General features: G+C 41.8%; 3 protein-coding genes across 3 annotated transcripts; all 3 read right to left on the reverse strand.

Moving 5' to 3' along the window:
* Positions 1 to 4,920: 4,920 nt before the first annotated feature.
* Positions 4,921 to 6,178, reverse strand: LOC131912593 (olfactory receptor 5V1-like). The gene has a single exon (XM_059264900.1). The coding sequence runs from the start codon at positions 6,173 to 6,175 to the stop codon at positions 5,216 to 5,218; it is 960 nt and encodes a 319-aa protein (XP_059120883.1). The 5' UTR covers positions 6,176 to 6,178; the 3' UTR covers positions 4,921 to 5,215.
* A 15,082-nt stretch (positions 6,179 to 21,260) lies between these two features.
* LOC131913821 (olfactory receptor 5V1-like) lies at positions 21,261 to 22,220 on the reverse strand. The gene has a single exon (XM_059266598.1). It carries the CDS (start codon positions 22,218 to 22,220, stop codon positions 21,261 to 21,263), a length of 960 nt encoding a protein of 319 aa, XP_059122581.1.
* A 14,758-nt stretch (positions 22,221 to 36,978) lies between these two features.
* Positions 36,979 to 41,683, reverse strand: LOC131913822 (olfactory receptor-like protein COR9). Its single transcript, XM_059266599.1, is given in 4 exon segments — positions 36,979 to 37,010; positions 38,332 to 38,637; positions 38,640 to 38,939; positions 41,623 to 41,683. Coding segments are annotated over 4 exon segments (699 nt in total).
* Between the last annotated feature and the right edge of the window lie 30,406 nt (positions 41,684 to 72,089).

The raw sequence follows: 72,089 nt of genomic DNA on the forward strand, positions 1-72,089 counted from the left end.
ACACTCTTTATAAAGAATAGTGAGAAAAAGAGGAGAGGAGCTATCTACTGACTTCATGCACACAGAGGGCAAACAAGGAGGCCATTGCATATGGCGGCTGTAGTCCTCACAACCATCTGATGCAATGCCCTCTTCTGGCTTTCTCAGGCGCCAGGCACACACAAGGTACGCAGACATACAAACAGACAACACCCATAACCAGAAAATGAAAATAAATAAATCTTAAAATTTGAAAGTTTTGCCAGCTACTCTCTACTCAATTATGCACTCTGGAAGTGGGAAATGACCACAGAAGAGTTCAAAGACCTACTGGGAATACCATGAAATGGGCTAGGGATGGGCTTCCCTGGTCACCTCTCTTCCATGACTCTTACTCTGTGCTGAGTAGGGATGTTTTGGTTCACCTAGAGTTCACATCCTTTCAGAGTCAACACCTAACAGTTCTCCCTTCACCCCAATCTGATTATTGTCTCCTCTCCAGATGTAGCTTTTCAAGAATGCCTGGGCTCCTCTCTCATACATTTAATTTCCACAGTCATATCTTCTGGCTCTTCACCCAGTAGGTGGGTAGATATTAAATCGTACATCCCTTGTAACATTCAGTCTCCCCAAGCCTTTAAATCCTTCCTGTATGTGGAGCAGAGGTAGGTCCGGAGCTTCTAATTCACTCACTGTGGGAGACTTCCTGTCCATGTTTCTGCCAACTAGGGAAGCAAATTGTCAGAGTCTGCTCAGTTCTTGGAGATTATCAGTTATTTTTCTGTCACTGTGACATAAAACCATGACTAGAGAAACCTACAGAAGAAAGTTTATTTGAGCTTCTAGTTCAGAGGCAACGATCTCTCACCATCACGGCTGGGAGGCACGGTGACGTGAACAAAATGGTGAGCGCTCACACCTTGAACCACAAGCATGAAGCAGACAGAGCACTAGGAGTGATGTAAAGCTGTGAAAACTCAAAGCTCCACCCCCTCTCCAGTGACATACTTTCTCAAGCAAGGCCACACCTCATGTAATCCCAGCGCTCGAGGGGGAGGCACGTGGTCTTGATAGGTCAAAGGACACACAATTCGCATGAACAGCTCCAATATCAGTGCACCTAAGGGATATTTCTCCAAAGGCAAGGAGTTAATCTGAAGAGAGCATGACTCTGTTCCAAATTCTAGAGGACCGGAACAATGATTATCTGACAGGGGACTCAGAAGCTTCTTATGGCTCTAGACGCTTTCGCTTTAGTCATTGTTGGACTGGTGAGTTCAGGATAGGACTAGCTGAGGGTGCCACTCGGTTGTAATGATTTCTAGTCAACAAAATTAGGAGTTCTTCATATCATACATAACTGGTGATACTTTAGTTGCATTGGGATTTTAGATCTACAGATGCCATAATATTTAGCCCCTACTAAATGTCTCTGCAGATTAAATTATTTAGATTCCTGCTCAGCCATGTGACCTCTTTCACTTTTAAATTCCATCATCCCCAGTTGTCCAGTGCACAATTCTCCTAGTCAAACCTGCACCATCTCAATCAGGTCAGCTGTGCCTGCTTGTAAAACATCATCACAACTGGGCTCGCTGCCTTCCGACATTCCCCCAGAGAAGGAGGGGTAGGTAGGGAGAGTCACTGAACCCTCACCGTGAATTCAGCCACTTCTCCTGAGCAGCTGTTTGCAATTCCGCCCTGATGGCATATACTTTGGTGTCTTGGGCTCAAGTATAGAGACTTCGGGAGTCTGGGGGAGGGAGTTCCATCTATGTGGCTATGGGAAGGACATCGTTCATATCGAGGGAGGACTCTCCAGTGTGGTTGCTTTGGGGTAGCCCACACTTCTGTAAGCAACTCCTCATCTGGCTTCTGTAAGTAAGTTCAATCAACTCATTGGTTCCCCCTGGGGAATTGAACTTCGATTTGTTGTTGAGACCTTAAAGGGACAGAGTAGATGTTTCATAGTCCTCAGACCAGGAAGAAAAATTTTCCAACATCATCTCCTAGGCCGTGGAGGACAGACAGAACAAACTGTACAGTGATGCCGGTACTCCCTTTATCAATGAATTTTGTAGAAGGTTTGGCCAAGGGAATGTTCTCTGGCCCTTCCTTCACTGTTTTTGTGGAGCTAGGGTAAGAAAATTAAATAAAATGTATACCTATCACGATGAGCTGTACCCTTAAATTATAAACCAATAAAACCGCTTCTCCTTTAAGTGGCCCTTACCATGTGTTTTATAAAGTAACTAAGACCATTTCACATCCTAACATGTTTTTCTAGTTATTCCTTTTATGTGTGGTTTGCTTGCATGTGTGCACATGTACCACATGAGTGCCTTGTGCTGGAGGAGGTCAGAAGAGGGTATTGGATCCTCTGGAAGTGGAGCTACAGATGCTGTGAACCACCATATGTGTACTGGGAATTGAACCCAGGTCCCTCTGTAAGAGCAATAAGTGCTCTTAACTGCTGAAACGTCTCTCCACCCCCACATTCCAACATCTTTATTTCCCTAAACCTGAGGATTCCATCGTTTATATAATATCAGAGATAATTTGGCATCTCACCCTTGTGAAAGTTATGCCATTACAGAGTCAATCAAAGAAACTCTTCAGGCCCTCCCTCCAAGCTGCTGGGGACACGTCTTGGGCTCTAGCATTTCCACTGAGTGCATCCACGTAAATGGATTGACAAGCAGTGCCTCTGATCTCTTTGGTCCAGCATCTGAAAAATCTGTTAGCATGCATACTATCAATGTTTCTATCCCAAATATTGAAGTCTTGACATTTTATTTTGAAATGAATCTGACAACCCTTCAGAATATACTTTGTGTTACTACCCATAATTTTATTTGTCTATATTATTTGTACAAAATAAACAGGTTTCACTCTGACATTTTCAAACACGTATGCAATGTATTTTGATCATGATTACCCCAACAACCTTTCTTGTTCTCTTTCCTTCTTCTACTGGTCTCCTCTTTGCCAAAGAGTCCCTCTTCTACTTTAATGTCATTAAAGAAAATGTCTACATTCCACATACAAGAGAAAACTGGCATTTGTCTTTCTGAGTCTGGCTTATTTCTTAAATATGATAATCTCTGATTCCATCTTTTTATAGCCTTTTCAGGCTTTATGTGGAAATTCTTGCCCCGTGTTGGGATGCCATATGAAGCATGAATCTAATTAGTTTTAATCACTAAAAACCGGGAGTCAAATATTGAGCTGATAACTTGAAAGATCAGAGAAGCAGAGGAGCAGCCACCAGTGACTTCTTATCTCTCTGGATCCTCTGGCCGAATGGGGCCTGAGATCCTGACTCCATCCGCCTTATATTCCTGTCTCCACCTCCCAATTGTGCTGGGATTAAAGGTGTGAGCCTCCCAAGTGCTGGGATCAAAGGCATGAGCCACCACCGCCTGGCTCCTATGGTTAACTAGTAGCTATCTCCGCCCTCCAGGCAAGCTTTATTTTGTCAGAACACAAACAAGATATCATACAACAGATATAGGAGGAATTCATGGTTCAGCTATTCATCAGTCTATTAATACTTCTTTTTCCTCAGCCCAACAGGTGGAACTGGCTTACAGTTAATTCGTAAACCCTTAAATATCATTTCAGATTCTACTTATGTTGTAGGGTTATTTCCATCAATAGACTCATACTTATGTGCATTCTAACCTCCCTGGTTTTATTTCAGTAGGAAATGAGCAAGCTATACATTAACCTGCTTTATTTTTTCTATTCCAGAAGAAAATAGGGAAGGGGTATGCATCTGTCATTGCGGATGGAGCCACTGAAATATGAATTCCTTTCTGGCTCCTCTGGCCCCAGGTCATCAAGGACAATGGCAGAGGGCAAGTAGACACTGGAAGTTATCAAAAGATAGAAGACCTCCAGCTAAAGGGCAAAAGGAGATGTCAATCACATCATTAGAAGTCAAATCTGCCCACCCGGGGCCAAGGTAAGGCCCTCTGCACCGAGGAAGAAATTATTCTGTGAAACACACAGAACCACCTGCGAGTGTTTTTCTGGCTGTTTATGTTTGGACCTGTATCTTCAGTGAGTGCTTCTGAACCAATGTATTGATCTCGTGTTCCTCAAGCTCCTTGGCTTCAGCTTGTAGATTGGACGGATCCAGCACCTGCTACCTTTACTAATGACTCTGCTTATGACTGCACCTTGGGACCATAATAGACTCATTCATTGCATCTGGAGAAGGGACTGCATTTAATTTTTCCTTGGGATTTAAATCATTTCCTATTTGCAAAGGGCATAATAACATTTGCATTCCTATTAAAGACAAATATGGGCTTGCGGTCTACAAGATAGCAGAACTACTAATGATATTGCTCTCTTTTCAAGCTGTTCTCTAGATTTTTTTTCGGATCCATATAATAATGTAACCAATAGTACTGAATCCCTGTTCTTTGTGGCAGAGTATTACACACAATGTTTTCACTGTTCTAATGCTATTCATTATGTTTATAATTTGCTTGCTTATAGGATACTCATGCATCAAATGACAATTAGATTCATCTACAACATCTCAAATCAAAACCACTCTGGATATCCTACATTTAGAAAATAGAAAAGGAGATGGTCCAAGAATGGAGTCATGTGAGAAGAATTCTGAGTGCTTGTGAGAAAACTCCAGTCTTGTGATCTCAGTTCCTTCAGAACACAGAATTGTTCTGGGAATGTGTTTTTGTGCTCCTCCCAGGTGTAGTGGATAGGAGTGAGTTGACTTCAGATTATTCATTACAACTGGCTATTATTATTTGTTTGTTTGCCGCTATGGAAAAACATGTTTTTGACATGTGCAGCTTGTTTTTGTGAGTATACATTTTACTCATGTGATTCTTCTTAACACTCAGAATATAAATTGTCTGATGCTCTGAATAAAGGCTACTGCATCAGACTTTAGTCTGCCTCATTTATTGGCCCCATTCTCCCAGGTCCCACCACCTCTAGAACTGTGACACCCCTGAAGAATTTTCTTCAGGTGATTGTATGCCCCGGTTTGGAGACCACTGGTATGTCTGACACCTGGCCCATGGGGCATATGCATCCTAGGGTAGCTATGAATGAATGCAGCCAAACACAAAATCATAAACTCACTTAAATGTTCTGAGTTTTCTGTGATTTTCTTTTTGTAACTTGATTTGTGGCTCTGGATCATGAACTTTGTAAATGGCAATGTTGCATTACAGTAACAGAATGCTGGATTACTCTAGGCATTGCTATTGCCAGGGAATGCACACACTCCAGCCAGCTTCCTCAAGGCACTCTTGACCTCCTTGTTTCTCAGGCTGTAGATGATGGGGTTCAACATGGGGGTCACAACACAGAAGAGCACAGACACCAGGATATCCATGTCCAAAGAGTAGCCTTCCCTGGGTCTGTCATAGTTGAAGTTGGCTGTTCCGTAAAAGACTACCACCACAGTGAGGTGGGAAGCACAGGTGGAGAAGGCCTTTCTCCTGCCCTGAGCAGAGGGAATCCTAAGGATGGCAGAGATGATGAGCATGTAGGAGCCTGCAGTGAATAGGCAGGGGCTCAGGCCGATGGTGGCACTGGCCACATGGAGCACAGACTCATTGACAGAGGTGTCTGAGCATGAGAGCTTGAGGAGCAGTGGGATGTCACAGAGAAAGTGGCTGATGTGATTGGGTCCACACAGGATGAGTGTAGCTGCCAGTGCTGTGTGAGTCACAGAATTCACCAAGCCACAGAGCCAGGACCCAGCCACCAAGCAGACACAGACCTTCACACTCATGAGAACCGGGTACTGAAGGGGGCGGCAAATGGCCACATAGCGGTCATAAGCCATAGCGGCCAACAAGACACATTCAGTGCCAGCACATGTCACAAAGAAGAAGATCTGAGAGAGGCAGCCTTCATAGGAGATGGTCTTCTTCTCCCTGAAGAAGTTCACCAGCATGACCGGAATGGTGGTGGATGTGTAGCAGATGTCCAAGAAGCTCAGGTTGCTGAGGAAATAGTACATTGGAGTGTGGAGAGCAGGGCTGACCCTGGTGGCCAACATTATGAGTGTGTTCCCCAAGAGAGTTGTCAGGTAAATGGCCAGGAAGATCAGGAAGAAGATGCCTTGTAGACTGGAGTGGTTGGAAAATCCTAGGAAGATGAATTCTGTGACGTGTGTTTGATTGCTCATTTCAGATGGAGTCATAGCTACAAGGAGAACAAAGGACCCAGAGTAAATGTGATGAAGGCACTGTTAGACGTGTTTCTGAACTACTGGAGCCATGTCCAGTAACATCAGGTATACAACAGTCTGGGCTATGGAGAGAGATTTCTAAGAGAGTATCCCCTGATTTCCCAGGGGTTTTGCGTGGCTGCCGATTGGTAAGAACAAATGTAGACTTGGGCAAAATCTACAACAGATTGCTAACCTCTGTCTTTCCCTGGTCTGCCGTATCTCCTCCCAAACTGGAACATTGCTCTTAAATTCTTCTTTGCAGGTGTCTTATTTAAGTAATAAATTCTTAGTGTGAAAAATTAAGAATAACAATGTTGTAATGATAAGCATACCCATTCATGGAGTCCATGCTGCCTTTTAATGTATTCCTTTATAGTCTTTGCTCCTCTGTGTTAATCTTTTAATCCAACTATGTGCTTAAAGTATCAGGAGCACAAAACCACAACGTTGCATTGTACTTCATAACACAAGAGAAATTTCATCTTCGCGCTGACTAAACACTTAGATGACTCCCTTCCTTTCGTTATAAATCTTGGGAGGAGATTGTGCATACAGAACATCTGGGAACATTTCTCACTGCTTCTCCAGAATGGAATTTTAACTCAGGCTTTTAAATGAGCCGATGTCATTTTTCAATAGGAACTTTGATCTTTTCAGCATTTATAAGAAAATTTAACCAATTAAATTACTAATTTTCTCTGAGTTCTCTCGCACTCATCTCTGAGTCATTGTTGGAACTGCTGATTTCTGCCAGTCTTGGAGGTAAAGGGCGTGAGGAATTGTGGATTTCTGGTCTTGACGTGGCTTGAACTCCCCCCCCCCCCCTGTTGGTGACAGTGGAGCAGCTCCTGCTCCGTCCCTCAGGCTGTCCACTGCATTGTGAAAGGTGTCTGTTACGTAATTGTTGGGAAAAGAAACAGGACCTTATGTTAATAATCTGTGCTCTTGACATAACACTTGCTCAGTATTCTTCATCAGGTTAGAAAGCCCCTCTTATGTGGACTTTTTAAATAGTTTTGTGTGTTTGTGTGTTTTGGTGCTGGGGAATGAACTCGGAGTTTTGTTTTGTCCTCTACTCCTGAGACCATGTGTAGCCCCATATATTAATATGTTTTTTTAATCATGAGTCCATATTTCATTTTCTAAAAACATTATCTGGATGTGCTGGGATGGTTTTGTATTTTTTCGTAGTGCATTATGTGGATTGAATTTTGAATGTTGAACCAGCCTTGCATTCCAAGGCTTGACCTCAATGACTGTGATGCCATCCTTCCTAGATGCGTCTAGATTAGATTTGCTAATGACTTGGAGAAGTACTTGTAGTCATGAGAAATGGTACTGGTGCATGGTTTTCTTTTCTGTAATGTATTTGTTTAATTTTGTTATGAGGAAAATCTGCCCATATAAAATGTCTTAGAGAGCTTCTTTTGATTTTTTTTTAAAGCAGAGATTACTTTTGTTATATGCCTATTTAAATTCAGCAATGAAGCTATATATGCTTGGCAGGCATTGTTTTGGAAGGTTTTAAGCTTCAAATTCAGATTTTCAGACAGTCATAGAACTACATAGGCTATTTATTTCTTCTTGAGTGAGTCTGTGAGTGTTTCCTATGTTGAAGGGTGATGAGCACAGCATCGCTACCTACCTCTCCTCTTTTGTTCCTGATGTTTATAATTTGTGTCTCAATCTTTTTAAATAATTTGGATAAATTACTCACTAATATTATTGATATTTTGAAGGAACTAGTTTATCTTTGATGATTTTTTTGCTATTTAATTTTGTTGTTACTTCTTTAATAATTGTCATTTCTTTGCTTTGATTTGTCTAAGTTTGTCTCTTTCTCTATGGCTTTCTGATTTTAGATACAGGTTTTTCTTTGTCTTTTTCAGTGCTGAGAATCAAACCCAGAGTCTTGCATATTCTAGTCAAGTGCTGTACCACTGGGCTACCTCACTCACCCTTAAAAATTTTAAAGACAAGTTCTCACAGTATATCCTCAATGTGCAATGTAGCCCAGGCTGGCCTGGAACTCTCAATCTTCTTGCCTCAGCCAATTCTGGGATTGTAAGTATGGAATTACATCATGTTTGGCTAAAGATAAGCTTTCCTAACATCAATATTAAAGATATAAATTTAAAACCCGACTTTTTGACATATTGGATTATTTTGATTCTGTCCAAAATACTTAAAAGTTTTCTCTGAAGTGTTCTTGTTGCCTCACAAGTTATTATAAAACATATTGTTTACTGTCTAAATACTCAGGAATTTCCAGCTATCTTTCTTTTGTTGTGACCCTATGGCAGTTGAGGAGCTTCCTTTAACATTTCTTTTAGACTCTGCTAGAGGTACCCGCTCTCAGTTTTGCCTGCATTAGAGAATCCTGCCTCTTCCCGCTGGAGGCTATCTTCGGAGTCTACAGGGCTATGGCAGCAGGTGCTCTGGGATGGCCATGGCGTTGTCTTCTTGCTTACGTACGCTTTTGATGAAGAGTTTGCTGTAATTCTTATGAACGGTTCTCTGTCGGGTTTTTTTTTCTTCAGTTACCTTTAAGATGTTCCTCTCCCTGCCCCGACTTTGAACGTAGTGTACTTAGCCTTTTGCTTTTGCAGTGATTTTGTCCTTCATCTTGGAAAGTCCTCAGCCACTATTTCTTCAGATACTTCTTGTGCCGTGTCCATCCTTCTTCTCCTTCTGGAATTATAATTCTGCGTGGTTCATTCTGACAGCTTATTATCAGGCTGTGCCTTTTGTACATTCTGGTCTCAGTTTTTAACCTTTCCCTTGCACTTTGGTTTGGGTCACTTCCGTTGACCTGTCTCCAAGTCTGCCCTGCTTTCTCCCACTCTGCCAGACTTGCCAGGCATCTGCTACTCTTGCTCCTGTGTTGCTGCTCTCTGTTAGATGTTTTTGAAGTAGTTTTTTATCTCTTTTGAAATTACCCATTTCATCTTAGATGCTCTTTAGCATTTCCATTAAAGTGATTAGCCTATGAACTATTGGTTGAAATTCTTTGTCAGACAGTTGGCAAATCTCTCATAGTTGAGTCTCGTTCTGATACATGTCTTGTCTCTTTGGACTATTTTCCTTACTTTTAAGAAATATGCCACAACTTTTGGGCTAAAGCTAGTCATACTGTAAAAGACAGATCCCAAGGTTACTGTTTTTGCTTGAAGATGCTCTTCCTTTTCAAGACATTTTTGATGAAGTTTAATCTAAACAGTAGCTGGGTTCATTTGAAGTTTGTTATTCCTGTAGTCACTCTGAATATGTCACAAGCCTCAGCTGTAGTGACACTTCCCTCTTAGGGAATAGACTAGTGTATCCACTCTTCTGCTTGGCTTTGGATATTCTGGCTTTACAGTTCTCTAGAGATAATCTGTTTGGTAGACTGTTTCCCAAGGAAAGAAAGGAGGGTCCTGTTTTAGGTGAGTCTTAGCCTTGGATGCTTCATGGATACATAACCTTTTCAAGTGATCCTGTCCCTTCTCCAGCTCTGGCACTGTGCCCAGTGTGTACCCCTCTCCTCCCGTAGGATTAGGCTTTGTCACCCACTCTGTGTCCTTCCCCACATGCAGTGTTTTTCGCAGCATCTTAATGGGTCAATCTCTGTTACCATTATCCTAAAGATTTCGTGTTTGGAAATATGAATCTGAGGTAAGGCTGGTAGGAGTCTGGCCTACAGCTGCTCTTCGCCCCTCAGCCTCTACAAGAAGCAGCACCTTGAAAGACATTCCCAGAATATCTCCCCATCCTCCCTGTGAGCACTTGGTAGAATTCATAGAGAAAAATTAAAAAGTACACATAAACCATCTCAGATGGCTCTCAAGGACTCCATGTTCCGACATTAATCTATATTTAGCCTAGCAATTCACCAATTATTCTCATTTGAGTCTTATTAGCTTTTGTGACATCTAGTTCTTCTGTTCTAGGTAAAACATACATGGATGATTTTGGTTGCTGTTGTCTCCCCAGATTTCATTTTAGTTATTTGCTTTGCAATCTCAATTCTCCAATTACAAGAAAAGATATTGATATGCATTTTCATCAGACTTTTTTGAGGTTGTTGTGATGATGGGAACACCATTGTTTCTGGTTTTCCAAATCTCCACAGTAGAAGCAAATATGTAATAATTTTTGGAAGTAACTTGGCAATTTCCAATAAATTATGAATATTGTTATTCTATGATGATTTCAGCCTTAGAGTAGTCTCAATAAAATGAATAGGTCACAAAAAATTTTGTATGACAGCTTACAATAGTCCAAGAAAATGGTATGTCTATCAACAGAATAGACAACAAATTGTGGCATATCATAAAATAGAATAATGAATGCAACTAAAAAAAACCACAAAATACGAAAACATTAGTAGCATTGTAAGTCTAAACAGTTTTGTTGTATGAAAGAAGTCAGGCACAAAAGAATAGCTACTATATTTTTTCCTTTAAATGAAGCTCAAAAGTAGCTAGATTTAAGTTATGATGATCAAGTAAGAACAGTGATTATTTCTAGAATTTAAAATGGTGTTATTTGGAAAAGAAAATGAAGGTGTTTTCTAGATTAAAGAAAATGTTCTGTATCTTAATTTTGGTGGTTTATATGTATAAAAATTTATCAATGTATGCTCTTATGGTTTTACTAAATAGAAAGTATAATTTGAATTTTCAAAATAAAATAAAGAATGAAATAAAAACAGAGGGCAATTTTTTTTTTTTTTTTTTTCGAGACAGGGTTTCTCTGTGTAGCTTTGCGCCTTTCCTGGAACTCGCTTTGGAGACCAGGCTGGCCTCGAACTCACAGAGATCCGCCTGGCTCTGCCTCCCAAGTACTGGGATTAAAGGTGTGCGCCACCACCGCCCGGCAAGAGGGCAATTTTTAATGCAGTTTTCCTCTCAAGATTTGTTGGACCAGGCTTAGTTTTTTTTTAAGGTTATTAACACTTCCTTTTCCCTTTTTTGGCATTATTGATTTCTTTTCTACCATAATTCAGTATGTAACATATTTTACAAATGACATCTACTTCTTTCTTGACAATGACCCATTTGGGAGATTGAATGTGATTGGTGGGCAAATGGGACTTGGGTAACAAATGCAATTATATATGTTTGTGTGTGTGTGTGTGTGTGTGTGTGTGTATCTGTGCACATGCATATTGTGTGTATTTCATTGGTTGAGCAAGTCATGTCTGACAACATTGGTCCATAGCTAAAGGGAGGTAAGCTGGCCTCCCAAGCGATGTTAAGGTGGAAATCTCAAGGAAAACACTATGGATCTAGTCATCTAAGGTCAAGCAAATTCAAAGGACTTCTGTTGGCTTGACTGCTCCAGAAGTGAGGCCCTTGAGGTCTCTGAGTCATCAGTGAACTTCTATGAGAGCTGCATTGACTGTAGATTCTGGGTCTTGGAAGCCCCTGCCACTGTATGCCTCATACACTGAGAGTCCTGCTAGTTTTCCAGGAGCTGGTAAGACAATCTAGCCAGTTGCCATTAACGTTTATATTCATTCTGAGTTATACGTAAGCAGAACCTCATTGGTGACCACCCGAGAGCAGGTGGCAGGAAACCAGCCTTGTGAGCATAGAAACAAAATGTGGGAAGCTCTGTCAGGTCTGCCTTTTTACACAAAGTCGACGGGGAAAAAACCAGCTCAGTGCTTCTGCTCTAGGGACTCAGAGAGTAGCGTCCCTCTTGTATGGGCAGCTGAGCGGTGTCTTTTTGGAAGCCAGGCTTCAGGGTGAGAATAGGCAGGAATGCAGAGTATCAACAATAGGGAACCCCAGACAAGTCTTTAGATGAGGGGAGACTGAGAGTGGGGGACATCTGCAGGGAAACATCTTGAGTTTTAGAAAATCATCAGCTTTGAGAACATGAAAACAAACAGACCATCCTGCATGTCTAGAAAATGCATGAACATCCATTCATTAAATCTTGCATGAAATTGTGAAACCCAATGACCAGAGTCCCTCATGGTTCCAGTGCCTCAGATATGAACTGCTTTATTTAGTCCAAGAGAGTCTTCTGAATGCTAAAACAAGAGCAAAATGAAATGGTCCATAACTAAAAGTATAGCATCTGGGAGCTTAGGGAAAAAATAAAAACAAACTCAGAAGCACCGTAGAGTCCACGAGGACATGGGGAAGACACCAGTCAGCTTGGGATCACGCGTTAAAACGGGCATCATGTGAGATGTAGTAGGTTTAGGAGGATAGGGTAGATTAGATTTGAGTGACGCTGAATGCTAGTCGGTATGGGATAGTCACAAAAATGACTTCCAGACAGGCTAGAACTGCAGATGTAGGTTTGAGATTGATCATCTCAAAGACAACTGCAATAGCAGTGCGTGCTGTGAGAAGGGAGAGCTGATGGAACAGTGGGAGAGAAAGGCAAAGATGAGGGCTGAGAGCTCAACATGGATAAGATGTCCTGAGCACGTGCTGAGGAAGGACTAAAAATGCCAGCTCGTCTAGATTAGCTGTTTGCATTGCGGTCTCTGAGTGGTGCCCCTAACTAAGGAGCATGTCCCTCGTTAGCATTGACTTACAGTCAGTCACCATGGAAACCGCACTGGACCTGCACTGGGACCTGCCTTGGGACCTGCACGTACTCTTATCCCCATGCCACATGTGTGCTTTCTACTGTCAGCTGCACAGACCAACTTCAGGTTACTGTAAAACCAGTGGCAGGCATTTATTTTGTTCACACATTCCATACGAAAAAACACAGATATGATACCTTCCATTGCAGGAAGATGTCCCGATGTACACACTGAAAGAAATGTTAAGTCCTTATCACATAGTCTCCCTCTGCATCTTACTAAGGGGAAATCGGAAATCTAAACTGAGAAAGTGGAAATAAACATTCAGGGTTCAAAAATTACATGTTTCTTTCTTTTGTTTGAGTTGAGGTAAGTTCTCACTATGTAGAGAGGACTGGCCCAGGACTTAGAGCCTTCTGCATCTGCTTCTGGAGTTAGAAAACAGTTTCTGAAGTTGCACATTCAATCTACTGTAAAGTTCTTGGAAACTGCTAATTACATGCCATCAACTCCTGAGGACTACCTTCATGAAGCATTATCTATCTATATCTCCATATGGGCGTTTCCATTGATTTCATTAGCTAGTCTAATTTCTCCTGGGCCAGGGACGAGGTGCTGTAGGTGGTGACATGGACCTGGTTACCTTATCCCTGATGCTGATTCTGTCAGCACAGGGCAACTCGGTTCAACTATCATCAAAAATGTTAACAAATGTCACCTCTTACACATAACGCTCTGAGATGATGCACATTCAACCCTTGGAATTTACACGCTGCTGCACAGTGGTCAGGAACCTTGATGGTAAGCAGTCTGTTGTGTAACAGTGACCTTACTTTCCACAGTCACAGGCTGTGTATATATCATACAAAAGTGAATTTGAGAGTGAGTTTTCTTTTCTTTTCTTTTTCAAAAAAATTTTTAATTTTTATTTTTGTGTGCATTGATGCTTTTGCCTGCATATATATCTGTGTGAGCTGCCATGTGGGTACTGGGAATTGAACCCAGGTGTTCTAGAAGAGCTGCCAGTGCTCTTAACCACTCAGTCACCTCTCCAGCCCTGAGAATGAGTTTTCATAAGGTGTTTCGGTATATGTAACTGCCTGGCTTTTTAAAAAGTCTTGTATAATAGTTTAAAAGAGGTACGTGTTTCTTTAAAAATTAAAATAGAATTTAGTATAACAGTCCAATCAAAAGCTCAGTGTATTAATTTGAAAAGATGTGTTTTTTTCCATACCTGAATTTGGCCAGGATTTTCCATATTGAGGGAGAATAGAGAACACAGTAAATAACAATACTGTGCCACAATGCCCACGTTGTGATACTCTTTCAAACGACTCATATCTATGACTTGTACATGCTTTGAGTCCGTGGCTTTGCAGAAGAGCTTATGAGATGATGCACCATTTCCCTTTTGCAAATAAAGAAGCTGGGCTCTGGAGAGAGTTTATTTCATAACCATCATGACTTATGACAACATTTTGCTATGGATAATGGTATATTTGTAAACTGTTTTGTAGTCTTCAAAGCCCAAGAATTCTTATCTTTGATTCTAAGAATTCAATGCACATGATTAATAGGCCAACACAGCTTTCATTAGAAATTCCAAGTCTCAGGGCCTTAAGGAGCTTAAAGTATTTAAATTTCAATAGAAAGTTGGCGCTGAAGTTAAGCATAATTTTCAAACCTAAATATAAACAAACTGTGGAAAATAAATAACCCTAGAGGTCTTAAAAGAGATTTTTTTTTTTTTTGCAATAAATGAAATTTTCTGTTGACTAACCTTAAGGGGTTCATTTCCCCAAAGGAAACAAATGGGCATGAATGAAACAGAAATTGGTGACTGTGAAGCCCTTCCAGCACATTAGGGAAACATCTATTCATATTTGATTCCAATAGCACAAAGCAATGATTAAAAAATGTAAATCTAATTCTCATGTAGCCCAGGAAATTTCTGACCTACTTAAAACACAAACACACCACCACCACCACCACCACCACCACCACCACCCATGCATACCAATTGATCTAATTGAAAACTTAAATGATTTCAAGTGCGTGTAGCAAAGTTAATTCTATAGAATATACGAGCTTGCTCTGTGTAGTTTATGGGTACCAAGGATCAGACGGAACCTTCAGAGATTATATTGCAATGCTTGATCCTTGAATGTTCATGTCAATCTCCTGCAGCTCTCATGGGCTCTCAGGCGATGCTGATGTGCCTGGTCCAAGGACCACACATTAGTAGGTGAGCCTGGGCTGGTCCCCCTGACCGGCAGAGCTGCACCTACTAGTAACCAATGGGTTAAGAGTCTTAACAAGTTCACAACATCCCTCAGAAGCGTGTCCCAGCAGTTAATTCTTCCAGCACTTTCTACCTCATTTGTGCTTCTCCATGTACTAGGGGGAAAGGGAAGACAAATGACCATTTCCTTTGATATGTAAGAACCTTCAAGCTACAACATTCTTCAAATTATGAATTCTTATTTCTTTCAGCTCTTGCCCGAAATCTTTCCTTGATACCGACAAGTCTCAATTTAAATCTATTCAGCTCTGTTGTGGGGTCTAACACAGCCCTATGCTAGTATTATGAAGAAATTCAGGCTCTGCCTCTCATCCTAGACTCCATCTATAGGAAGATAAAACACAGCATGGGGCATGAAGCTTGATGACATTTTGTGCAGTTTTAGAGCTACTGTCTGTTTATTTTTTGCTAGAGAGCCCCTACTTGACTACCTATAGGAATAGTGCATGGATCACCTGCCCTAAGGCCCACACTCCATCTCAAGTGCAAGCTCCTTAAGATCTTAACTTGTGTCTTTCAATTCTGCATGGAAAAGCCATAAAGGGCCTTATGTGAATGGATGCTCCACGAGTCTCTGGTGAGTAACGGAGAGCTAAGAGCTATCCAGCACATTTATGGACTAGAGATCTCAAAAGGCTCTTTAAGGGCAGCCTTGAGAGGGCACTAGAGGAGTAGGACAGGGATTTGACAAGGCTAGGGACATTTCTGTTCAGCAGTTCTCATGCAAATGTCCTACAGACCTGAGGACTTCATGGCTGGTGTGGACGTAAATGTGGCGCTCTGACCCTTTAGTCTGGGAAGGAAGGACTTAGGTCTATCCCTCCCAAGAGCAGTGGTCCCATTAGGGACTGTCTGCAGGCATTGACTCAGTTCCCAGCTGAAAGCAGCAACTCTGTTTCTTGCCTTCCCAACTGACAATCATCTCCAGGAGAAGTAATTGCGGATGAAATGATTTAAGAGTAACTCCAGCCGGGCGGCGGTGGCGCACGCCTTTAATCCCAGCACTCAGGAGGAAGAGCCAGGCGGATCTCTGTGAGTCTGAGGGCAGCCTGGTCTACAGAGTGAGATCCAGGACAGGCACCAAAACTATACAGAGAAACCCTGTCTCGAAAAACAAACAAACAAACAAACAAACAAACAAACAAACAGAGTAACTCCAGATAGAAGACATTTCTAACAGCAAGGATGTGGGATGAAATCAGTCACTCAAGAGCTTGGGGCTTTCTGGCTGCTAATAAGCTGCTTGCCACCCATAGCCTAAGCATCACTGTGTTTCAACGAAAGATGAAACCTCTGAACAAATGAACCCAATGGCATTTTTGTAGACTTATGTCTCATTTTGATTTTCCCCCCTTGTCTTACTGGTCTTTTGTTTATATATATTGGTTCCTGTTTTTTGTAGGTGTGTGTGTGTGTGTGTGTGTGTGTGTGTGTTGTTTTTGTTTTGTTTTTTAAAGAGAGTGAGGGATAGAGGACACAGGGTTAGGTGAGTAGTGAAGCTGAGAGTGAGGAGAATCTGGGAGGAATTTGGGGAGGGGAAAATATGATCAAAATATATTGTATGAAAAAAATGTCAATAAAAAGAAAAAACCTTTAGTTGGTGAATAGATACATCTCTAAAGCCATTTGTAGAGAGTTAATTAGATTTGCTTAAACAAACATTTGGCTTGCATATATTATCACACTGTAGAGGGTCCTGGTGGAAATGTGTCCCTGTGCTTTCTCTACAGAAATTATTTCTTTCTGCCCTGCTTTTCAAAAGTGGAGGATAAACACTTAGCATTGCATATTATTTACCACAAATAAATTTTCCACTCATACTATTTCACTTAAGGAATGTAAACATCCCTTGGGTTTTATACTAGATAATCTCTGAAGTAAATTCCACTATGGTTTTATAAGCACCACTGCAGAAATTTATACATATACAGAAGGATATTTAAAAGTCATTACATAAACACCACCAAAATTATAATGGAAATACATATAATAACTTACAATGTTTTCGTAATGGGTAGCTATATATGAAGTCTTTTTCAATAATGACAGTAAATAAAGAAACACACTTACTCTTGACTCTCACCAAAAGCCTTAGATTTCTGACTTTGGTGTGGGGCTTGATGCTTTTCAAACTAGTACCTGCCTTGAAAATACATTCTTTGCTAAAATCTGACAGTTGACCTCCAAGTATCATGAAGGAGAGTCTTCATTCTGGAAGCTTCACAGAGCATACACATGGCCTAACACAGGAGTTGGAAATCCTTTGCTTTCTCCACAATTCGTTTTTCCAGAATGGCCATTTATAAAGGGCCAACCTTTTGGGACCATCCCGTCTAATCTGCCTCCGAGCAGCTGTTCTGGGACTTCTTGCTGTGCAAGCACAGCTCAAGGGCAACAGCCTGAATAGAAATTGGAGAAATGAAGAGCAATTCTCTCTTGGATTCATTAAGGTCTTGGCAATCATCTTTCCCAAGTATGCAGTGAGGAGATCAGTTTCCTATCTCTTTTGGGACATTGGTAAATGAAGTTCACTACCAGATTTTTGCTAAGAGGTGGTGGGCTGCTAAAACCACGAAGCTGGCTTCCCCTTACATTAGAGAAAGGATGTAAGTTCAAATGTGTACCGACTTAGACAACCGTCTGCAACCACAGTGCCGCAGTATGCCTGCAGTCTTAGAGCTATCCCATTCCTACTTAGCACTGTTCACCTGGACACATGTTTCCTTGCTTCTCTGCCATTACCCACAATGACTTACTTATAGTCCCTCCATTTCTCATGACCTGATGATGGTGTTACTTGCTTTGGAGTTTAAAGGAGAGAAAAGCAGAACCATCAGCAGCTGGGTGGAACACCTGTGGAGAAAAAGCCTGTAAGGTTTTAAGTCTTGTGGTATTTTACTGAACAAAAATAAAAATAAGAACATTAAGCCGTGCCAAGAGTCAAGTCTCTAAAGCTCAACAATCTCATTACTAATATGGTTTTTATACGTGTGGTGGTTCAGCAGAAAAGGATGTATGCTGATTTTCCAGAAGACCTGACTCTGGCTCACAGCATCATATTGGGTGGTTTATAGCTACCTGTAACCCTAGCTGCAAGGGTATCTGACAACTCTGGCCTCAGGGCCACCTTAACACACACACACACACACACAGACACACACACACACACACACACACACACACACACACACTAATAATAATAATGATAATAATAATAAATCTTAAAAATACTTCTTATTTGCAAAGGTTTTTTTTTTTAGAATAAACTCTATAAAGAACAAAACAAAATAATAAAACTACTTTAGGCTCATTGACAATTAGAGACTGCTCTTCCTCTGAGTTATAACCCCAGCATAATGTGGATGAAACTTGAAAACTTAATTCTAAGTGAAAGAAGTCAGATCCACAAGGTATGTATTATTTCACTGCTAAGAAACATTCATGATAGGACATATCAACATACCCAGCACATAGACATACGTTTTCATGGCTGTACATGAAAGACTTCATGGAAACACAAATCAAAATTACATTTGTTATAGCATGTCACACCTACCACTGGTGGCAGCAAAACTGGGAAAACTGGAAGGAATTGTCATATAGAGTCGGTGGGGCGGGGGAGAAAATGGTGCAAATATTCTAAAAGGACCGGAGGACACGGAGCCCAGGAGATATACAACCTGTGAACTGTTGAACACAGGAGTTATTGTCTATCCTCATGGGCTAGCACAGCACAGCTGTTAAGATACACTCTATACAATGACCATGGTTACAATCACAGGGGAAATGCTTCTGATTGTCTTAAATTAAGAACACTTTCAGAATGTGAAATACTATCTAGAATTCAGAGATGGAGACAGTGGATTAGGAGTTCCTATAGTTTCCTTGTGCTTCTGGGAGTCTGAAGAAGATCATCAAGCAGATGGAAGGGCCTAGAAGTACAATAATGAATAGGAGACAGAAACCAGACAAATCTAGAAAATATTCGAAGGACTCTAACAACAGGCACTAAACAGCATGGTGGGGGAAGGGAGAAACCCCTCGTAGGTGGGACTTTCCCCGGGGAGAAGAGGAAAGCTTGGTGAGTTCTACAGACAGGCAGTCTGGCACTCTAAAAAGCTTGGTGAGTTCTACAGACAGTCAGTCTGGCCCTCTAAAAAGCTTGGTGAGTTCTACAGACTGGCAGTCTGGCCCTCTAAAAAGCATGGTTAAGGTGAGAGATCAAGATGGATGAGATGACTCAGGGTGAAGGTGCTGGTGGCCAAGCCCGAAGAACTGAACTTCATCCCTGAGACCTAATGAAAGAAGGAGAACAATCAACTTCTGCATGTGTCCTCGGGCTGCCACACGTGGACATGGACGGTAGCAGGTGTGGGTCCCCAATAAACAAATTAACAAACAAACAATAGAATAAATGTAAAGATATGAGAAATGAATGAGAATGTGCATGCAGTCTCTAAAATAGACATGGTAGGGACAAAAGAATAGTCCTCAATTCAGTCCAAAAAATGGCAATAAAAATTAGACCCAACTGTTTGTTCTTGTAAGAAACACCATGGACTGATGGGCAAAGACACACCAGATTGAAAGTGAAAGGATGGGAAAGTAACATTTCAAACCAACAGGAACCAAAAGTAAGGTGGGGTAGGATACTCATCTCACAGAGCAGACACCAGACCAAAATTAGAAGAGGTAAGGAAGGCCACTGTACAACAGCAAAGAAAAAAAAATCAGTAAGATACAACAATTATATACATATACATATATATGTATACACACACACACACACACACACACACACACACACACACACACACACACTCCAAAGGTGGAGGTAGGAAGATCAGAAGTTCAAGATCATCCTTGGCTACATAGTAAGTTGAGGTACATGAAACCTTATCTCAAGAAGAAATGAAAAAGAAAAAAAAGGAATATCATAGAGGAGGTATATATGAGCAAAGTATGTTACATACATGTATAAGAAGTCATAATGAAATACATTAGTTTGTATAATTAAAACATGCCAAAAAAGGCTAACAAATCTTTTTTGCAGTTATTGGCTAGTGATGTCCCATAGATCTCCAAACATTATAGACTATTGCCAGTGTTGTTGATCACTCTCCAGAGCCTAATAGTAGGAACCTTTGTAGAAGACACCATACACTTGAATCATAGAATGTAGAGGTATCAAGCTAGTGTCGAACTGGAAACTTCATCCCTACTGGCCGCCTTTAGTAATGCCAGAAGACACTGTGCATGCTACTGGAGGTGAACAGTAGTCATCAATATTTACCTAACTGTGAACCATGGGAGCTGTAAACACCACCCGCCTGGGAAGGACATGCAACTGGTGCAAAAGGGGCACAAATGTTATAGGAACAACCAAGCTATTTCTGATAGGATTTAAGTCCTGTTCCATAAGTTAAAACCATTCACAGCATCATTACTGGGCCAAGAACTGTGGCTAGGTTAGCATAGGCCCTCTGATACATGGAATAGAGTATTAAACCAATTCTCTAATTACCATTAGAGTCATAGATTAATGTCTCTCTCAACCTCATCAGAAAAACTTCTCTTTCAGTAGATTGTGATTAATACAGAGACCCATAACTGGTCAAGGTGCAAAGAATTAGAGATTTTGGAATGCTCAACATAAATGGCACATCTGTACCACATCTCCTCCTCCCAAAGCTCAGAGATCATTGCAGGAGAGGAGGCAGACAGAGCATAAGAGTCAGAGGTGGTGGATGGAAACAGTGTCTTCCAGACATAGCTAGGAGCCTGCATTATGAACTCACAGTGGTTGTGCCAGCACGCACAAGATCTGTGCAAGCTCAATTCAGCCCAAATCCCAGCATGGAGAGGGAGGATAGTCATAAAGTCCTACCTAGCCAAAGGAGCTATTGTCAACTGATAGCTTCCAGGAAGGAAAGCCAGTTTTCTTTAAGAATGCTGCCTTTGGAAAGACAAGCACATGCCGGTAGAAGGCCACACATCTAAGAATATATGGGCAGCATAAATGGAACTTGATGGGTGTTTTTAAAAAATTAGAAAAATAGAACAGAAATTGGGTAGGTAGGGCAAAGGAATGTGTCTGGGAGGAAGTGGAAGAGGGGTTAAATATGATCAAAACACATTGTATAAAATTATCAAAGAACTAAAAACATGCTTTAATGTACTAGGCAAAAAAAAAGGAAAGAAAGAAAAGACAGATAAACAGTCTAATTGTTGGTCTCACTAGAGAAGCCATGTTTTCTAGTAAGCTTCCTCAGGGCACCCTTGACTTCCTTGTTTCTCAGGCTATAGATGATGGGGTTCAACATGGGGGTCACAACACAGAAGAGCACAGACACCAGGATATCCATGTCCAAGGAGTAGCCTTCCCTGGGTCTGTCATAGTTGAAGTTGGCTGTTCCAAAGAAAACCACCACCACAGTGAGGTGGGAAGCACAGGTAGAGAAGGCCTTTCTCCTGCCCTGAGCAGAGGGAATCCTAAGGATGGCAGAGATGATGAGCACGTAGGAGCCTGCAGTGAACAGGCAGGGGCTCAGGCCGATGGTGGCACTGGCCACATGGAGCACAGACTCATTGACAGAGGTGTCTGAGCATGAGAGCTTGAGGAGCAGTGGGATGTCACAGAGAAAGTGGCTGATCTGATTGGGTCCACACAGGGTGAGTGTAGCTGCCAGTGCTGTGTGAGTCACAGAATTCACCAAGCCACAGAGCCAGGACCCAGCCACCAAGCAGACACAGACCTTCACACTCATGAGAACCGGGTACTGAAGGGGTCGGCAAATGGCCACAAAGCGGTCATAAGCCATAGCGGCCAACAGAACACCCTCTGTGCCAGCACATGTCACAAAGAAGAAGATCTGGGAGAGGCAGCCTTCATAGGAGATGGTCTTCTTCTCCCTGAAGAAGTTCACCAGCATGACCGGAATGGTGGTGGATGTGTAGCAGATGTCCAAGAAGCTCAGGTTGCTGAGGAAATAGTACATTGGAGTGTGGAGAGCAGGGCTGACCCTGGTGGCCAACATTATGAGTGTGTTCCCCAAGAGAGTTGTCAGGTAAGTGGCCAGGAAGATCAGGAAGAAGATGCCTTGTAGACTGGAGTGGTTGGAAAATCCCAGGAAGATGAATTCTGTGACGTGTGTTTGGTTGCTCATTTCAAATGGAGTCATAGCTACGAGGAGAACAAAGGACCCAGAGTAAATGTGCTGAAGACACTGTTAAACATGTTCCTAAACTGCCAGAGCCATTTTCAATAAGGACTCATAAAGGAGTCTGGATGGTGGTTGCCTGTGGGGTTAGTCTTGAAGTGATCATTGTAAGAGGCCAAGCCAGCTTCTCTCCAGAATGTCCCACAAACTTACGTGACTGATGAGGGTGAGACTAGATGGAAGCACACTGAAAGCCAGCACTAACCCCCCAGTGAATGCACTGTTGTCAGCTCATTGTCTCTCGGTCTCAATACTACCCTTCTCTTATTATTGCCCTTTTTTGTAAACATCTCATTTTTCTCTAGAAGGCATGAATTTTCATTGCAAAAAAATAAAGAAAATCACAAGAATCCAGTCATCTACAGACCAGTTTAGTGTTCTTCCTCAGTGCATTGCACTGTAGGGTCTTTTTTCTTCCATTTTACACATAAAGTGTGTGTGTGTGTGTGTGTGTGTGTGTGTGTGTGTGTGTGTGTGTACGCGTGTTGTTAGTATGCACATGTACATATATTTGTGCATGTATATGGAAGCCACATGTCAAATCTTGGGTGTAGTTTCTTAAGAGCTATCCACCTTGTTTTTTGAGGCAGGATCTCTCACTGGGACCTTGGGTTGGCCGATTAGGCTGGACTGTGAGCTCCAAGCAGCCTTCTGTGTCTGTTACCCAGCACTGGGATTGCAACTTTATGCCAACGATCCCTTAATTGGGTGTGGGGGTTGAACCCAAGCACTCAAGTTTGTGTAGCAAGCACTTTGCTGACTGAGTTCTAGACTCAGCCTTCATTTAAAGTCTCGATCTCAACTTAAAACTGTAAAATACTCAGAGCACAATGTTTCAAAGTAGAAAGGATGAGATTAAACTATCTCTAGTCACAGATTATATGATTTTTATAGAGAAGGTGGCCCAAACTAATAAACAAATTTGGCAATATTGTACATAAAGCCAAACAGTTTTATCCTACACATTTGCACTGACCACCTAGGAAGGATATTTAAGAAAACGATTCCATTTATAATATGTCTAAAAGAATTAAGTACTTAAGAATCAATATGACTAATGTCACGAAAGATTTGGACACCCAAAGTACAAAATATTGCTGGAGGAAATGAGACAAAACCTAAACAAATGAAAAGAAGTTCTATGTTCATCCAATAGGAAGACTTAACATTGTTATATTGTCAATAACATCCACGATAATGTAGAGATTCAACACAAGTCCTAGCATGTGTTTTTGGTATTGTTTTTAACCAAAAAGGAGAAGTCCATCTCTCTAGATCTGTGTGGGATTACACAGGATCCCAAGTACCCAAACACCCTGGAAAAAGAATGAAGTAGAGACACTCATAATTCCTGATTCAGAAACTTACCACAAACTTAGAGTAATTAAAATAACATGCCCCTAGTGCGGGAACAGTCACCCTCTTCAAGGTAACAGAATAGAAAGCCCAGAAATAAATCTCACATAGAGAGTCTATTGCTCACTCAACAAGAGGCTGACATAATTCGATAGGGAAGGCCTGGTACTCTTGAAAAGTGGTTCAGGGAAAACTGGCTGTCACCACTCAAAAGGACGAAGTGGGCCTTTACCTTATTCTACACACAAAAGTAGCTCAAGATGGATCAAAGATCGGAATACCAGATATGTAGGCAACCAAAAATGTGAGTAAATTATATAGTTCATTGATTTAAGAGAGAATTGTGAACAGATGCAATAAATGGACAAGGAGGTTTAAGTAGGGAGAGGGATGGGCAGAGAAAGGGATTGTGTGATAATTAACACAAAGGATGTGTGAAAAAGCCATATAGAAAGCTATTATTCTATGAGTTTCCTAAACACAGAGAGAGAGAGAGAGAGAGAGAGAGAGAGAGAGAGAGAGAGAGAGAGAGAAGGAGAGAGAGAGAGAGAAGGAGAGAGAGAGAGAGAAGGAGAGAGAGAAGGAGAGAGAGAGAAGGAAGGAGAGAGAGAGAGAAGGAGAGAGAGAGAAAGAGAGAGAGAGAGAGAGAGAGAGAGAGAGAGAGAGAGAGAGAGAGAGAGAGAGACTCAAATAAAAGTGTGTAATTTGAGTTAGTCTATGCAGAGAAAAATGTTCCTCCCAGAAGCCAGAGACTGCCAAATAAGAAGCCCAGTCCTGGGTGTGGAATACCTTCTCTCAAGTTGTTGGTTGTGGGTGTCCTGGAGATCCACAAAACAATACAGCTGTTGTTCTTTTTCTCAGTTGTCCATGAGAACTCGATGGTAATGCTGTATTGCGGAAAACTCCGCACACTTTAGCCTCAGGGCATGGAGAAGTCAGTTAGTACTGACCTGGAAGCGTCCTCTCTGCTGGCTCTCATAGCACTGGGAAGAGTTGTTTGGACTCTCGTGGGAAAAACGTCATCAACGTTGTTTTTTTTTTTTTTTTTTTTTTTGGTTTTTGGAGACAGGGTTTCTCTGTGTAGCTTTGCGCCTTTCCTGGAACTCACTTGGTAGCCCAGGCTGGCCTCGAACTCACAGAGATCCGCCTGGCTCTGCCTCCCGAGTGCTGGGATTAAAGGCGTGCGCCACCACCCCCTGGCCGTCATCAACATTTTTATCCAGCAGTGAACTGTGTGAACTGTGATAAAGACTAGTATGGCAAGTATGCCCATGGGTACAATAATGTCATGAATATTATGGGGGTAACCAGCTGGGTTCAGACTGGATTTAAGGTCTGCTCCACAGGAGAAAACACACCTGGCTCAGAACCTATGGTTGGGGAGCTCATGGACCCCACGGATGGATCTACTGCCATTCATGTACTAAATGTACGTAGTATAAACTGTCCTCTAAATTCATATCTCTACCTACACAGTAGTGCATCTCTCAGACTCATAAGAGAAGTTCCTTTGTGTAGTGAATGGTGGTTAATGCAGAAACTCACAACTAATCAAAGTGTAGAGAATAAATGACCATGGCGTGATTAGCTATAAATGGGACATCTATGCCACACCCACTCCCTAAGGCTCAGGGACCATCCCAGAAGAGGGGACAGAAAGATTGTAAGAGGTTGGGGAGGACTGGAGCAAAACAGTGTCTACTGGACATGATGAGTTAGCTACACTCATAAACACACAGCAGCTGTGGTTGCCTGTATAAATCTGCACATAATCAAGTCAATCAACATTCTAGCATGGAATGAGGAGGGACTCCTGGGCTCCCCTAACTAAGGAGCTATTGACAGGCGATGGTTTCTGGGGGATAGAGGGGTGTTTTGTTTGTTTTAAGAGAATCACCTCTAGTAGGTCAACCACACTCCCACATCCAGGAGTATGTGGTTATCACCAATTGGACTTGGTGGGTTGTTCAAAACAGAAGACATGAGGAGAGCAAGGGGAAACTTTAGTTGGAATGTTACAAACAAACAGAAAAAGAGGACACGAAGTTGAAGTTGGGAGGGGCTGGGGAGGTAGGGGGTGCATCTTGGATGAGTTAGGGCAGGTGTAGGTTTAAAATGCCTTGCATAAAATTCTCAAAGAATTAATAAACTGTTATACTAAAACAACAGTAAAATGATAACCCATAGAATGGAAGAAAATATTGGCATATCAGAGACCTTACAACTAATTAATATCCATTAGATGTAGAGCGGATGGCCACAAAAACAACAGTAATTTAAAAACTCAATTCAAACATGGGCAAAGGGATTGAATGGGCATTTTCCAAAGAAGATAAATAAACAAGCATTTGGGAAGGTTCACATTCATTATTAGGAAGTTGCACTCAAAACCATGTTGAGATACTACTTTTCACCTACTGGAATGACTAGAATACAGAAATGGAAAGTAGCAAATGTTGCTGACAGTGCAGAGAGATTTGGAGCCTAGTGTGCTAAGAGAATTAATTCCTTGTCAGCCATTGGCTGGAGCCTGCCCTGTAGGCTGAGGGTGGAAGCTTCCTCTCCGCACGAAGCCAGTTTCATGAGTGGCGGCAAGAACGTTAATTAGTGGTCATCAGGGAATGATCTCTCTTGGTACTTAGCAAACGGGAGAGTTTGCTAAGTCTTTCTCTTTGGTCAGGGGCAGGACCCACCAATACCTTTGCAAATGAAACAGGCCTCATTGTGTTCAGCTGAACGTGAAGGCATGTGTTCCACAAAGAAACCCCAAATCAAATCACTGCCAAGAGATCTTAAGAGGCCCATTAATCAAGACTTTCCCTCAAGATGGCCAGAATGAGCCCACCAGAATGATATGTGAATCCAGAGCTCGATTGTTCATGCCTCTTCACCTAGAATCCCCACCATGAGGTCATATATGTGTCTTCTACTGTGACTACAGGGACACAGCAGAGAACACAGTAGAAAAAAGTTCCAGTGGTTATGGTGCCGACACCCTTTAGTGGAAAGGGACTGAACAGATGGCATGGTAGGTAGGTAACATTAATAGGCCACCTATCATGCCTGCATTTCCTGTGTCTACTTCCTCGTTTTCAAAGACAGCAGCAGAGCACCTTCCAATGTGTTCAATGATCAATGTTTGGGTGGTTTGTAGTAAGTTAGTTTCCAATGTCTGTTCAACATACATGGTGTGCAATAACTGAAATATCACACAAGTATTTAGCGACTATGTGTTATTTAAAACATTTTTTTTTTGTTCCAAAATAGGCAAAATTATTCTGCGATGATAAATGAACATACCATTTCTTCTTTGGATGATACTGATTGAAAGGCAAAAGGCACACTAGAAGAGTTTCTGAAGTGACGGCAAAGCTCTGTTTCTTGATTTGCATAGTGATTCCTTGGGTTCAGACGTTTGCAAAACATTGGTGGGTTTGTACATTTAGTGCCTTTCCATACTGCCAGTCATGGTGGTATACACCTCCAATCCTCACACTTGGGCAGAATCCAGGAGATCATGAGTTTGAAGCCAGTTTGAGATGCACAGGGAGAGAGTTCTCTCTTCTCTCTCTCCCTCTCCCTCCCTCTCCCTCCCTCTCCCTCTCCCTCTCCCTCTCCTCACTCTCTATCAGAATAGGCTGTGCATAATGTGGGAAAATCCCTACCAGCTGAACTTCAGACAAAACATTAATATCTAGACTATAGAAAGGACTGCAAAAACTACAGACCAAAAGAAGAGAACCAAAGCAAACTGCCAATCAACTAATCAATGAACTGAACAGACAACTCTCAAAAGAATAAATGCAAATGGGCAATAAATATTTTTAAAGTATGCAGTATCTTTAGCCATCATTCAAATGTAAATTCAAATGCTTTGGGATTCCCTCTAACTAGGTGATATATTGTGTCCCCCAATATATTGTGCATCCTAATAAACTTATCTGGGGTCACAGAACAGAATAGCCACTAGATAGACATAGAGGCCAGAAAATGGTGGCACACACGCCTTTAATCCTATCACTTGGGAGGCAGAGATCCATCAGATCTCTGTGAGTTCAAAGCCACACTGGAAACAGCCAGGCATGGTGACTCATGCCTTTAATCACAGGAAGTGATGGCAGGGAGCAAAAAGGTATATAAGGTATGAGGACCAGGAACTAGGCTGGTTAAGCTTTTAGGCTTTTGAGCAGCACAGTTCAGCTGAGAGGCATCCAGTCTGAGGAAACAGGATCAGCTGAGGAATTGGCAAGGTGAGGTGGCTGTGGCTTGTTCTGCTTCTCTGAACGTCCAGCACTCACCCCAATAACTGGCCTTGGGTTTGTTTTTATTAATAAGTATCTTTAAGATTTATGCTACATCTAACCCCAGTCAGAACATCTATCAGCAAGGAAACAGCAAGCCCACTAAGGGAGAGATCATTGGTTATTGACACACTCACACTCACAAAGCCTCAAAGACAACTAAATACCTTGGAGTGAACCTAGCCGAGGAGGTGAAAGACCTCTACAGTGAAAACTTGAAATCTCTGAAGAAAGAGCTTGAGGAAGTCACTAAAAATGAAAAGACGTCCCGTGCCCATGGACTAGAGAATTGCTGTGAAAATGGCCATTCTACAAAGCGATTTACAGACTGTGCTGGCTAGTTTTATGTGAATGCAACACATGCGAGCGTCATTGAGAGGAGGGAACCTCAACTGACAAAATGCCTCCATAAGACCTGGCTGTATGATGTTTTCTTAGTGATTGATGTAGGAGGGCACAGCCCACTGTGAATGATGCCATCCCTGGGCTGGTGATCTTGGATTCCTTAAGAAAGCAGGCTGAGCAATCCATTAAGCATCAACCTTCCATGGCTCTGCATAAGCTCCTGCTTCTAGGTTCCTGCCCTGTTTGAGTTCCTGCCCTGACTGTCTTCAATGATGGACTGTGATACGGACGTGTAAGAGAAATAAACCCTTTCCTCCCCAAGTTGCTTTTGGTTATGGTGTTTCATCACAATGCTAGAAAGCCCTAGTTAAGACAAGATTTAATATGATTCCAATAAAAATCTCTACAATATTCTTCACAGAAAAAAAATCCTTAAAGTTCATGTGGAACCACCAAAGACCCCAGATAGCCAAAGCAACCCTGAGCAAAGGAACCATTGCTGAAAGCATTCCTATTCCGGATTTCAAGATTTATTACAGAGCTATAGTAATGAAAACAGAACGCTATTGGCACAAAAACAGACATGCAAACTAGTACATTTTAAATACTTATACCTACAGACATAAGTGTTAATATCTCACCCCTCATCAAATTAACTAACTCCTTTTTACAACAGATGATGACTATTACAGAAAACCACAGATGGTCAAAATGCAGCAAACAACTCATTGTGGGCACCCAGCCCCCACTGATACATCTACAACCCAACAACATAACCCCCTACACCTAAGACTCCGGGAACATTGAGGAGGAGGGGCACAAAGATCATGAGAACCCCAGGACCAAGTCGTCTTCTGTGAGCCTGTGTCTTCTATACATGACAGACAGCTGCACCCAAGAAATCTCAACAATGTGGTCCCCTAAACAAGACCTGAACAATGCCCGCACCAGCTGACATGCCAGCATGGATGGAAGGACTCTGACAGGGCCTCACTCCTGGATGAAGAGCTACAAACAGAGGCAGTTAGTGACTGCTGAGAGAATCAGTCTTCTCCGGGGATGAGACCCCTGATTGGCTATTCAATACCAAAGGGTCATCTGTAAAAACACAAACATATAAACAACACTAAATGATGCCGGGTGGTGGTGGCGCACGCCTTTAATCCCAGCACTCGGATGGCAGAGGCAGGTGGATCTCTGAGTTTGAGGCCAGCCTGGTCTACAGAGTGAGTTCCAGGACAGCCAGGGCTACACAGAGAAACCCTGTCTCAAAAGAACCCAAAAACTGTAGATTTAATTCTTGGCACCAGAAACTTCTGAAAATAGATTTTTCCATTTTACTTTATATGAAATATATTTCATTTTTTTAAAAAAAGAGGAAATTAAAAGCAAGAGGTATTTTCATGTAGTTTTCCTTTCGGGTTGATCAGATGCACTTCTAGACTAAGACCTCCCGAATATTTTCCATTTTCTTCATCTCCCCACTTCCTCTCCACAGGAACAGCTCCCTAGTTTACTCCCAATCCCGCCCCACCCCAAGACTGCTGTGACTGTATTCAAATCACTTCCTTGCCCATTGTCTTGCCTTTCCATGTGTGTACAAACAAACCTTACTTTCCTCATGGCGATTAATTTGGAGATGTAACACTCCTCAGTAATTCCATGAGCCCTGGACTAACTCAGACACCACCCTCCAATTGCAGGCACGTGGTGCGGGTATTTTTACTGGGGACATTTGTGAGGAAATAGCAGGCTGGTGACCCAGGAAATACTTAGCAGCAGGAACCAGAAGTAAAATAGACAGCATGAGTTTGTCGAAGGCAGGAGACTCTTTTGTCTTCAGGTTTATAGGAGAAAGGCCCCAGGGGTCTCTGGGGTACTAGAGACCTTCTCTATGAGTTACTAGTGGAGCCCTGTTGCAGCCCCATCACTTAGCTGCACCCCTGGTCCCTGGAGAGCCCTGTTCGTGGCAGTGGGCTAGCAGGTCAGCCTGACTGGTCACTATCAAATTCCATGGCTACTTCTAACAAGCCTGGTGAGTTTTTGTTTCAAATACCATCTCCTTTGCTACCCCTGAGGAGTGACCCAGGGATGGTCAGGGCAGGAATGAAAAGGCTGTGTCAGAACCACTCTGAGAGCAAGGTTCTTAATTATTTATTTATTTATTATCAGGCTTTGGAGTTTGGAGAGGATCTCTGAAGCCATAGTTTGCAGAGGAGGAGTCAAGTTGCGACACTTTAAAGTCCGTGGGTGGTTCGGACATAGTGAGGGTACTGACTTGGTTTGGATAGGTTGAGCCATTGCGGCATCATTTATTAAAACAGAAATTAAAGGAGTGCAGCAGGTTTGGGGAGGGGAGAGAGTGGAGAGTTGGGTAATACTGGATGTTAGGTACCTATGGGATATACACTCGGGTATCCCAATGGGCAGTGGAACACTCCCCCCTACACACCCTCACACACCCCACAACACTCAGGAGACATGCTAATTTTTTTCAGATACAAACCTGAGAGTCATTGTCTTAAAGAGAACTGTTAAAGCCATGGATTTACAAGACAGGGCAAAAAGAGATGGCTAAGGTGAGAGCCTTGTGATTGGCTGAGTTGGAGGGATTAAGGCTCTAAGAGGCATGCCAGGAAGAGGCTTCTCCGTACTCTACCACACACTCCGGGTAGGCTGGCAGTGGGCGTTGCTTCCCCATAAAGCAGCAGGCTATTAGGATGGAGAACCATGCATCCTCTTAGAAAAGCTTTACATGGACTATTTAATGCAAGTATCCTCTTCTTTGTTTTCTCTATCAGCTGCATAGCTAGATCTAAATTTCTTTGACTAGCGACATGCATTTTTTTTTTTTTTCTTTTTGGTTTTTCAAGGCAGGGTTTCTCTGTGTAACAGCCCTGGCTGTCCTGGAACTCACTTTCTAGATCAGGCTGGCCTCAGACTCACAGAGATCCACCTGCCTCTACCTCTCCAGTGCTGGGATTAAAGATGTGGGCCACCACACCCAGCAACATGCATTTTCTTAACTGATAATATTGATAAATTCCCTACTCCCCTTTTGTAGATACATGTCACGGGTTATTCATAGAAAGGAATGAAAAGCTTTGTGGAAGGTAGACCCATAAAGAGCAAGTAATATGTAATTTGTACATAACTAAATTGTGAAAGTGAATGCTTTTAATACTCAGAGATTAAAAAAAAACAAACAACAACAACCACCAAACATGGCCTTCGAAGCTGCATACACTGCTTGTTTTAAATGCCTTCAAATACGTCTTGAAGGCAATCTTTGAGAAACATACCCACAACGCATTTAATGTACACATTTATATACATATACAGTAGACTCAGAAGCACAATGGTAGTGTTTTTTTTCTTTAATCTGATTGGCTACTCTAATTTTTTGTGGATTGGGGACAACATGAGATGTGCTATCTGCTGGATTTTCTACGTTCCTCATGCTCATGTTGTTTGTGTGTGGAAATAACAGTGAATTACCATCATCAGAAGCCTCTGTGAACAAGCTTCCCGTACGCACTACCGTTTGTATGAGACCCTGGGGTGTTGAGCACGTCTTGGAAACCACCTTCCATCCATCGCACATGGATAGATCTCCATCTGAAAGCTTCTTCTTGCTGGTGCTGACCTTTCTCTCCCTAGTAGGTGAGGATAGATTCCATGGTAGATGAGCTTTCTTAGGCTCAGTCTACACACGAAAAAAGGACAGCTTGACAGAAACCATGTTGAATTCAGTTAAAAGAAGTGTGTTTTCCTTTGAATGTTAAAGTAGCTTCACTGCAAACCATCTAATCAAAACCACAAAATGAATTCAACAAACGAATGGCAAAAACCTAGTTTAATTGGGATCTTCCAGACTGGGTAATGAGTAGGGACACATATTAGGTAACAGTGCTAGCACTCAAGAAATGCTTTGTCAGCTAATCTTAGGTGTCTGTGTCCTTGAAGGAAACAGACCTGGCATAAAATAAGCCAAGGTAATTTGTTTAGTGATTAAATCCTGTGAGCACGAGGAAATGGCATATTCATTTATATAAGATTCTGTCATACAAATCAATAGTTTTAAATTTAATTTTCATGGCTCCAGGAAAATTGCTCTTCTACTTCACACACACACACACACACACACACACACACACACACACACACACACTATTCAGGAGAGTTTTTCTAGAAGAGTTTAGGTGTTCTAGGCCAAGCTGATTTATTGTCTTTAGCTATACACTGCTTTCACCTTGATTCGGGTTACTGTTTGTATACCTTCACATGACATGAGCATGCGGGGCCAGATGGAATACCCAAATGTCAGGTAGTCCAGTGTCCGTGAAACTTTATACGCAAATTCAGAACATTCCCATCAGGTGAGGTGGATGGAGGTCCCTCCTATCCCAAACAGTTTTGATAGTTTCACGAGGAACTGGCCTTCTTGTTCTCACCTGGGCAGCTTTGGCCTCTTAATAAAGTGTCTGATTTCTAGTGGAAGCCGCCGTAAACTGTTTCTCTCTCCTGCACTTGTAGCTAGCCTCCCATCTGGATCCCATTGCACATGTCCTGTCCATCAGGCGGTCTTTGTGATTACCCTCACCCATCGTCACCCACGCAACACGTAAATAGTGCTGTGTCTCCTGTTCGGTGTGTGACTGCCCATCACTTGTGTGAATATGCATGTGCAAACGATCAAATGAGAGAGACACTTACATAAAAGGTCTCGATCCTTTTCCTCATAGTCTCCTCCACAAGCCCCGCGACTGGCAACAACAATGGTAGAACAGCGTAGTAGGTACTTTGCTGAACTCTAAGGCTGCTCCAGATGCTGCGCTGAGTGTCTGTCTCGGGTATCCATCACACCTTGACACACGTGTGTAAAGTTACACCAGGACTACTACTGGGGCTGGAATTTTATAGTGTCCGGCTGACTCTGAGGGTCATAATCTCCCTAGTGTGCTCTCCTACTAAGAACATTTCACGGAAGAAGAAAATGGGAGGATGAAAGAGAAGGAGGTGGGAAGGAAGGGAGAGAGGGGAAGGAGAAAGAGAGGGGGATGGAAATGGAAGAGGGAAAATACAGAAAAACCTGTAATTTTTCAAATTTTCTGAGAACTCAGTCAAATCATCATCTTCCCCTCTAAACAATAACAACAACAAAAACAAACATAAATAAAGTTATTGGTAATAACTGTCAATTTCCATTTCTTGGAATTATAACTATAAAAAGCAATTGAATGATTAGCAGTTGCACTTTCTATCAGTGGTCCCTATCTTAGGCAGTCCTGGTAGCAGATCACAGAGTGCTTGCTAGGCATGGGTTTCCCGAGTCCTCACCTCAGTCATGATAAAGACTGCTGGTTTTTAACCAGTGGCCTTAGTCTTAGGATCGAGAAGAGGGTGACTATGGAAAACTATACCTCTACACCAGCTCACAGCCTAGATAGCACAGAGCTAATATTCAGATTTACATCGGGGGACTTGGTGGTTAAGAGTACTTGCTGCTCTTGCAGAGGACCAGAGTTCCCAGCACCCGTGTGGAATAGCTCACAACCACTTGTAACTCCAGCTCTAGGAGATCTGACACCCACTTCTGGCCTCTGTGGACATCCACTCATATGTGGCATATACTCACATAGATACACAATACATATAAATGCAAATAAATCCTAAAACAACAACAACAAAAAATTTGAGTCCCTTTACATGGATACATATGTCAGAGTATGGAGGAAGTGACTTCTAATGATCTCTTGGTGAGAGATCCCCTCAGGTCCATGACCCGGCCATCATGGAGTTGTATATTCCTGGTGGTACCTGATCTCCATGCCTACCTGAAGCTGCCCAGGATGCAAAGCCTGAGGTACAAAGCCTATTAATTAACAACCCAAGTTGACCTTAAGACCCCCAGAAGTCAAACAGTGAATGGAGAGAATCCATCTCCGCAAACTGCCTCCCGATCTACACACACACACACACACACACACACACACACACACACACACACACACACTGTAATGTGTGCATGCACATACACAGAGCGAATTCATTAATTAGCTGTTAATTAAACTCTTTCACCAGACCCATGGAGGAACAAAGAGGCTGAAAGGAGACAACTGGATTGAACTATCATGGTTAGCCCTGTTCAGCAGTTCTGGTTCAAAAAACCCTCGAGAAAGATAATAACTCTCGAACACGTAAGTTTGACGCCATGACCACTTGGCCTGTGAGATCTTACTGCTCACTCTCTATGAGCAAATGTCCCACAGTGACCATGTGACAGTGGCAGCCTTTTCCAAAACCCCAAACAGCTCTTCTCTCTTTCCCAATCACCAAATCATCCCAGAAGACAAGTAACTGAGAAAATGAGAATAACCCAATCTACGAAATTTCTTCCTCAAGTGATGGAAGGCAAGAAAATAATTTGCAGACTGCAGAGCTTTATAAAGCAAACAAGCTGATGGCAGCATATCTCCTAAGGATCAGTGTGCTGTGAAATCAAGATAAGAGCCCTTGGCCGAGTGAACAAAAAGGTTTCTGATTACAAGTGTTATGCAAACTCAATTACATTTTATTTAAACAAATTTTTGTCTGCTCGTACTGTCAAAGAATAATGAATTAAAGGAGGAATGTGACCTTATGTTTTTTTCCCTGAAAATTATAGCCAAAATTGTGCTTGTCAAATTCAAAGTAGGACTAATATTTTGTATTGTACATTGTTTACTGTGAGCGTATTTCCCACAATATTATCTCACTTAAGGAATTCAGGCATCCCTTAGGATAAAAAGTAAACAACTAATGTCATTTCAACTCTGGCTTTATTATTGCTACTTTAGTAACTGATGCACATAAAAATGGTCTTAAGATTATTGGTATTACACAAATGTCATGAAAAGGGTGATAAGAATATGTACCATGTTTCATAATTGAATTTTCAGGGTTGATATCCTGAGCTGGGCAGAGTTTTTCTCATGTGTGATAGTTAATTAAAAAATACCTGCTTACCACTGACACCTGTTGAAAGCCGTGTGTCTCTGGCTTTGGTGTGAGTGAGCTTCTGTGCCCTCCACAACATTGGGCTTTGGTAGAAGTGGCTGTTGACCTTCATGCATCATGATGACCCACCATCCTTGAGGTCTGCCTATTACACATTCATTGCTTCACAGAGGAGTCAAAGCCCATGATTTCTCTATATTTCATTTTTCTAGGATGGCAATTTATAAAGGCTCATGCACTGACCTTTAGGGAGTAGCCTAGCCAATCCCTCTCTCAGCAGCTGCCTGTAATGCCTTGGCACACAAATACAAGGGCAAAACCAGCCTAAACAGAGGCTGTAGAAACAAAGAACAATTAACTCTCCTGTGCATTCATTAAGGTCACAGAAAAAAAAAAAAATCTTTTCCCAACATCCAACGAGAACAGCTCCTATCTCTTTTGGGACATTTGTTAGTGAATTTCAGTCCTAAATGTATTGTTAGGATTTGTGGTGGCTAAAGCCTGAAGACCTGTCTGTCCTCCTTCCCAGTGGATATGCAAGCACGTAGGCTTGTTTGATTGGATTTTCCAATGTACAAATGACTGGTAGCCATGGCCAAGAGCTATGGATCTAGACTTTATGCTACAACCCTGCCAGTCGGGTGTGCACATGAGCTGTAGTTCTAACAGCATAGCTGCTTTCTTAGCTTTTAGTTAATCCTAGCAGGCTGCTTTTCTGGGTGGAAGGCTCCTTCTCAACAGCACCCTTCTGTCTAATTCCTTGTCTTTTCATTGTTCATAAAAGAGCATTGACGCTGTTTGCTCTTGAAAAGTTTAAAGGGGGGAAATCACAGCCACCAAATGGCTCTATAGGACACAAACGGGGAGAGAGCTCTGAGTTTGAAAATATTGCAGTGTTTTATTGCATCATTTAATTACTATATTAGACAGCATTAATCATCTGTGAAAGTTTATCTTCATGGTCAACTTGACTGGACTTGGAATTACCTAGGAGACACACCTCTGAGCTTGTCTGTGAGAAAGTTTCCAGAGGCTTGATGGAGGGCAGCACCACGCCAAGGACGGCCACTGTGTGACACTTCCTGACAACAGGCAAAAGGAGAGGGTGTTGCCCAGGTCTAAGTCGGTGAATCAGTGACTTTTTTAGGTGGGACCGGGGAACTATTCACAGCAGTATGGGTGAGGAGTTAGTTACAGGGGCAGAACTTGTTCAAAGACAGCTGCACCACCAAAGTCCACCCAGCATGGGTAACGGCTCACAAAAGCTGGAAAACTAGAAAGCACTGCACAGCATGCAGGCAGATCAGCGGGTTACAGAGTGTGCTAGTTAGGGTTGGTTTCTTGTTTTGTTTGCTTTTTGTGAACTTGACACGAGCTAAAGAGTTTCTTGTGGGATGGAGCATTTCACCTCCCTTTAGCACACCCTGTGTTAGGGAGCTTCCCTCCAAGATGGAGGTTTATTTCAGAGGAAACTGCTGCACAATCACTAGGATCCCAGACTGAATAAAAAAGGGGGGAGGCAGCTGAGCACCAGCATCGACCTTTCTCTGCTTCCAGACATCGCAGAGTGACCCCCTGCTTCATGTTTCTGTTGCCATGACTTTCACACCTTAACAGACTGCGTCCCTCAAACTTGAACCAAAGAGAAATATAGGCTTCTCTAAGATGCTTGTTCAGGATTTTTTTCTCAGTATAGCAACTAATACAATCTCTAAAGCTCACATAGTCTCGAACATGGTTTTTTCCACATCTGAAAGAGAAGCACAAAAGTGGTCCTCATTAAACACCTTGATAGATGCAAATGAAAGCAATCAGTTATCACGACCTGCACCACACACACACACACACACACACACACACACACACACACACACACAGAGTCACAAACTATCAATGAGGGTGGTGGGAAACTGGAAACTTCATTCACTGTTGACAGTAATGCAAAATTATGGGACCATCAGGGCTGGAGAGACAGCTCAGCTCCTAAGAGCACCTGCTGCCTAATCACAAGGACCATAGTCAAGATCCCAGTACCCACAAAGCAAGTGAGGCCCCATGAAACCCTGTAATCTGAGATTCTAGCGGCTGGGGCTCTGGAGCTTACTGGATTCTAGACTAACCAAGACATGAGCCCCAGGTCTGTGAAGGGAATTTCCTCAGAGGAACAGGTGGACGTTGACGGAGCAGGATTTGCTCTTTGGGGTTTTCCACACATGTACAGGTGTATCCATGTACACACACACATACACACACACACACACACACACAGACAAAGACAGAGAGACAGAGAGAAAGAGACAGAGACAGAGAGAGAGGCAGAGAGAGAGAGAGAGAGAGAGAGAGAGAGAGAGAGAGAGAGAGAGAGAGAGAAATAGATTCACATACACTCACATGCAAAGGAAGGAAGGAAAGAAAAAGAATTTGGAAAACAGTTTGGTAGTTATTTGAAATATTGAGTACAGGGTTACCACATGGAATTCCTTTCCTATATACAAGAGCAAACCCTCTAACACCCTGAATAGAAATAATCTGAACAATGTCATTTATAATAGGAAGCAAGTGGGAACAATTCAAATATCAGTTAATTGACTAATGGAACAATGTTATACAGCTGTACAATAGAATATGGTTTGGCTTAAAGAGGAATGAAGTTCTGATACACATTACAACATGGGTAAAGACTGAATACATTGTACCAAAGGTAGAAAGCCAGACAGAACATGCCATATATTATATATTTACATTTACATTAAATGCCCAGAATAGGCAAATTCACAAAGACATAAAATAGATGAGAAGTTTCTCAGAGTTGAAGGTTTTTAGGAAATATAAGTAATGACTACTGGCATAAGGGTCTTTGGGGTCCAGTGTTGAAAACACTCCAAAACATCAGTTCATTGGAGATCCCAGTGTACATGAGATCAGTGTGTGGAATGTAACTGTTTGTCCTCGTGGGATGGGGCAGAACAGCTGTGAAGAGGAGCTAAGTGGAGAAAGCACTGTAAATCTTCATCTGGAATGCTCCTCTTCTTCCACAACCAACAATATTCTCAGAAAAAAAATTATCTCACCAGAGAATCCATGTTTTCCAGTAAACTTTCTCAGGTTGCCCTTGACCTTGTTTCTCAGACTGTAGATGATGGGGTTCAACATGGGGGTCACAACACAGAAGAGCACAGACACCAGGATATCCATGTCCAGGGAGAAGCCTTCCCTGGGTCTGTCATAGTTGAAGTTGGCTGTTCCAAAGAAAACCACCACCACAGTGAGGTGGGAAGCACAGGTGGAGAAGGCCTTTCTCCTGCCCTGAGCAGAGGGAATCCTAAGGATGGCAGAGATGATGAGCATGTAGGAGCCTGCAGTGAACAGGCAGGGCTCAGGCCGATGGTGGCACTGGCCACATGGAGCACAGACTCATTGACAGAGGTGTCTGAGCATGAGAGCTTGAGGAGCAGTGGGATGTCACAGAGAAAGTGGCTGATGTGATTGGGTCCATACAGGGTGAGTGTAGCTGCCAGTGCTGTGTGAGTCACAGAATTCACCAAGCCACAGAGCCAGGACCCAGCCACCAAGCAGACACAGACCTTCACACTCATGAGAACCGGGTACTGAAGAGGGTGGCAAATGGCCACATAGTGGTTGTGAGCCACGGAAACCCACCAATGCTCACTGGCTGCTTCTGTCACAAGCAAAAGGACATGGGAGACAAGGTCTTCTCAGGACCAGGTCTTCTTTTTCTAGCATTACCTTGACTATGGTATAGCTCATGTCTAAGACATTCAAGTTAGGGGTGAAATAACACTTGGAATGTGTTGAAATAACACTTGGAGGGAAAGACTGACAATATTCACAATTCCCAGAAAATTTGCCAGTTAAATGAGTGAAGATCACTAAGACCAGGAAAAATGGCTCCTGTACTTCAAGATGGCAGGAAATTCTATAACCTTAATTTAGTCACTGTTGTTTGAGTTTCAATTTCTTTGAATTCTGTTTCAAATTAAGTGATAATTTGGAAGTAAAAATTTAAAACAATAAGATAGGGTGACTGTTGTAGAATATTTAAGATGTATTACATTTATTTATGCTGTGAAGCATTTGCTTTAATGATGTAACGGTGTGTTGCATTCTTTTATGTTGCCTTTGTTTAACTCTGTGAAACTGTGTTTAGACAGGACTGTGCTTGTCTAAAACACCTGATGGTCTAATAAAGAGCTGAGTGGCCAATAGCAAGGCAGGAGAAAGGATGGGCAGGGCTGCCAGGCAGAGAGAATAAATAGAAAATCTGGGAGGAAAAAAAGGAAGAGCACAAGAACAAGGAGAGGAGGATGCTAGGGATCAGCCACCCAGCCAGCCATGGAGTAAGAGTGAAAGTAAGATATACAGAAGTAAGAAAAGGAAAGAGCCCAGAGGCAAAAGATAGACAGCATAATTTAAAGTTAAGAAAAGCTGGCAAGAAACAAGCCAAGCTAAGGCCGGGCGTTTATAATTAAGAATAAGTCTCCATGTGTGATTTATTTGGGAGCTGGGTGGCAGCTCCCAAAGGAACAAAAATAACCAACATCAGTAGGTGGCAAACACCGAGAGAGCTGACTGAATCTTCATTTCTTGAATTAAGTAACATTCTCTAGATACTGTAGCTTGACTCTGAGAACAGAGTCATTCCTGTGGGGTCTCCTTTGTTGTCATGGTCCATGTGGCCACCAGTCCACAAGAACAAAAGGGCAGAAGAGATGACAGAGATCCTTGGATGGCCCATGAACACAATGGAGACAGCCCTCTGGGAGATGACTTCAGTGAATCAGCTCAGCTTTATTCCAGAGTATAGGGAATATAAAATATAGGATTGGGAAGCCTGGGGACAAATCCTAATTTGCATTAAGTGGCGTGCTCCTCTCATAAGGCTTCGTCTGTGGCAGCAGGGTCCTATAGCAGAGCTCCTAGTACAAGTCCTAGTTACCATATGTGCAGCAGGGGAGGGTTCTCGCAGGAAACTGTGCCAAAGGTCACCCTAGAGATCAATTAGGCATCTAAGCGCGCATGTCCATGAACAAGCATGTACTTTGTACTAAAAAACAGGTGTGGAGATCAGAGAGAAGCTTCTAGGAGTCAGTCTTTTCTTCAGCTCTAGGTTCCGGTGATGAGACTCTGGTCCTTTGGCTTGGTGGCAAAGGCCTTTACCCACTGAGCCATCTGGCCAGCCAATACTACTTGATTTTGAAACAGTTTAGTTGAACTATAGCCACATCCTTTCACTTACTACATACTGTGACTGTTTCATGCCCCAGTGGCAGTACTGAGCAGTTAAGAAAGGGATCAAAAAGCCCACAATAATCTAAAGTATTTATTTTCTCGCCCTTTACAGAGAAAAGTTCTCCAAGTCTTTGTGTAAGTAATTTGGGGGGCGAGTTGTGACTTTGACAGTACCGTTTAATCTAATTTAAATTTCAAAACCATCACTTTGGCACTTGTTAACCTTGACCTTAGCTGTTTACTTAGCTTCTAAAGTTTGAGTTTTGTCATGTTCAAGATGAAATAATGCAAGAATTACAGAGTTTTTGTGAAAATTAAGTTAAGGAAATGAGTAACAGAGCAATGAAATATTGGGAGGTGTTCAGTTGGGGAACACAGACTGTCTTAGGGCTTCTATTGCTACAAGGAAACACCATGACCGAAAAGCAAGTTGGGGAGGAAAGGATTTATTTGGCTTACACTTCCGCATCACAGTTCATCATCAAAGAAAGTCAGGACAGGAACTCCAACAGGGCAGGAACCTGGAAGCAGGAGCTGATGCAGAGGCCGTGGGAGAGTGCTGCTTACTGGCTTGCTCAGCCTGCTTTCTTATAGAACCCAGGACCCCCAGCCCAGGGATGGCACCACCCACAATGGGCTGAGCTCTCCCCATCCATCACTAGTTAAGAAAATGATCTACAGCTAGACCTTCAGTAGTCGCTCTCAAGTGAGGTTCCATCCTTTCAGATGACTCTAGCTTGTGTCAAGTTGACATAGGAGTAGCCAGATCACCCATTGTCCCCCCATTCTGCCCATGCTCCACTTCAAGCTCCTTTTTGTGGTGTTCTTTCTCCAGCTTAACTCATGACTGTTTCAGACACCCCTACCAGCTCCACCCAGAAGCAACCAGTACATAATCAAATCCACACATTTTTCTTTTTCATAAAACAACCCTTACCTTCGGTCTTCCTGTGTCCTTGTTATGTATTCTGAACATATTGTTCTAGGATTCCAGTAAGGAAGGAAGTTTTTAGTAATTTGATTTCCTCTGAAAAATGGAAATATGACTCGGCAAGTCACACTGTAAAGTGTTTAATAAAATTAGGGCCAGTGCCTCTAAATTTCCTTCTCACGACATTCTCTCTCGGCTAGCAGCCGGAGCTTGACATTTGCTGCCCCATTTCCTCTTGCCATGCCTATAGCTAAAGCTTCAGCGAATGCTGTTGATTCACTCTCTCAAATATACTCCAATTTATGAGTTTATTCCTATTCCTGTGACCAAACATAAATAGAATTTACCAGCTAGATCCTTCTCATTCTTCAAGTCTCAGCTTGAATGTCACTTTTTTGAGATTTTTAGGTTGGGTTACACAGGGTTACGTAAGGTCATATTCATGCAAGTGTACATTGGACTTTGAGCATGTCCCCATTCCCTGACCCTCTCTTGTCCACTCTCTCTCCCATTCGTCCCTTTGTTCTCTAGACACTGTCACTTCTGTTCTTATGCCGTGTGCACACATATGATTTTATGGCTTTATAAAGTTTAAGGATGAATTAAATATTTGTTCTTCTGAGACTGACTTAAATCACTTAATATGATTATTTTCCAGTTGAATCCATTTTCCTGGAAATGACAAAACTTCATTCCTCTTTATGGCTGAATATTCCACTGTGATTATGAACCACACTCAAATGTGTCTTTATTTGTGTGTGTATGTGTGTGAACTCACGTGTGCATGTATTCACATGTGCCTGGGGAGACCAGAGGTCAATCTTGAGTGTCACTCTTCAGATATTACCCACCTTGGTTTTTTGTTTGTTTTTTTTTCAAGATTTATTTTATGTATGTTGTGTTCTATCTGCATGTACACCTGCATGCCAGAAGAGGGCATCAGATTCCAGTATAGATGGCTGTAGAACTACTATGGGTTCCTGGGAATTGAACTCAGGACCTTTGGAGGAGCTGCCAATGCTCTTAACCTCTGAGCCATCTCTCTAGCCCCAACCTTGTTTTTTTGTTTTGTTTTGTTTTGTTTTTTTGTTTTGTTTTGTTTTTTTTTTTTTTTTTGACACAAATCTCTCAATGATTGTAGAGCTCACCAAGTAGATGAGGCTGTTCAGCTAGTTGGTTCCAGAGCCCTGTCTGTCTCCGCCTCTCCGGCACTGAGATCAGAAGCACACACCACATCCTCAACTTCTTTTCATAGAGTCTAGAGCTCCGGCTTGGGTCCTAAAACTTGTATGGCGAATACTTTACTGACTAAACTACCTCCCCAGCTTCAAGCCCCGTTTTCTTCATAGCTGGTTCTTTAAAGCAGCTGTTCCGAATAGCGCTATAGTAAACGCTGATGCACTGTCTCTCTGTGCTGTGTTGACTTAGAATCATTTGGGTAAATGCCCAAGAATGATACAGTTGGATCTACATTTATTTCTTTGAGGAGTCTCCACACCGAGTTCCATAGTGGCTGGGCTTGTTTACAATCCCAGCGGCGTGTGTCAAGGGTTCCCTTTGCCCACATCCTTTCCCACACTTGTTTTCTTGGTGACTAGCATTCTGATGGGATGAGATGGAATCTTGGTGCCCTTTTTATTGTGTTTCTTTAATGGCCCTTTGCATCTAATCTCTTGAGAGCTGTCTGCTTTATTTATTGATTGGGTTCTTTGGTTTTTGGTGTTTAGTTGTTCAGTTCTCTGTGTGTTCTGAATATTGACCATCTGTTAGATGTATAGCTAGCAAAGATTTCTCTCCATTCTATAGCTGTCTCTTCATTCAATGAATTGTTTTTGGTTCATAAGCTTTTTAATTTCTTTCTTATTGGAAATAGATTTTTCTCATATAATATATTCCGATTACAGTTTCCCCTCCCCCAACTCTTCATAGGTCTTCCTTACTTCTTCACCCACCCAAATCCATATCCTTTCTTTCTTTCTCTCATTAGAATACAAACAGGCATGTAAAAACAATAACAAAATAAAATAAGATAAAACAAGAGCAAACAGACCAGAATAAGACAAAACAAACAAACAGAAACAAAGAGCCAAAGAAAAAGCACAAGAAACCATATAAACTCAGAGATACAGATGTTCACACGTACAGAAATCCCATAAAAACACAAAACAACAATAACAAAAAAACCTGTAATATATACACAAAGGACCTGAAGGGAGGAACATTTGCGAGTGGTCTTCAGTTGGAGATAGCTCTAGTTTAGAGATGAGGGTGCTTTTTAATTTCTTGAAATCCCATTTGTCACCTGCTGGCACTTCGCCCTGAGTCACCAGAGCCCATTCAGAAAGTGTCTGTCTAAACCTTGAAGTGTTTCCCTGAGTTTCCTTCTATCAGTTTTAGAGTTTCAGGTCTTGCATTAAAGTTTTGATCCGTGTAAAGTTTATTTTGTACAAAGTGAGATTTAAGAATCGAGTTTCATTCTTCTTTTATTTTAAATGTATTTTATTTTTATTTTCTGTCTGTGAGTTTTGCCCGCACAGGCCCATGGAGGTCAGAAGACCTCGTCTGATCCCCTGAACCTGGATTTAAGGATGCTGTGAGCCACCACTGGGTGCTGGAAACCAAACCCCGGTCCTCTGTAAGAGCATCAAGTGCTGTAGGCGTGGAGCACCTCTTCAGCCCTGGGTTTCCTTCTTCTCCGTGTGGATAACTAGTTTTTCCAGAAACCCTGTTTTGGAAGCTACTGTCTTTTCTTCAATGTGTGTATGTCTGTGGCATGTTTGACAGAAATCAGTGACTGAAGCTATGTGGGGTCATATTCATGCCTTATTTTCCGTTCCGTTGATTTACATGTCTGTTTTCATGGGAGTACCAGGTGCTTTCATTACTATGGCTCTGTAGCAAGACTCGAACTCAAGTATGGTGCTCCTTCTGGTGCTGGGTTTTGTTGTGGCCACTCAGGATTGCATCTACAGCCTTTATTATGTTTTCCTTCCTCTTTTAGCTTCTTCAGGGCTTTTTTTTTTTTTTCTTTTTCTTTTTTTGGTTTTTCGAGACAGGGTTTCTCTGTGTAGCTTTGTGCCTTTCCTGGAACTCACTTGGTAGCCCAGGCTGGCCTCGAACTCACAGAGATCCACCTGGCTCTGCCTCCCGAGTGCTGGGATTAAAGGTGTGCGCCACCACCGCCCGGCCTTCTTCAGGGCTTTTATCATGAAGAGACATTGGATTTTGTCAAAAGCCTTTTCTGCATCTAATGAAATCATCATCCTTGAGTCCACTTATGTGATATATTGCATGTATCAACTCGTGTACCATTAATATGCCTGTGTCTGTGTAATGATGCCAAGTTGACCATGCTGAGTTTTGAATAAGTTCTTCACTTACATATGCAGATATTTGTAGCAGGATTTTTCTCTTGGGCCACTAACCAGCTTCCAAATTATGACATGGAGACTTTTTATTAGTTATGAACGTTTGACCTAGCTTAGGCTCCTTTCTGGCTAATTTTCTTTAACTTAAATTAATCTGTTTATCTACCTTTTGCCTCAGGGCTTTTTACCTTTCCTTTTTTCTGTATGTCTTACTTTCCTGCTTCCTCCAGTGTCTGTTTTTTAAAACACTGCTTTAGTTCCATCACTGGCTATTGACTAAGTTGTTTATCTCATCTTAGTTTTGTTTTGTTAGCTCACATGAGTCTTGAAATCTATTCATTCCTTTTAGGTTTTCCAACTTTGTGAAATACATTTTTAAGAAATGTCCTAATGATTTATTGAATTTCATTGCTATCTATTGTAATGTTTTCCTTTTGTGTCTTAATGTTGTTAATTTGGGTCTTTTGTCTCTTTGGGTTGCTTGACTAAGGGTTTGTTCATTTTTATTACCTTTCCAAAGAATTAACTCTTTATTTCATTGATTTTTGGCATTGTTTTTTCATTTCCACTTCATTAATTTCTTCCCTGATCTTGTTCCTTTCTGTCCACTGGCTTTTAATTAATTAATTTCAAAGGCAGAGAGTATGTCACAGCACATGTGTGGAGCTCAGAGGACACCTTAGGGAAGCTGGTTCTCTACCTTCACCATGTGGGTGCTGGGGAATTGAACTAAGATCATTAGTTTGGTGGCAAGCACCTTTATCCACTGAGCCATAGCACTGGCCCAGTCTTCTGATCTTGAGTTTAGCTCATTGGTTTTCAAGCCCTAAAGTATGAGTAGGTTTCCTTGAGATCTTTCTACTTTCCCATGCATGTACTTGTAGCTATGCACACTTCTCTTATTTTTACTTTCATTCTGCCCCCATAGGTTTTCATATGCTGTGTTTTCATTTACATCAAATTCTGGAAAAAATTTCATTTCTTTTTTAATTTCTTCAATGACTCATTCATCATTTAGTAATGTGTTGTTCAGTCTCCATGAGTTTGTGTGTTTCCACAGTTTTTCTCACTGTTGATTTCTACCTGTATTCCAATATGGTTAGATAGAGTTTGTATTTTTCCTTGTATTTATTCAGACTTGTTTTATGTCTTGTTTATGACCTATTTTATAGAAAGGGCATGCTCTTTATGGCATGCTCAAGCTTGTGGTGCTTGAGCAGACTCTTCTGTGAATCTATGCTGGGTCTATTTGATCTACAATGTAATTTAACTCAGACGTTCTCTCTCTGTCTCTCTGTCTCTGTCTCTCTCTGTCTCTCTGTCTCTCTGTCTCTGTCTCTGTCTCTCTGTCTCTCTCTCTCTCTGTGCATATGTGTGTACTCTATATGTATTTGCACATATGTGGTGTGTGTGCATGCTTGTGTGCACACATGCATGTGAAGGTTCAGAGGTTAACATTGGGTGTCTTTCCTCGATCACTCTCCCCCTTACACTTCGAGGCAGGTCTCTCACTGGTGTCAGAACTCTCTGGTCCTCATGCTTGAGGAACCTGTGCTTACCCGCTGGGCCATTTCTCCAGCACTCCTGTCTGGTTTTTGTTGTTGTTGGGTAACCTAATAATAGACTATTAAAGTCACTCTACATTACTGAGTTGGGATTAATCTATGTTTTTATGTTTAGTAATGTTTGTCTTATAAAATCTAGTACATCAGGGTTTGGAATTGTATGTTTAAAATTGTAATATCTTCTTAATGAATTGTTCCCTTAACTAGTATGAATGTTGTTGACCCCACGAATAACCACATTCCCTGCCACCATGGTCACTTTGCTCATAGGCTCATTGGGTAGTGGCAGAGATGGCTGAACGAGTGAGGAAAGGGATTGACCACTATCTGCAGAATGGATCACCATATCTGCTTAGTTACTGAGCTCCTCTTCTGCCCATGTCATTTAAAAATATTCATTTATTAGCCAGGCTGTGGTGGCCCACGCCTTTAGTCCCCAGCACGTGGGGGACAGAGGCAGGTGGATCTATCTCTGTGAGTTCAAAGTCTACAAAGCGAGTTCCAGGGCAGGTAAAGCTACACAGAGAAACCCTGTCTTGAAAAACAAGAACAACAATAAAATATTTATTTAATGCACGTGAGTGTTTTGCTCCCGTGTATGCCTATGTACTACATGCATGCACAGTACCTGCAGATGTCAGAAGAGGGTTTTGGACCCCCTGGAACTGGAGTTACAGATGGTTGTGAGCCACCACATGGGTGTTGCAAATAAAACATTGGTCCCCTGGAGGAGTAATCAGTGCTCTTAACCATCAGGAGCTTTCTCCAGCCCCATGAGGTAACTTTTTAATGAACACTTGTGTGGGGAAAATATCTTTATATCCTTTGCCCATTTGGAGAGATCTATCCACATATTCCTTTTCCAAACATCTTTCTCACCAATTTTCTAATTATACCCTTTCCAAGTCCCTGACTATCTAACCAAAGCATGAGCTATGCCCTATGCCAAAGGTCTTACATGAGTCAGATCATTATGAACATTACTGTGCTTATGCTATCCATTATAGTAAGTATGTTTATCTTGTCTTTGGTGATTTGGTCCTTCCACGTGGCTCTAGCTGCCCTGGTATACAATTCGACATATTGCTGTGGAATAATCCTTTTGTACACTGTGAAGATTTGTCACTGTGATTGGTTTAATAAAGAAGCTGACTGGCCAATAGCTGAACAGGATAAAGTTAGGCAGGAGAGCCAAACTCAGAATGCTGGGAAGAAAAAGGGCAGAGTCAGAGAAGTTGCCAGGAGATACAGAGGGAGCAAAATGTGCTGGAGGACAAATAAAGCTATGAGCCACATGGCAAAGCATAGATAAGAAATATGGAAATAATAAATAATTAAAATGTAAGAGTTAGCTAGAAACAAGCCTGAGCTATTGGCCAGGCATTTATAATTAATATTAAGTCTCCCTGTCCATTATGTGGAAACTGGCAGGTGGGAAACAAATGTCCACCTACAACATATGTCATTTGAACGTCCACCTCTTTCACTGGAAGGGTTAGTGTACAGAGAAGAACAATGGCATAGGCCTATTCCTGCATATCCTCCAGACCCTCCTATTGTGGAGGATTAGGTTTTTACAAGGTAAATCTGCTCCAGCATTTCTATTTACCTGAGCCTTTGAATTCCTTCATCATCATTAAGCCAAGGGCTATCAGGTAGGCCACTTTTGACTTCATCCAACTAACCAGATAAAACATTGTTAACATCTTTGAAAATGCTGTGAACTACAATATTAAACCTAGAATCTGCTCAATGAACCCATACCAGTAAACTCAGCCTAATCTGGTTTGTTTATTTATTTATTTATTTATTTATTTATTTATTTATTTATTTTAGGTATGAGTGCTCTGTTTGCATGCCTGCCAAAGAGAGCTTCAGATTCCATTACTGATGGTTGTGAGCCACCATGTGGTTGCTGGGAATTGAACTCAGGACCTTTGGAAGAACAGTCAGTGCTCTAACCGCTAGCCATCTCTCCAGCCCACCCAATCTAGTTTTTTACATTCCTTCCACCATTATCCCACATCGTTAAACTCAATTTCCACACATACTCACCATGCTTGTGCTTGAATGAATTAAAAACTCAAGAAGTTCCTTAGGGATGTGGCACACCTCCTCATGATTCACACTATGCACCTCACCTCTAAGGGCCTGTTGAGTCTTCAATCTGGTTATAGCTTCAGAGACAAAGATGGGTAGAGATCTGCATTTCCTTGTATGTCATCTCCTTCAGGGAAGGTCATTGCCAGTTCTATAGATAATGTAAGCTTAAAGGAAGAAGGGTTGATACTGCAAGTGGTAGGGGTGGAGTGGATATGTAGGCATGAGAGATCACTTCTTCAGGGAAAATTGACCCATCAGAATCTGTTATTTTGATGCCCTTGACCTCATCCCAGTCCTTCCACTCATCTCCACACTAAGCCATTTCCAACCAGTGCCCCATTTAAACCAGTGACACCTTTTGAAACTGGGATTGTTTGTCAGCCAATCATATGCTAAGACTTTGGGGTTTGGATGTTGGTAACTTCAACTGGATGGCTGCTGGAGAGAAAATTCTCTCTTAAGACACACTCAGAAGCTTTTACGCTTTTTTTGTACATTTGGTTCATAGAAATTTCATCTCTGAGCTCATTCTTTTCTTTGATACTGTCTTAGTTTGGTTTCTGTTGCTTTGTTAAAACATTCTGTTCAAAAGCAACTTGGGGAGGAAAGGGCTTTTTACTGGCACACACAGAACATTACTGAGGAAAGCCCAGGCAGGAACTCAAGGCAGGAACCTGGAGGCAGGAGCTGATTAAGGGCCATGGAGGAGTGCTGCTTACTGAATTGCTCCTCTTGTCTTGCTCAGTTTGCTCTTTATATACTTTCCCACAATCATTAATGACGAAAATGACCCACAGGCTCGCCTACAGGCCAGTTGGATGGAAGCATTTTCTCAGTTGAGGTTCCCTCTTCTCACATGACTCTAGCTCATGTCAAGTTTACAAAAAACTAACCAACTCAGTTATCAGTTGTTGCAAACAGCCAGCATCACTGTATGCTTTACTTTCACACAAAGGTCAAAAAGTTTCATCTAGAGAGTCACTAAACTCTTCGCTTCTTACAAGCGCTAAAGCAGGAACACCAAATAAACTCATCTCCTGTCGTTCTTTTTTAAACATATATATGTCAACCAAATCCTAAAGTCAGTGTCACACAGTAAGATATCTGTCCTTCCTAGAAACAAGCCTTCCATAAACCAGACCCTAAGTAGAAAGGGTTACAAGCAGGATAAGAACATACTACCCTCCTTGCCACCCAGCTGTTCAGAGATAGGCTAACTGCTGTCACATCTCGCAGGTCTCCTACTAACCAGGGCTATACTTCCCATCTGTCATGTACCTCAGGTTACATATTACCCAGGCCCTTGTTGTCCGTAAGTCTCCATCTGACTGTTTATGTGAGAATGAGCTCTGGACTTTGCAAACAACCACTCTAGCCCGACTTGCAGAGTATCTTTCAGCCTAATCTAAGGACCTTAACCTACTTCCTCATGTGTGTTATCTCCCATGCTCCAGACCTATTCCTAAGAGATCCTGAAAGAAGACGCTTTGCTCCATCAGGTGGGAAGTGGATTCTATTCCAGTTCCTATGAATAAATAAAATAAATAAATAAAATCCAGTTTATTAATGCTGCTGTCAGCATTAATAAACCATTTGCCTGAAGAATGGACAGATGCTGTGTCTCTCTTTTGAACCACATCTCTTTCCTGTTCCTTCTCGAAAATCTAACAGTAAACAATATTACTTGGTTATCTAATCAGCAACAGCACACAATTGACACAAAGCAGATCACTAGTGAAGGTCAGGAGAACAGGGAGGGAAGGAGAGAGATTCACAAATGAGGTCCTGATGAATGAGCGCCTTTGAGTAATGTAAGTGAAAAATCCAGGCAACCAAGGTGGATTAAAACTGTAACACAAGATGAGAAAGAGTTAGGTCTTGAATAGAACTTAAATAGTTCACATCATGAGTTTGCCATGCTCTCCATACTACTAGAGGGCTCTAACAACTTTAGTTTAGGCAAATTGGAGAGCCAACTCCAGATGCCACAACCCCAGTAGAGAAATTTATCTTTACTGTTCTGTTTCTCTAGAACCATTCATGGTATTAGCCAGAGTTCTTTCGAGAAAAAGAACTAATAGGATGAATATGTACACATATATATTATCAAAGGGGACTTACTAGGCTGGGTTTACACCACAGGGGCTGGGAACTTTAGCAATGGCCCTCTGCACACTGGAAAGGCTGAGAACCAGCTATTCAGTCTGCCATGTTGAATGCTTCACTACCAGCTTGGTGCTGGAGGGTGATAAGATGTCTGGAGACTTTCTGTTTATCCGTCCACAGTTGAAGGCTGAAGAAGATGCTTTCTGATGCCATTGACGGATGACAGCAGCACCAGGAAGACAGATGCACTCCCCATGAGGAAACGGTATGCACGCAAGCCTTCTCTTTGGATCTTTACATCTGGACTGCTCCCAGGAGGTTTTCTCTCCTGGGCAAATCCTTCCTAGAAAGATTTTGAGACCTGCCCAAGGGCATGTCTCTGGAATGATTCCAGGTGGAATCAACTTAACAATCAAGATTAAACATTGCGGTCCATTAATATTCAAAGTCCTTACTGATATACGAGTTCTTATCATTTTGTTGATTTTATAGCATTTGGTTCTCCCTCTTCCTCCACTAGTCTTCTAGTATGTTCTTTCCTGTAGCCTCATAGATGAGTTTATTTTTTAATTCAGTCTGAATGTCTTCTATAGAGCTGGTTTAGTGCTCAGAAATTCCTTCAGTTGGATTTTGATTAAAAAAAGGTTCTTTCTCCTTCAGTTATAGCAATAGGAATTTGTGTTGGCAGTTACTATCTTTCAGAATTTATAGTCCATCATTCCACACTCCCTGGCTTCCAGGGTTCTCCTGAGAAACTTCAAAACTCTGGGCCTTTATGTATTATTGTTCATTTGCAGCCTCCAGCTTGTCCCTGCATGGTCCTGGAAGCCCTGTTCCCTCCCTCTCTTCCTCCAAACCCTACGGACTCAGAGAGTCTCCAAATGAAGGAAAGGTACCAAAAAGCTCAGTTCTGCATTCGTGGTGGCTGTTAAAACTTCCTTCCCTGAAGTTGTGAGTGCCCAGATCCCCACCTAAGCACTCAGCTTGTGACCATACTTGGCACAAACCCAATTTGTAGTAGACGTGTTATCACCCCTCACCTACAGTCTATTAAAGGTTCCTGCCCTGGCTCAGGTGCAGGGTTTCCCTGGCCTCTATCTCTGGGACAGGAGAACCCACCCAGGGGTTGCTTCCCTCAATAAGTCTGCTGTTATACCTTTTCAGTTCGGCTTGATCTGGCTGACTGCATTGGTGGAGGAAGTTATTATTGGGGAGGGGAGGGGAGAGACAGAAAACCTATTAGTTATTTGATATTTTTCTCTTACTGCTTTCAACATTTTTCTTTGTTCTCTGTTTAGTGTTAAATTATAACATGTTGGGAGGTTCCCCCCATGGTCATGTCTATGTAGTGTTCTATATATTTCCCAACCCTAGAATGGTTTGTCTTTCTCTAGTTTGGAGAAGTTTTCTGTTATAATTTTATTAAATCTGTGGTCTATGCCTTTAGCCTGATGTGTTTTTTTTTTTCCTTCTTATATCTCCATGGTTTGAAAATTTGGTTTTTAGATGGTGTCCTATAGAACCTGTGTGTTCTGTTCATATTTTCTTGTTGTTTTATCTCTGTTGATGTCTCGCTGTTCTAATTCCTCTGTCTTGTTGTCCAACCTTGACATTCTGTTTTCCATTTGATCCAATCTACAGGTGAGCTTTCTACGGAGTTTGTTATTTGACTTACTAAGTTTTCTCCATCTAAAATTTCAATTTCACTGTTTTCATTATTCCTATCTTTTTATTCCATTCCAGGTTTACAGCCTACATTGACTTTCTTATTCCATTCAGTTATTTGTATTCTCTTTTAGTTCATTTTGTTTAATTATTTGTATCTTCTTTGTTTTCATCAAATATTCTTATGCTTTTTCTTTTAATTTCTTTGTCTGGGATTTTATCTATTGACTCTCATTGGGAGCCATTATTGTGAAAAAATGGTACTTTTTGTGGGGCATGCTAACTTGATTTTTCATGTTTCTTACATTACTGAATTGATCCATACATCTGCTATTTCATTAATTGGATTTTTATTAGCTATATTCATTCAATCAAAGTATTTACAACATTTAAGTTAAGGGGCAAAGTTGTGATAGTTTGTGATATAGTTTGTGTGCATAGCCTGGAAGTTAAGCCCCAAGTCCATATACTCAGGGCACCTAGTATGACTTCAGTATTGCTCACACAATAGACTATTGACTGCAGAAGCAAATGCAGCCAATGGATAGGCCCACTGTACTTATGTCCTATTAGTCAGATAAAGCAATGTTCTTGTTAACAGCAATACTTATTGGTGAACAAAAAAGCAAGGATAGTACAGTTTATAATAAGACAATAATCACTAAGATTGTGATTAAAAGGGACATGGGCTGGGTAAGGATGGGGATTGGAATTAGACCAATTAAGAGAAGAAATCAAGATGAGAAAATTACCCAAGAAGAGAGAGTTGGGAGACTGTTATGAACCAGACATTTTATTAATAAAGATTAAAGTTTCTTGAAGTCATATAGTTAAGAAGTAAAAACAAAAAGAACATGAGAAAGAAAGATAAAAGAAAAGAGGTAGGAATGAGAATTTTTGTCTGGATGATCTAGCTATTGATGAAAATATTAATATTGCCGGGCGGTGGTGGCGCACGCCTTTAATCCCAGCACTCGGGAGGCAGAGCCAGGTGGATCTCTGTGAGTTCGAGGCCAGCTTGGGCTACCAAGTGAGTCCCAGGCGCAAAGCTACACAGAGAAACCCTGTCTCGAAAAACAAAAAAAAAAAAAACAAAAAAAAAACAAAACAAAAAAAAAGAAAAGAAAAGAAAATATTGATATCACCCATTATATACTGTATCGGGACCTATGCATCTCTTATTTTCCCATAATTTTCATTTTATGAAACTAAGTACACTTGTGTTCATTTTTATAATTATTATCCATTCTTGGTGTAGTTTTCTTTTCTTCATCTGTAATAACATCCTTTATCTCTTCAAAATAATTTTGGATTGAAGTCTGCTTTCTCTGATAAGAAAATGGCTATTTTCACTTGCTCTGAGTGTCCATTTACTTGGTATACTGGTTACCACCCTAACACTTTCAGTCTGTGTGGACCTTTGTGTATCCCTCGTCTCCTACAAGGAACAAATGATTGACTTTTTTTTTTTTTTTTGTATAAGCTAGTCTGCATCTTTCAAACAGAGTTGAGACCATATTTTAGGGTCATTATTGAAAGATGTTTGCTGAATATTTTTTGTTCTTTTCCTGGTTTGTAAGAATACTATTCATAGGATTGTAGAGATGGCTCAGCAGTTAACAGCACTGCTGTTCTTCCAGAGAACTTGGGTTGATTTCCCAGCACCCACATGGCAGCTCACAACTGTCTGTAACTCTGGGATCCAACACCCTCATGCAGACATGCATACAGGCAAAACATCAATAAAATTAATAATAATAATAATAATAATAATAATAGTATGTGGGGGGAAGGATACTGTTCGTTCTGCCCCGGACACCTCTGATTCTTCCCTACCTCTTATTTGTTCATTCATGCATGAAATTCACTTTTTCTGTGTTCTTGTTTTGGTGAGTTTCTTCCTCTCTATGTACAGAATTCCCTAGAGCATCTTCTGTGATGCTAGATGAGAGGTCACAGATCATTCTAATTTGTGATTTTCTTCAAAGGTCCTAGTTTAATCAACAATTTGAAAACATAATTTTTTTCTGGGTATATAATTTTGTTGGTTGTTACATATTTGCAAAGATTGATATCATAGCAATAGAGAAGTCTGGTGTGATTTGGATTTAAGCTAATCTGTAAAGAAACTGGCATTTGCCTCTAGCAGTTTTCAATTTTGTTCAATTGTTCTATAGTCTTAGCATTTTGACTGTGGTGTGTCTTGGGGAATTTCTTCTTTGCTCATGTCACTTGGGGTTCTAGATTCCCCTTGTGTTTTCGAGTGCCTGTCTTTCCCTGGGTTTAGGGATCTACTCCTCTTTCATTCAATGGATTCCCCATGCTTTTAGTTTATATATCAGCTCCTCCCTATATCCTGTAGATCCTTAGGTTTGATATAATGATCAGTTCTAAAGTTCTTGAATGTCGTAGTCATGCTTGATATTTTTAATTGACCATGGATTGAAACTTCAAGAACTTTGAGCCAAAGTAGCTTTTTTATAAATTGGTTAACCCAGATATTTCATTACAGTAATGGGAAAACTGATATTCAAACTTAAGATTTTCAAGTATTAAAAGAACTGTAGCTCTGAATCCAGTTAATACAGTAATCAAAACTAACCTTTTAGCAATGAAGGGGAAGTCAAGACATTCTCCAATGAAGGAGCACTGTGAGACTTTATCACCAGAAGATCTATTTTTTTTAAAAAAGTTATTATTTTATTTATTTTTAAAATTTCATACGTGTGTACTGTATTTACATCATTTTCTCCTCTTCCCTTCAACCCCTTCTGTGTCCCCCTCCCCTGTCTCAAATTCATGGTCAATTAAAAAATTATTATTGTTACACATATGTGCGTACATGTACATATCTATGTGAATAAATAGATAAATACAACAGGATGCATTATTTAGTATTGTTTGTATGTATATGTTGTAGGGATGACCACCTGACATTGGATAGATAATTATGAGGCTCATTCCTGGTGAAGACTGATTCTCCCTCTCTCGGTAGTTACTAACTTCCTGTAGCTCTTCATCCAGTGATGAATGCCTTTAGGAGAGTGCCCCCCATCCACACTGGCATGTCATCTGGTGTTGTCACAGCAAGATACCCTTTAAAAGGAGTTCCTAATAGAACGTCTCTAAAGAGAAAAGAAACTAAAAAGAACTAATCTTAGTAGTACAAAGAGGGAAAAGAAATAGAGAGAGTATAAATATGAATAAATAGGCTTTCTTTGTTCACACAAGCCCTTTAAGTAAAAAAGTGTAGCAATGTGTTAATGTATGTAGTTCTCTGTGTATGTAAAGCAAGCATTTGGTATAAAAAAACCATTAGTGTGGAGGGGGAAAGATGTGGAGGAGGCAAGGCTTCTATGCAGTTCTTGGATTAACAAATTGTTGAAATACATAGAATGATAAAATATGTGCAAATAATGTAACAATTAAAAAATTAAGCAAGCTAAACAATAACTAAAAATGTACTAAGAGACACACTAAAGCACTATAAGTAAATCACTATGGAATATCTAATCAATAAGAAGGTAGGGGAAATAAAGAAATAAGCAGAGAGCAAATAGACGATAAAGATAAAATGGCATACTTAATACCAAACTTGTTACGTTAACATTTAAGAATATTTCATTTAAATGGTGCAGGTGTTCAAAGTAGATGATAGAAACTGTAGAATGGTTTTTTTTTTTTTTATGAGAACAAAGAAAAATGATCCACTAATTACATGTGTCTACAAGGATCTTACATTAAATATAAAGGTATACTGAGAGTAAAAAAAAAAAAAAAAATGAAGGAAAGAGAGCAAGAGAAGGTGTATTACTAGTAGAATCAGAGCAAAAGATTGACAGGAATCATATGTCATGACAAGACTCAATCTACTGAGATCAAGTAATGTTAAATATATAAATTATTTTATATATTAGTCAAAGCAAAGAGCGACAAGTACTGTATATCATGGCAAGAGTCAGTCTACTGAGATCAAGCAATTTTAAATATATTATTTATATATATGTTATATAATATATATAATTATATATTATATATGTTATATATTATATATATGATATCCAGAGCTGGTTGGCAGAAGAAAGCAGGCTGAGTGAGCCGCAGCAACAAGCCAGTAAGCAGCATCAGTCCTCCATGGTGTCTGCTTCACTTCCTGCCCCAGGTTCCTGCCCTGGCTTCCTGTGATGTTCGACTGTGACCTGGAAATTGCAAACGGAAATAAACCCTTTCTTCCTCAAGTCGGTTCAGTGTTTTATTACATCAACAGAAAGTAATCAACACAGACTTTCTTCTCCTTATTTATCTATCTATCTATCTATCTATCTATCTATCTATCTATCTATCTAGTTAGTTAGGGTTTTGTTTGTTTGTTTGTTTGTTTGTTTGTTTGTTTTTAGACAGGGTCTCTAAATAGCTTTGGCAGCCCTGAACTCACTATGTAGACCAGGTGGGCCTTGAACTCACAGAGATCTAACTGCTTCTGCTTCCTGAGTACTGGGATTAAAGTGTGCCCCCACACCTAGCTTTAATACACATGTCTGTGAAGAATATAAAAGGATATTTTCCAAGTCTAAGATAACTAAATTTAAAAAAATTCAAACAGACACTTCAGCAAAGATGTACAGACAGCAGATAAGCATGTAAAATGTAACCAACATATTTGTTTAGGTGACCCAAATAAAAACCAAAGCAAGCCACCAGTACATCTCCTCTAGGAGGATTACAATTTTAAAGACTGGACCAAATGTTAGCAAGAATATGGGACAATCAGAACCTGGTATAGCCAGATGTTAGGACACCCTGTGAAAAGAAAGGAATCAAGAAAAAGAAAAGTACAGAAAAATACAACCTACTGACTCATGCAACAACACTGGGTGACCCCCCCCCAAAAAAAATGATTATGCTGACAAGATTTTTTAAATGTGTCTGATTTCATTTAGATAAGAGATTTCTACACATGAAAAAATCTAATATGTAATTGCACCAGTGAACTTGTGTCCAGATTTATCAGACTGTACTCATTAAATGTGTGCAATGCACTGTATAGCAACTAAACCTCAATACAGCCGCTAAACAGATAAAGCTCCTTTCTTGTATTTTAAAGCCATCTTGAAAGGCTGGTAACAAAAAGAGCCAATAGTGAATGCCACTTTCTGTGATGACACACAGAGTGGAGAACAATCTTGCCACGAGATTCATTAGTGTCCAGGGCCAGAGAGAATGACTCAATGCACAAGAATCGTTAGAGAAATTAAACACAGTTTTACAGAGTGCTCTAAGAGTGCATCAAAGCACCGAGCCCAGTCAAACTATACTCACAGTTCAGTACAAAAAGATAGCACATAGCTGTGTGAATAAAGAACCCAGTTGTTGCTTACCTAGTGCTTGACTGAAAGTGTACCAATTACATCAACCCGTTTATATGGGGCCAAAATCTCCACGAGTCAGAAACTGAAGTCTGAGGCTTTTCTCAGGAAGCCATCACTGAGGCAGAACTCATGTTGCCTCGGTACATGGAATTTCCCAGCTTTTGCTGCAAACTTTTCCACCAAGTGTGTCCAATGTCACCTTCTGAGTTCAGAAGAAAGGTCAATGATTTGGGTCAGAAATGAGGGGGAAAAAAGATGGTGATAATTTTCCAGCCCATATACTGGAAAATTCCATACATATGAAAAACAGAGGTTGTGGAGCCCCTCGCCTTCTATAACTTGTCAGAGGCTGGTGTTAGGAGGCTGGAGAATGGATCCCTTAGTTTTCTTTCTTTCTTCCTTCCTTCCTTCCTTCCTTTCTTTCTTTCTTTCTTTCTTTCTTTCTTTCTTTCTTTCTTTCTTTTTTTATCCCTTAGTTTTCTTGTATAAGAAATTCAGCTTGATCTTTCCAGAGATGTCCCCAATTCCAGCTGTCTCTCCCAGTACTCCTTCTATCCATCCTTCCCTCCCCTGACCCCTCCTGTTCCCATTCCCCTTCCAATCCAGACACACACCCCGAGCCACTGGCAAGGTCTATTCTATTTCCTTTTCACAGTAAGGTTCATGCACCCCCACCCCACCCCTTGAGCCCTCCTTGTTACCTAGCTTCCTTGTGTCTATAGATTGTAGCATGGGTATCCTTTACAGCTAATATCCATCTGTAAGTGAGGACATACCATGTTTGTCTTTCTGGGGCTGGGTTACCTCACTAGGGATGATCTTTTCTAGTTCTATTTCCTTGTCTGCAAAATTCATGCTGTCATTGTTTTTAGCAGCTGGGTCATATTCCATTTTGCAAATGTATCACATTCCCAGTGCAATGGAAACTCCCAGGAATGTAGGAGGGTGACCCTGGGGGATATGGAGCCTGAACTGGGCATCTTCTATAAATAGGCAAGGCTTCCAGTGGAGGGATTGGGACACCAACCCGGCCACAAAAGCTTTGACCTACAATTTGTCCTGCCTGCAAGATATGCTGGGGTAAAGGTGGTGCAGAACTTGTGGAAGTGGACAGCCAATGATTAGCCCAACTTAAGACCCATGTCCATGAGAGGGACCTCATCCCTGACACTGCCTGGAGGGCTAGGACCCAAGGGCAGGATAGCCCAGAGATCAAGGATAGAACCAAACATGAAAAAAAAAAAGTAAATGAAATGATTCCTAATAATATTCTGCTATACTCATAGATTGGTGCCTAGCCCAATCGTCATCAGAGAGACTTTCTCCAGCAACTGATGGAAACAGATGCAGAGACCCACAGCCAAACATCAGGTGGAGTTTGGGCAATCCTCTGGAAGAAGAGGAGGAAGGATTGTAGGAGCCAGAGGAATCAAGGACACCACAAGGAAACCCACAGAATCAACTAATCTGGGCTCATGAAGGCTCACAGAGACTGAACTGACAACCAGGGAGACTGCATGGGACTGACCTAGGCCCTCTGCACATGTTACAGTTGTGTGGCTTGGTCCTCTTGTGGGACTCCCAAGAGTGAGAGCAGGGGCTGCCTCTGACTGTTACCTGCTTTTGAGACCCTTTCTTCCTACCACATTGTCTCATCCAGACTTAATAGGAGAGGAGGTGCCTAGTCTCTCTGCAACTTGATATACCATGGCTGGATGATATTCATGGGAGGGCCACCCTTTTGTGAAGAGAAATGGAGGAAGGAGAGTGAATGGGAGAGGGAGATGAGGCGGGGAGAGACTGGAGGAGTGACTGGGAGGAGAGGAGGGAGGGGAAACTGTGGTCAGGGTGTAAAAACAAAAAATTAATTAATTAAAAAAAAAAAGAAATTAGCTGGAATGCAACACATTCCATTGCTGTGCCACCTTTCCATTCTAAAAAGATGGTCAGTGTTCCTCAGGGTTCCACACTTCCACAATAGTAGCCTGCTGGGCAGGAGGGCTGGACTACCTTCAGAACAAAACCGTGTCTTAGTGAGTGACACTTTTCAGAATAAGGGAGGAGGAAAGCAGCTGGCCGACAACCGTGACTCAGCCAGCAGGACGACAACCATGACTCAGCCAGCAGGACGACAACCATGACTCAGCCAGCAGGACGACCACCATGACTCAGCCAGCAGGACGACCACCATGACTCAGCCAGCAGGACGGCAGTAGTCATCTAATATGTCCTTGGCTATGAGAATGACTCCAACTCTAGAAGTATCTTAGAAAAGCTTTTGTGTTAGGCTGTTAACTTCTGAACTACATGGAACTGTTGGCACTTTGACATGGCCAAGGAGTATTGGGTGTGCCTCTGACAGGAGAAGGGGTTGACTTGGGATACACCAGAGGGCCATGACTGAGCTGACCTCATTCAGCATCTGCAGATTTATTTGACCACAAAGCAATCGTGCATGATTAGATCTCTAAGACCGGCATCAACTTCCTTCGGGAACTAAAGACGTAATGAAGATACTGCAGTAGATTCCATGTGTATTTTCAGGGTCTTCCTCACTGTGCACCGTAGCCAAGAGCAGAGCGCTTTCTGTGAAGGAGACTCCACTGTTAGCTATGGTCCAGGAAAAATTTCCACAGGCCTTTGCGGTTAGCCTGCAACAATTCATTCCCTGGACTGCTTTGATTTTTAGAAGAAATAAACAAAATACTGTCATCAGCAAAAACAGAACTGGAAAAGAAGGAAGCTGCATTTAGAGATGGCACCTCTTACAGTCATGCATGAAATTCAAATTTCTAGACAATCAATCATAAGATAATAAGCAAAGGACAGGGCAGATGAGCAGCAGATAAAAAGGTTAAGAGAGAGAGAGAGAGAGAGATGACTGAGAGCTACACACCCAGGGAGGGGATGGATGGGTGATTTCAGATTTAACATTTGTGGCTTACAGACAACCCAGTAGAGGTCAAATTAGAGATAATTAACCCCACTTTACAAATAAGGCAGCATGAGCTTCGAGTAGTTAGTCAGCAAGTTAACAGTTCCACAAGCACCAAATAACAGAGCCGCATTTTCCTGCCACGCTGCACCTTTTATGTTCTTTGAGACAGGGTCTCACTACGAAACTCAGGTTAGCTTAAAATCCCTTATGGGTAGCCTAGAACACTTCTACTGCCCCAGCCTTCCCAGTGCTGGGATCACTAGCTGAGTTTACAGTGTGCTTTTTACCCCCTTTCTCAACCTCTGGGCTTAGCAAGCCTACCGGCTATGTACTCATCATCAACACTTAGAGGAAGTGCAGGCAGATGGAATGAAACAGGGTTTGACAACTTAAACAACTGAATTATAAGTGTTTCCTTGGAGAAGCCAAGGTGTCCCGGATAAGGCGGAGGTTAAACAGAGGCAGAAAGAAGCTTGGTGTGATGGTGCCAGTGATGGTGTGATGGGACTCCCGAGTGGGAACAGTGCTGATGTGACAGGACTCCCGGGTGGGAACAGTGCTGGTGTGACAGGACTCCTGGGTGGGAATGGTGCTGGTGTGATGGGACTCCCGGGTGGGAACGGTGCTGGTGTGACGGGGAACGGTGCTGGTGTGACGGGACTCCTGAGTGGGAACAGTGCTGGTGTGACGGGACTCCTGGATGGGTACAGTGCTGGTGTGACGGGACTCCTGTGTGGGAACAGTGCTGGTGTGATGGGACTCCTGAGTGGGTACAGTGCTGGTGTGACGGGACTCCCGAGTGGGTACAGTGCTGGTGTGACGGGACTCCCGAGTGGACACAGTGCTGGTGTGAAGGGACTCCCGAGTGGACACAGTGCTGGTGAATCTTTATTGTTAACTTGGCACAAACCTAGAGTCACTTGGAAAGGGGACCCCTCCACTGAAGAACTGCCTGATCAGATTGTCCTGCGGGCATGTGTATCAGAGACTTCCCAAGTAATGACTGATGTGGGCAGGCTCAACCCACCTCAGGCGGCACCTTCTTTAGGCAGGTGGACCTGGGCTGTATAAAAACACTAGCTAGCGATGAGACAGGAAGATGCCCGTAAGCCATGTTTCCTCCACGGTTTCTGCTTCAGTTCCTGTGTGAATTCCTAACTTCCCTTCACAAGGGACTGTGACTGGAAAGTGTTAGGTGACATAAACCTTCTCTCCCAGTTGGTTTTGGTCATGGTGTTTATCCCAGCATCAGACAGGAAGATAGGACAAACCCTAAAGAAGAAAGTAAAGGTGCCATCAAGATAGAAGTCAGAGAGGGAAGTTCGAGCACAACGCACGCTGCTAAGGTTTCTGCATGGAGCTGATCCCCTGTGTAAATGGTAGACCAGATGTCCTAAGAGGCTACACCACTGAAGCAGCCCTCATCATCGTCAGCCTGGATCCTCCCATCAAAGCTTTTCAGAGACCACAGTGCTTCCCATGAAACATCGGGAGAAATAGAATTCTCTGTAAATGAATGGATTTTGAAAACATCCCGAAGTTATTGGCTTTGAATATACTCAGCGAGGAACATGAGCAATGAGGTTGGGTAATAACACTGTGTGGGCATCTGTAGCTCTGAGAGTTGAGCTATTGTGTGCCTAGAAAACCGGCTTGAATGGAAACAGGGCCAAAGCCAGACTCTCTGTGAGACCTCCTAATTGGGCTTGCAGCGTCAGCTTCCCATCATCCCCTGCCCAGAGTGACCCAGATGCTGGGTGGATTTTCTGGAAGGGGGTGGATGTCTCATGATTCCCTTCGATGGAGTGAATAATTGAAAGTGGAGAGTGGTATGTCAGTGTGTCTTTGAAGGATGTAATTAGGTAATATCATGCAAAAAGGAAACCCATCAAGTTAATAAAATGCAGACGAGACGGAGCTGCAGCTCTGCTCATCTGCGTCATCTCATTTACAGAATTTCAGATGAAACAATAGAGATAAACCAAGAAGTCACACTTGCTCATCAGAACTGCTGCAGAAGTCTGACCTCTGGCCATCAATCAAAGGGAGCATTTCCTACTGAAAGTCTGTCTTTGCTGTACTTGATCTGAAACAGAGAAAGGAGAATAAAGGTGACATGCTGAATGCATTCGAGGTACATTTTGATTATATCTGTAGTTCCCAAACTTTCCTAACTCGTAAGCTGTTTGAGAATATTTGAACATATGGTCCAACCACACCTGAATTCTCCTGCCTACAAAGATGTCGAGAAAAAATATTTCTATTGCCCCTTCTGGAGCCATCTTAATCACAGGGACAGAATAGGTTTCAAATCATTGATGACTATACCACGGATAACTTGACCAAATGCTTTGAAAAACACTTGTACATTTCCTTTTGGCTATTGAATCGACTACTTTGAGTTTCAAAAGTTGCCTTCTTCCTCTGTGAGGGGGGAGGAGAAGGAGGGGGGAGGAGGAGGAGCAGAGGGAGGAGGGCAGGAAAGGAAGAGGAGAAGACGAGGAGGAGCAGCTTTTCAGATTTCACAAAGCTAAAAGAAGCGAGTTTTGTCTGCTCATTTATAAGCAGTCTGATACAGAGCATCTTGCTGGACACAGAAATGATCACATTCTCTGCTAAAATTCTGGAGTCAGGACTAAGTACAGATGAGGAAATGTGAGGGTAGGATGGATTTCAACAGAAAACAGGTATACACAACAGGACAAACTGGCCAGGGGTAGGGACAGTTACCAGGGAGGGAGAGAAGGAAGCCACTGAGGGAGACAAGCAGAGGTACTGTAGTCCACTGGAGGCCTTTTCTTGATATCATGCATAATTTGAAGACATAGGCTTGAGTTATATTGTGTGGTTATATTTATTTATCACACATACACATACACACACACACACACACACACACACGCACACGCACACGCACACGCACACGCCCTGTAACTTGCAGCACGTGGAGACCAGAAAACAACTTGTAGGAGTCAGTTCTCATCTTCTACCATGAGGGTCCCAGGGACCAAACCTGGCTCATCAGGCTTGGCTGCAGGTGCCTTAATTTAATCTCACTGGCTCTATGCGACATTCTCTCATTGCCCACAGCCAACAACCGCGCTCCCCTGAAACCTCTGATGCCCTGGAGCCTGCATTGTTTAATCACCAGCTTCTGGGATATCCCAGAAGCTAAGTGAGTCGGTGTGATTCCTTGAAAATTAGCCCTCTTCTAGCTTGTTAGTATTATTCTCTTGTAACTTACCCCACTCCCTGCAGGTTGACAAACATCAAGATTTGCCTAAATACATGTGGAATAAAAACCTTCCCAATAATTGTTAAGAATATTTATTGCCTGGCCTTTTAGAACCTGGACCACCCAGACTTCTGGCCTGGGCAGAGCCTGGGGAATACCATGTCACATCACTCAACAGTAGAAACAAACACTTTCCCAATTTTTTTGGTAGTACCATAACTGGAAAGCTATTTGCTTGTATAAGCAGTTGTTTTGGTTACTGAATGACATTTACACACATCAAAACAAAAGAAAAAAAAACATCATCACACATAAGATATATAGATACCAATTGAAATCACACTCAGAGAAAGATTTTCCATTTAATAGCATGTTAAAGGTTAGCAGGACAGCAGGACTCTGCACCCCATGGAAAGTGGTCTGTGTAGTCAAGGAGATTGGAACATGATTGTCAAAGCAAAATGAGATAGACTGCATAAGTTATTTTGAAACATAATCTTTGGCTGTGAAGAATCAATTTAAAAAGTGACATTGGGATCTGGAGAAGATGGCCCAGCAGCGGAGGGTGCTCACTGCTCTTGCAGAGGACCCAGGATCAGTTCCCAGCACCCACATCTGTCCGCTCACAATCACTCTAACTCCAGCTCCAGGGGACTCAAGGCTCTCTTCTGGCCTCTTCAGGCAACTGCACCCACATGCATAAACCCTCACACAGCTACACAAATAAATGTAATTAAAGATAAAAATAAATATTTTAAAGGGCTGCCCTTGGTCTTAGGTTTAATGAACAATTTTGGGGCAGACATGCTTGCAGCAGTATTTCCTGTGCAAGGTTCACACGGCCTTTGTGGAAGTTGTGGTTCTAACAGAATCTTCAGTGATCTTGTTACCAAGCATCTGCTTCAAATCCTTTGGGTTTTATTTGTTTCATGAGTTTCACACAAGCGGCCCTCATGTGGTTCTGACAGCTGTCTACAGGGGATGTCAATCCACAGTTAGCGGTGCTTTTGTGATTGGTTCCACTATAAATCCACACCATACTTACTGATACAGGAAAAAAACCCATGTCAGTAAAAGTCCTGACATGTCCTAGATTTAATTAGGAGGGCCCCTGCTGGACAGGTGGAAAGACAAGGGAAGTTGACAGGACCTTTGCGGGAGACATCAGAGAGACTGTCGCACACTCTTTTATTTTTATTGCCGTGTGTTCATTGTCTGCAGTGATGGATTCCACAAAGACGTTTTCACTCAAGTATGCCGTGCATGGTGACTGTATTCATTCCTTCCTCTTCTCTCCCTACTTCTACCTACTAGTCCCTGTAGCTGGAGAGTTTCTCTCCAGCTCCCGCCAAGCCCCGGCAGTCAGACAGCCCACTTGTAAAATAAACACACAGACTCTTATATTATTTAAACTGTTTGGCCTAATGGCTCAGGCTTCTAGCTATCTAGTTCTTATATCTTAAATTAACCCATTTCTATAAATCTATACCTTGCCACATGGCTCGTGGCTTACCAGTATCTTATATGTTGGTACTCATGGCGGCAGCTGGCAGCGTCTCCTGACTCAGCCTTCTTGTTCCCACAATTCTCTTCTCTGCTTGTCCTGCCTATACTTCCTGCCTGGCTACTGACCAATCAGCATTTTATTTATACAGAGCAATATCCACAGCAAGTCCCTCTTTCCCCAAGAGAAGCTTGATTCCACTTTCATGCCATTTACAAATAATGTATTTAATGTATCTACATAATCTACAAATGGGAGAAAGCATATAATATTTGTCTTTCTGACCCCTTCATGATAAAAGTCTTGGAGAGATCAGGGATAAAAGGGTCATACCTAAATATAATAAAAGTAATATACAGTATGCCAATTGCCAACATCAAATTAAATGGAGAGAAACTCAAAGCAATTCTACTAAAATCAGGAATAAGACAAGGCTATCTGCTCTCTCAGTATCTGTTGAATATAATACTCTAAGTTCTAGCTAGAGTAATAAGAAAACTAAATGAGATCAAAGGAATACAAATTGGAAGAACTCAAAGTATCATTATTTGTAAATGATATGGTAGTATACATAAGTAACCCCCAAAACTCTACCAGGGAACTCCTACAGCTGATAAACACCTTTAGTCAAGTGGCTGGATACAAGACTATTTAAAAAAAAAATCAGTAGCCCTCCTATATACAGACAATAAATGAGCTGAGAAAGAAATCAGAGAATCCACACCCTTTACAATAGTCTCAAACAACATAAAATATCTTGGTGTAACTCTAACCAAGCAAGTAAAAGATCTATATGACAAGAACTTCAAGTCTTTGAAGAAGATATCAGAAGATAGAAAGATCTCCCATGCTCATGGATAGGTAGAATTTACATAGTAAAAATGACCATCTTACCAAAAGCAATCTACAGATTCAACCCAATCCCTATCAAGATCCCAACACAATTCTTTACAGACCTTGAAAGAACAATACTCAACTTTATATGGAAAAACAAAAAAATCCAGGGTGGCTAAAAAGTCCTGTACAATAAAAGAACTTCCAGAGGTATTACCATTCCTGATTTCAAGCTCTACTACAGAGCTATAGTAACAACAACAGCTTGGTATTGGTATGAAAACAGACATGTGGACTAATGGAATCAAATAAAAAACCCAAACATACATCCACACACCAATGAACACCTGATTTTTTTGTTTTTTTTTTTGTTTTTTTTTTTTTGGTTTTTCGAGACAGGGTTTCTCTGTGTAGCTTTGCGCCTTTCCTGGAACTCACTTGGTAGACCAGGCTGGCCTCGAACTCACAGAGATCCTCCTGGCTCTGCCTCCCGAGTGCTGGGATTAAAGGCGTGCGCCACCACCGCCCGGCTACACCTGATTTTTGACAAGCCAAAATTATACAATGGAAAAAAGAAAGCATCTTCAACAAATGTTGTTGTTCTAACTGGATGTCAGTATGTAGAAGAATGAAAATTGATCCATATCTATTACCCTGCACAAAACTCAAGTCCAAATGGATTAAAGACCTCAACAAAAATCCAGATACACTGAACCTGATAGAAGAGAAAGGGGGAAATAATCTCTAATGCATTGGCACAGGAGAAAACTTCCTGAACAGAACACCAATAGCACAGGCACTAAGATGGACAATTAACAAATGAGACCTCATGAAATTGAAAAGTTTCTGTAAGGCAAAGGACATCATCAATCAGACAAAACAGCAACCCAAAGAATGGGAAAGGATTTTCATCAACTCCACATATGACAGAGGGCTAATACCCAAAGTATTTAAGAACTCAAGAAATTAGACATCAACAAACCAAATAATCCAATTTAAAAATTAGGTACTGTAGTTGGTTTTTCTTTCCCTCTCTTCGGGTGCCTGCCACCAAGCTCTCAAATATTACACAGAGACTTATTCTTACTTATGAGTGCCCAGTCTTAGGTTGGCTTATTTCTAGACAGCGTTTCTAACATAAATTAGCTCATTTCTCTTCTACATTTTGCCTCTGGGCTTTTCACTTCTCTTTATTCTATATATCTTGCTTTCCTTCTTATCCATGGCTGGTTGGGTGGCTGGGTGGCTGGTCCTTGGTGTCCTCCTCTCCTCCTTTTTGAGAGAGAGAGAGAGAGAGAGAGAGAGAGAGAGAGAGAGAGAGAGAGAGAGAGGGAGGGAGAGAGAGAGAAAAAACCTTGATTTCTCCTCCTATTTATTCTGTCTGCCTGGCATCCCCACCTATCCTTCTTTCTGCCTAGTTATTGGTCTTTATTAGACCAATCAGGTGTTTTAGACAGATAAAGTAAAACAGATTTTCAAAGTTAAATAAATGCAACATAAAAGAATGCTATACAACTTTGCATCATTAAATTAATATTTCACAGCATAAACAAATGTAACACATCTTAAGCTAATATTCCACAACAGGGTACAGATCTAAACAGAATTCTAAACAGAGGAATCTCAAATGGCTGAAAAGCACTTAAAAAATTGTTCAACATCCTTAGCCACCAGGGAAATGCAAATCAAAATGACTCTGAAATTTCATTTTACACCTGTCAGAATGGCTAAGATAAAAAACACAAGCAACAGCCCATGCTAGAAAGGATATGGAGCAAGAGGAATACTCCTCCATTGCTGGTGGGAGTGTAAACTTGTACACCCACTTTGGAAGTCAGTATGGTGGTTTCTCGGAAAACTGGGACTCAACCTACCACAAGTCCCAGCTATACCAATCTTGGGCATATAACCAGCTATGGATAAGAAGGAAAGCAAGATATATAGAATAAAGATAAGTAAAAAGCCCAGAGGCAAAATGTAGAAGAGAAATGAGCTAATTTATGTTAGAAATGCTGCCTAGAAATAAGCCAACCTAAGACTGGGCACTCATAAGTAAGAATAAGTCTCTGTGTAATATTTGAGAGCTTGGTGGCAGGCACCCAAAGAGAGGAAAAGAAAAACCAACTACAGTACCTAATTTTTTAATTGGATTATTTGGTTTGTTGATGTCATCCTTGCCAAAGGATGTGCAATCATATCACAAGGACACTTGCTCAACTATAGTCATAGTAGTGTTAGTCATAATTAGAACCTGGAAACAACCTAGATGTCCCTCAACCAAGGAACGGATAAAGAAAATGTGGTACATTTACACAATGAAGTATTACTCAGCTGTTAAAAACAGGGACACTAGGAACTTTGAAAGCAAATAGATGGAACTAGAAAAAGTCATCCTGAGTGAGGTAACCCAGACCAAGAAAGACAAACATGATATGTACTCACTTATAAGTGGACATTAGCTGTAAAATAAAGGACAACTATGCTATAATCCACACAACCAGAGAGACTAGGTAACAAGGAGGGTTTATGAGAGGACATCCATATCTCCCTGGAAAGGAGAAGTGGAGGAAATTTTGAGTGTGGACTGGGGGCGAGTGGGATGGGAACATGGGCTCTCAGGTTGGGATGTTGACAGAGGGGGAGAGTACAGAGAGAGACTACTGGAGGGGGTGCACTTCAGGGTCAGGTAAAAACCTGGAGCAAGGGAATCTCCCAGGATTCTACAAGGGGACTTAGACTCCTAGCAGCTTAGTCTCCTAGCAGCTGTAGCAGATATGTAACCTGAACTGGCCATCTCCAGTGACCAGATTGGTGTCTAGCCCAGTTGTCATCAGAAGTCATCCAGTAACTGATGGAGACAGGTGCGGACCCATGGCCAAACATTAGGCTGAGTTTGGGGAATCCTGTAGAAGAGAAGGATAGGGGATTGTGGGGGCCAGAAGGTCAAGGGTACCACAGGCAAGCTCACAGAGTCAACTAGCCTATGCTCATGGGGGTTCGAGGAGACTGAGCCAATGGCTTGGAAGCCTGCATGTTACTGACCCAGGCTCTCTGCATATATGTTTCAGTTGTGTGGCTTAGTCCTCTTGTAGGATTCCTGGTGGTGGAAACGGGCTGTCCCCAACTCTTTTGCAGGCTTTTGGAACCCAACTCCTCATACTGGGTTGCCTTGCCCAGCCTTGATGCATGAGGAGGTGCTTGATCTTGCTGCAGCTTAATATGCCATGTTTTGTTGGTACTCATGGGAGACCCGCTCTTTTCTAAGCAGAAATGGAGGAGGAGTGGATTGGAGGGTGAGAACAGAGGGAGACTGGTGTGGAGGACTGGGAGGAGAGGAGGAGATGGAAGCTGTGGCTGGGATGTAAAATAAATAAATAAATTTATTTTAAAAATTGTCTTTCTGAAATGCATCCATTCTCTTGGCAATGGCATGATTTCATCCTTTCTTATGGTTGAATAAAATCCTCTTGTATATGTTCTACTTTGCTTCTCTGTTGCTATGCAAATAAACACTAACCAAAATGAACTTGGGGGAGAAAAGGGTTTAACTGGCTTACAGGTTACAGTCCATTATCAAGGAAATCCAAGGCAGGAACTTAACGCAGGAACCTGAATTACAGACCATGGAGGCAAGCTGCTTACTGGCTTACATCCCCTGGCTTGCTCAACTGACTTTCTTATAAGCCCATGCCTACTTGTTCTGAGAAGGACCCACTATGGGCTTGGCCCTTCCACATTAATCATTAATCAAGAAAATGTCTCGAGGATATACCCACAGACCAGTCTGGTGGAGGTAGTTCCTCAGTTGAGGTTCCCTCTTCCCAGATAACTATAGTTTGTGTCAAGTTAATAAAAGCTAAGCAGCTGTGTGTGTGTGTGTGTGTGTGTGTGTGTGTGTGTGTGAATTTTCTGTACCCACTCATGTATTTACAGATACCTAGAATGATTCTACAAGATAGAAAGTTGCTTTGTTATTTGTTTATTGAAACAGGCTCTCATGTAGCCCAAGTAGGTCAAAAACTCAATATGACGCCATGAATGAACTTGAACTCCTGATCCTCCTGCCTCCATTTCCCAAGGGTTGAGTTGATAGGTGTACACCACCATGCCTGGGTAACAGCTAGAGAGAATGGTGCCATAATAAATATGAATATGCAAGTGTCTCTGCAGTCTGTTGACTTAAATTCCTTTGTATAATTGGCTCGTATAATAGTTCTATTTTTAATTTTTAGCGGAATTTCCATGTGGCTGAGCTAATTTACAATTCCACCAGTAGTGTGTGAGTGTTCTTTTCCTCATCCATAACAGCATTTGTTTTTGTTTTCTTAATGATAGCCATTCTCACTGATGTAAAATGGAATCTGAAGATTGTTTGAATTTTCATCTCCCAGTGGCTAAGGATACTGAACTGTCTTTCATACGTTTATTGACAATTTGTACTTCATCATTTGAAAACTGTCTGTTGTCTCCTTAGCTACTTATTAATTGTGTTGTTTAGCTTTGTTTGGGGTTTTTAGTCTTTGAATTATTTGGCTGTTCTAAACAGTAACTCTGTAACACATACAGCTTACAAAGATTTCTCTCACACCTGTAGGCTGTTGCTTCACCTGATTGTCTACTTTGCTGGAGAGAAGTTTCTTAATTTCCTGAAGTCCCTTTACCCACTTTTGGTTCTATTTACTGAGCTTGTATCTCGGAGTGTGTCTGCTGTATCTTTCTTTATAGGCTCCAGAGGCAAAGATCTTGCATTAAGGTCTCTGGTCCATTTTGAACAGATCCTCATACAAAGTGAGAGATACAGATCTAGTTTCATTGTTTTAGACATGGGCATCCAGGTTTTTTTTTTTGTTTTTGTTTTTTGTTTTTTGGTTTTTTTTGGTTTTTCGAGACAGGGTTTCTCTGTGTAGCTTTGCGCCTTTCCTGGAACCCACTTGGTAGTCCAGGCTGGCCTCAAACTCACAGAGATCCGCCTGCCTCTGCCTCCCGAGTGCTGGGATTAAAGGCGTGTGCCACCACCGCCCGGCTGGGCATCCAGTTTTGTCAGCACCATTGGCTATCTTTTTTTCAAAGACTATTTTTGCCATAGTTAAGAAGGCAGTAGCTGTGTGGTTTTATTTCTGGGTCCTCTATCCTATTCCACTGATAGATGTCTTAGTTACTTTTCTATTCCTATGATAAAACAACATGACTAAGGCAAACTTTTAGTAGAGTCTATTTGGGGCTTACCATTCCAGAGGGAAAACAGTCCAACACCATCGTTGTGGGGAAGCATGACAGCAGGCAGGTAGACATGACAGCTGGAGCGGCAGCTGAGAGCTCTTATCTTCAACAGAAAACAATAGGCAGAGAGAATGCACTGAGTGACATACTTGATGAGAAATGAGGACATGACTGCTCCCAGGTATGGCTAAGAAGAAGATTTATTGTAGCTATGAGGGCAAGAACAGCCAGAGTCATCTGAACTTTTCCAGAATAAATATGGCCAGCAGACTGAACTGGGTCATGAGAAGAGAGAGAAGGAGATCAAGAGAGGTAGAGAGGGTGGGGATAGGGGCAAGCGGACCAAGAGAGATCCAGGAGCTGAGCCAACCGGGAGCCAAGAGACCAAGAGGGTGCATAGTCAAAATGGCTTAGTTAAATTGGAAGAGAATCTGGGAAAAGGGAAGCAGAAGCCCAGCCCCTGGGAGAGAGAGGTTTAAGGTAGTGGGTGGGGTGAGAAGTACTAGGAGGAGACACAGGTACTAAGTGAGACTTGTCCTAGGTTTCTTTGAGACCTAACAATACTTTTTCCAGTAAGGCCACACTTCCTAAACCTACCTGTGGTGGTTTGAGTGAAAATGACCCCCATAGACTCATATATTTGAATGCTTGGTCCCCAATTGATGAACTGTTTGGAAAGGATTAGGAGGTGTGGACTTATTGGAGGAAGTGTGTCACTGGGGATAGGCTTTGAGGTTTCAA

Source organism: Peromyscus eremicus, chromosome 6 (assembly GCF_949786415.1).
Source record: "Peromyscus eremicus chromosome 6, PerEre_H2_v1, whole genome shotgun sequence".
Taxonomy (NCBI): domain Eukaryota; kingdom Metazoa; phylum Chordata; class Mammalia; order Rodentia; family Cricetidae; genus Peromyscus; species Peromyscus eremicus.

Excerpts from the sequence above, each read along its gene's own strand:
- LOC131912593 (XM_059264900.1), bottom strand. The coding sequence starts at position 6,175 with ATGACTCCATCTGAAATGAGCAATCAAACACACGTCACAGAATTCATC.
- LOC131913821 (XM_059266598.1), bottom strand. The coding sequence starts at position 22,220 with ATGACTCCATTTGAAATGAGCAACCAAACACACGTCACAGAATTCATC.